Source organism: Cetorhinus maximus, chromosome 28 (genome assembly GCF_964194155.1).
Source record: "Cetorhinus maximus chromosome 28, sCetMax3.hap1.1, whole genome shotgun sequence".
Lineage (NCBI taxonomy): Eukaryota > Metazoa > Chordata > Chondrichthyes > Lamniformes > Cetorhinidae > Cetorhinus > Cetorhinus maximus.
Window position 1 is genome coordinate 25072868 of NC_135906.1, and position 72089 is coordinate 25144956.

General features: G+C 45.0%; 1 protein-coding gene across 1 annotated transcript; it reads left to right on the top strand.

Moving 5' to 3' along the window:
• Window positions 1-26575: 26575 nt before the first annotated feature.
• Window positions 26576-56952, top strand: znf653 (zinc finger protein 653). The gene is made up of 8 exons (XM_078531430.1): window positions 26576-26900; window positions 34369-34418; window positions 37386-38321; window positions 41257-41341; window positions 44138-44249; window positions 49129-49243; window positions 53985-54084; window positions 56654-56952. The coding sequence occupies exons 1-8, from the start codon at window positions 26602-26604 to the stop codon at window positions 56829-56831; spliced, it is 1875 nt and encodes a 624-aa protein (XP_078387556.1). The 5' UTR covers window positions 26576-26601; the 3' UTR covers window positions 56832-56952.
• The last annotated feature ends 15137 nt before the right edge of the window (window positions 56953-72089 follow it).

Consider the following 72089-nt stretch of genomic DNA (forward strand, 5'->3'; position numbering starts at 1 on the left):
GTTGCTCGTTCCTAAGCCGTTTTTAATTTCAAGTTGTCTAACATCATCATTGTCTATTTTCCTTCTTGGTCGACATCCCTCTAATCTTCCTTCAGTCACCTTCTTCAGCAAGTTCTCATGCCTTACAAAATAGCCATTCCAACCTTGTCCTGATGATATCCCCAACACCCTTTCCTCTTCCACCATCCTGAGAATGTCTTCGTTGCTCTTGTGTTCTCTCCAACCAACCCACTCCAGCCTTCTCCAAAGCCAGGTTTCACAACTTTCTAAACTTTGGATGTCTGCTTTTCAGGGTCATTGTGAACTATTTGTTTGAACCCCAGCTACCCTTCAGTCTGTAGTGATTCGTGCTATCTTTAGTTTTATATTTATATACAAATATTTTTTTAAAATATGTATTTTATAGTGAAGATCAGTATTTACATTTTACAGAAACATTTTCTGGATCAGCACTAACATAATAGTTGCAGGAGTGCTGTATCTGGTAAAATTATATCCAATCCATACAATAGGTTTTATACTATGCAAATCATAATGTGCCCTATAATATATAGGAGTGTTATATCTGTGTAACACATGTTGCATTCTTCCATATTAGATGTACAATGTTATACTTTGTGAAGCATTATATTACATTTATAAATGATAGGGCCTTGTAACATGGAGGGGTAAATTTCTCAAGACATCTACATGTCCAGCAGGCGCACTGCTAAATAGGAACACTGTTCTGAGGTAAATCTGCCAAGTTGGGTCACTGCTGATGCCTCATTGATTAGAATTAACAGCCAGCAGATCAGGCATACTGAACTCCAATCTTCATTCTCCAATCAATCCTCCCAATGAGCAAGACTCCAACCAATAATGGAGGTTTGGAAAATTGGCCCTAGAATGTGTTTTTTCTCAGTAGAAATCTTTCTTCCCCTCAGTAGACCCTCATTGTAGCTTTGACTGAGCATTATAACGTTCTATTGCACCATCACTTTTCCTGTCACATGATAACGCAATAATTTAAACAGAGTGCTGATCAAACCATTGCAGATACTGGCTTGCAAGCACTTGAAGCAAAAATTGTAACTTCAATGCGATATGATGGGTTCCCCCAATAATTCAACTGCCACATGTTGTGTCCGGGGTCGAACTGGGTCATATGGATCAGGGAGATCTCAGATTCAGTCACTGGTCTATGTTGTTTTCGGTAGGACTGGGGATGGGGGTAACCATTGGGCTCAGTGTTCCTGAGCTACGGAAGTCAAAAATAAAAAAAAGCAGCAGTGTCAATTCCCTCTCTTGATTGTGATTCAATGGCATCCAGCTTCCAAGTAGGCAAGTGTGTATCTGGGATGGAAAGACTGACAAGCAAATGCAAAAATATAACATGTCTTAGTCAGAGAACTCCTCTACGCGGAGGATGCTGCACTAGTCATTAACATGGAAACTCAGCTACAAAACCTCATGTATTTGTCTCCCATGCCTGCAATTTGTTCTCTCTGACTCCTCGACTAGCCAGGAAGACACCTTTTCCATTAGTAGAGGCATCAATAACCAGGGGGCATAGATTTAAGGTAAGAGGTAGAAGGCTAAGAGGGGAGTTGAGGAGAAATTTTTTCACCCAGAGGGTGGCGGGAGTCTGGAACTCACTGCCTGAAAGGACGGTTGAGTCAGAAGCTCTCATAACATTTAAGAAGTATTTAGATATTCACTTGCGTTGCCATAGCCTCCAGGGCTATGGGCCAAGCGCTGGAAAATGGGATTAGTGTAGCCAGGTCTTTGTTGACTGGCGTGGGCCAAATGACCTCCTTCTGTGCTGTAAATGTCTATGCGTCTTTAGGTGTCAAGAAAACTGTGCCTATGGGACATGGTGTCACATCTCCGCCCTTAATCACACTAAATAACTCCCTGCTGGAAGCGATTTAGCACGTTCTGCTACCTCTGGCACATGATGACAATCAGTCTCTCGATACAGATTTTGATACATGCATAAGGAAAGCAGCTTTAGCTGACACACAAAACGTGAATGGAATAATGTCAAGCTGGCTCTTAGGACCGAGATGCTGGTTTATGAGGCCTGTGTTCTCAGCACCTTGTGTGAGACATGGACAATTTACAGCTCTCGAAAAAGGAAGCTCAACAACTTTCACCTTCGTTGCTTGTGGCGTGTTCAGGATGTCTCACGCAAGGACAAAACCACGAATGCGGCAAACTTTTCACAGGCAAAGCGCACAAATATGTTGGCATTCATCAAGTAGTGGTGACTTCGCTGGTGCAGGCACGTTTGCAGGATGGAAGGAAGGCACACACCTAAAGATCTTCTGTATGGAGAGGAAGCTGGAGCCAGACGACCAGTAGAATGCCCAAAGATCCGCTTTCAAGGATGCTTGGGGGTCTGACATGGAGGGTTTAAGCATCGATTCTTGTGTCCGGGAGACACCAGCTGACAGCAGGCGAAAATGGCGGCATCAGCTGTGGACCAACGATCAATGGCTACTGCAGGTTGGCAACACTGAAGACAACAGCCCACACCGACACCTGACAATCACTTCACATGTGGCACTTGTGACAGAACCTGCCTCTCATGGATTGGTCTCTTCAGCAATCAGCAAATGTGCATCCTATGAAGCTACCACACCCCCAATGGGGATTTGCTGCACGCCCATTGCCTTACGCAGATGGAAGGAAGCCGACAATGGGATCCACGGGATGGACTTGGATGTCACAATGGGCAAGAAAGCAGCTCGCACACAAAAAAATGAAACAGGTTTCCTGGGATTGTAACCCAGCATTGGTTGACTTCTTCAAGAGAGAAAGGGCAGAACAGATAGGAGGAAAGGATTTGGAGAAGGGACATTCGAGAAATAAAAACACATTTAGGGAGAGCTATACACATGGTAACCATAATATTAAAGAATAAATTGAGCCTGTTAGAGTTAAGAGATTTGCAATAATGGGTGTATAAAACAATATGATCATCTTGCAACAGTTTACATGATGGGAAATTATCCATTTTCTTTCCCAGAGGTTTAAAGAATAGGAAGTTCAACTCATGGAAATAATAGCAATTGGTAATGAAATGGCAATTAAAACACTAAGTATCCATAAGACAACAGGACCAGATGGAATACATCTAGTCGTATTTAAGGGAATGAGAGAAGACATAGGAGGAGTTGTGAATGAAAGGTTTCACAGCTCATTACATACAGGAGTAGTAACAGATGATTGGAAAACAACTAATCTTGTTCCAATTTTCAAAGAAGGTCAGGAGCACAATCTGGGGAATTCCAGGACTGTTAGTTTAACATCTGTGGCAGGAAAAACATTTGCGTCTATCTGAAAGGAAATAATTTGTATTTAGCAACAGTAAAGACACTAATTGCAAGCTAATGTGGGCTAACGAAAAGTAAGTCATGCCTTACAAACTTCATAGAGAGAAGCAGGATTGTGAATGAGGGCAATAGAATGGATGTTTGATATGTTGACTTTAGAAGGTCCCTTAGCAGGGGCATGTGATTGAATGTAAACTCCTGGGAGTAAAGAAAATTGGTGTCAATTGGTTAGGGAACTGTCACTGGTCGCTTGGTGCCAGTCGAATTTCAGTTTCCTCCCCTTTCTCCTGAAGTGTCTGTCTCTTGCTGGGGTGCAGTTCTATAGACACTGGCAGCCCACACCCAAGTAGCCACACTTGGCTATGATCCTTGACAGTGAATATCAACTGGCTATTTGACCATGGTGGGCAAGTTTCCAACCAAATATCCACAAACATCCAGCAAAAGGACAAAAGGGAGAAGGGGTGGGTATTGGGTAGTGATCAGCCATGATCCTACAAACATAAATGATTTGTTTCTTGATGCTGCTGGTTGAGGGATCAATGCTGAAGAAGAGAACTTTACATTATGCCATATTGTCCTTATTATCAAATTCTACTGTGGAAGGAGGCAAAGGTGTCCCAGGCTTAACTTCTCACCAGAAAGATAGTGTCTCTGGCATTGTAGCACTTGCTAAATACTGCACTAGGTTATCCACAAAGATCATGCACTCAAGCCTCTGCAATATGGACTTACAGGACTCAAGTACCCTTAACCGCAAAGGAAGGGGATGGAATTTTCAACCACCAGCCAATGCCCTCACGATCCAGGCCCAGGGTCTAGGCTGGCACCTGATTAGCGATGCAGGGGTTGCTACCAGCAGGATCTCTCCCACCAAGAGGGAACCTACCAACGTCGTGTTATACCAGGTAGTGTTGTAGCAGGACAGGAAGGGATGATGGGCATCACTACTAAAGGGCCAGAGGAGCCCTCAAGATAAAGGCAAAATACTGCGGATGTTGGAAATCTGAAACAAAAATAAAAAGTGCTGGAAAAACTCAGCAGGCCTGACAGCATCTGTGGAGAGAAAGGCAGAGTTAATGTTTCGAGTCCGTATGACTCTTGATCAGAACCAAAGAGAAGTAAAAATATGCATGTAAAAATATTAGCACCTCCTTTAGCCAGTATCACCACCATCAACATCCCTTCGACTTTTTGTCTATGACATCTTTTGCAATCTCTCCTTTGCCTCCACCTATCACTGGCCTTCTATCCAGCTTCACCTGTCCCACTCACCCTAAACAGCATATAATCCACCAGTTTTACTTCTCTTTAGTGCTGAAGAAGAGTCATACGGACTCGAAACGTTAACTCTGTCTTTCTCTCCACAGATGCTGTCAGACCTGCTGAGCTTTTCCCAGCATTTTTTGTTTTTGTTTTAGAGGAGCCCTCAATACTGACTTTGGAAACGTGGAGAGTAGGAGCACTGAGATTACTAAACAGGGATAAGGGAGCTTCAAAAGAAGATGAGCCAAATGCTAAGCCCTTTCCCTCTGGCACGTTGCTAGTCAGAACTACTGCCATTACACCAGGGCACACTGGCACATTCCCTCTACATTCCTATGCATTTGTGAAACCCAGGGAAATTGGCAATGCTGTTGGACAGTACCTCCTCACCATCACCAACATGTGACAGGGCAGTGAGGTGGAGGCCATTGGCCTGATTGCTGGGGCAATGGGAAAACAGTTTGGGCCTGGGTGGGGATGCAGCAGTAAGACAACCTACATAATATTCCTGTCACTTCCACTGCTATATCCCCGGACTAGGGGCATTATAATGGAGAAGACCTCAGCACACAGGTCGAATGTCCTTTAGGGAAGGAAATCTGCCGTCCTTACCTGGTCTGGTTTACATGTGACTCCAGGCCCACAGCAATGTGGTTGGCTCTTAAATGCCCTCTGAACAAGGGCAATTAGGGATGGGCAGTAAATACTGGCCTAGCCAATGACACCCACATCCCGTGAATGAATTAAAAAAAAAATCACACATCAATATTGTCAGGCTTATAACCATTGTGTGGGATTGTTAATCTGTTGGTAATTATTTAGTACAATTATTGTGCAGCAACATTGTCACTTATTTAACTGTGGCTGTTTCTGATTATACAAACAGCTGATTTTGATACCTGGTTTTGATTATGGTAATATAGATGGAAAATAACCAATTTTTACCATACTTTATTGTTATATAGAAAATTATAAAATAAATAAAATAATAAATTAGTGGACAGGAAATTCTTCTTGGAGGGTCAGAAAATGTGTTTCTGGTTTAGGATTTATTCCATTAATGACTTGCTTTTTCACTGCAAAACAGCTTGTTTTAAATTAAACACAAAACCATATGCTTAACAGGCAGCTCCAGTAGGCTCAAGCCCCTGCTGGGCATAGACGACAACAAATTACATTGGTATAGCACCTTGAATGCAGTAAAACAACCCAAGGCACTTCACAGGAGCGTAGCCAGACACAAAATGACACAGAGCCAGAGAGACGGTGGCACAGGTGACCACACGCTTGTCGAAGGAGGTAGGTTTTCAGCAACGTCATAAGTGAGGAGAGAGGGGTGGAGAAGTTTCAGGGGGGAATTCCAGAGCTTAGGGCCTGGACAACTTAAGGCATAGCCGCCTGGGTGAGCGGAGGAAGTTGGGGATATGCCAAGAAGTCAGTGTTGGAGGAATGTTAGGAGGGTTGTAGGGCTGGAAGAGGTTAGAGAGATTGGGAAGGGCTGAAGCCATGGACAGATTTGAACATTGAGGATGAGAATTTTAAAATAAGTTGGGTTTATTATTCACATACAAATATTTGCTTGATTATTTGCAGTATCGTGTTTGTTTACAATGTCTCAACACTAGGATTATTTTAAGGCAAATTTTATTTTTGAAATGGGATTTTCTTTTATTAAGAAACAGACCACTTATTTTGGATACTTAGGCTGGGATTTTCCAGGTCCCGCACGCGCTGGGAACCATCATGGGCGGGAATAGCGAATTTGGAGAAGCAGCTAAAAGTTCATCGACTCTCGGTGGGACCAGAATATCCCAGCCGCAAGTGGGACCAGAAAATCCCTGTCCTCAGTACCAAAGTCAGCCATCCCTCCAACCCTCTCCCCAGCTCAGAAGTAGCATGCTTGAATGCAAAGCAAAGCACAGTTCTGCCTCGACTCTCTATCTCAGGGCCCTTCTCAGTAGCATGCCATCTAAGCCACCTGTGTGCCATTTCTGCCAACTGCCATCCCAAGTTCTTTGAGATAATTTGGGATTGCTCAGTGTTCAATTAAGGACAGTTTTGTGTTCTAGGCACTAGGAACTAGGCAATGGCTGGGTTTTGTAGGTACTCAGAACTGGGTGGTGTAGGTTTTGATGATGTAACAGAGGGTTGATGAAGGTAATGAAGAGGTGTACAGGGACTTCCAGAAGGCATTTGATAAAGTCCCTTGCAATAGATTTGTGAGCAAAATTACTGTTGATGAAATAAAAGAGTCAGTAGCAACATGGACATGAAATTGGCTGAGTGACAGGAATGGTTGTTCTTTTTGTACTGGAGGTAAGTTTATAGTGGAATTCCCCAGGAATTGGTGTTAGGACCCTTGCTCTTCCTGATAGATATTAATAATTTAGACCTTGGTGTACAGGGCACAAGATCAAAATTTGCGGATGATATGAAACTTGTGAAGGGGATAGTGTAGAACTTCAAAAGTATATGGACAGGTTGATGGAATTGGCAGACAAGTCACAGATGAAGTGTGAAGTGATTCATTTTGGTAGGAAGAATGCAGAAAGACAATATAAAATAAAGGGTACAATTCTAAAAGGGGTGCAGAAAAGAGGGACCTGGGTGTATATGTGCATAAATCACTGGAGGTGGTAGAACAGGTTGAGAGAGCGGTTAATAAATCAGTAGGGACAGAGAATACAAGACCAAGTGAGTTTAAATTTGAATAAAGTCATGGTTTGGCCTCAACTGGAGAATTGCGTTCAATTCTGGGCACCACACTTTATGAAGGATGTGCAGGCATTAGAGAGCGTGCAGAAAAGATTCACAAGAATGGTTCCAAGAGATGAGGGGCTTCAGTTATGTAGAAAGATTGGAGAAGTTGGAACTGTTCTCCTTGGAGAAGAGAAGATCGAGAGGAGATTTAATAGCGGTGTTCAAAAATCCTGATGGGTCTGGACAGAGTAGATAGGGAGAAACTGTTCCCATTGGTGGAATGATCGAGAACCAGAGGGCACAGCTTTAAGGTGATTGGCAAAAGAAGCAATGGCGACATGAGGAAAAACTTTTTCACGCAGCGAGTGGTTAGGGTCTGGAATGCGCTGAGTGAGTGTTCGGGAAGCAGGGTCAATCAAGGCATTCAAAAGGGAATTGCATCATTATCTGAATAGGAAAACTTTGTAGGGCCATAGGGAAAAGGCAAGGGAATGGTCCTCGGTTAATTGCTCCTTCAGAGGACAGCACAGAATGGCCTCATTCTGTGCTGTAACCATTCTATGATTCTAAAATAGAAAATCATATTTCATGGTTTTTATGTTCTGTACCCTCTATTTCTTTTGCTTTTGCCACATTTTCCTTCCACATCTCTCTGCCCTATGACACTCTCTCCTGTGGTGCTGCTCCCTCAACAGCCATCAGGATATGTGCTAACCGTGGGCTAGGATCGGGCCTTGATGGTTTTTCTCTCACTTTGAGAGTGGCATTCGCACAGCAACCTCATCACATCTCAATGTACTTTGTTTGCATGAATTCCTTCTGAAGACCTTCAAAGAGGAACGGGCCAAGTTCAGGGGAGAGGAGGTCATTTCAAGATAGAAGGTAGGGTCATTGGGATTAGTGATAGTTCCCTAATGCATTGCTTGCTCATTTTTGGGATCGAGAGAGGAATTTCCCAGATATTTCTCTAAAGCAGCCTCTAGAGTTTCCTTTGTGTTTTGAACCTGCCTCGGGAGACTGCGGTGGTGAGCTGATCATCTATGTGGCTGCACATTACCTGGGAATTTTCAAACCCTCATTTTTCTCTATGTTCATATTGTGTAGGTTATTATGTGAGATAGCAAGACAGCCGCTTTTCACACTGTGAGGCATAATGAACAATGATTCTGCTCCTGGACAGCACTGATTTAGAGGAGAGCGTCTCCCCTTTTAATAACGCTAGCTTCACCTGAACCAGCAGAGAGGCTCAGTTTAACAGAACATGCACAAAGGCAGCATGTCGAACAGGATAGCTCTCCCTCAAACTAGCACTGAGGTTTCTGATAGCATTACATGGTCAGATCCTGAGAGGAGTTAGAATCCACAGTTCATTGCTGTTGATCAGAGGATGCTGTCAACTGAGTCAAATGAGCACTGGAGATGTTAAGCCAGCTGCATTCAACAGCATGGGCTAACTCTTGTTGGGGTATGGTGTGATGGGTGCTAGAAGTCTATTGCAGATGAGGGTCTCACAATTATGTACTGTTTCGGTCTCCTTATCTAAGGAAGGGTATACATGCCATACAGGGAGTGCAACGGAGGGTCACCAGACTAATCCCTGGGATGGCAGGATTGTCTTACGAGGAGTGATTGAGAAAACTTGGCCTGTATCGTCTAGGCTTTCGAAGAATAAGAGGTGATCTCATTGAATTGTACAAAATTCTGACAGGGTAGGTGTGCATAGGATGTTTCCTCTGGCTGGTGAGTCTAGAACCAGGGGGACACAATCTCAGAATAAGGGGCAGGCCATTTAAGACTGAGATGAGGAGGAATTTCTTCACGCAGAGGGTGTGTGAATCTTTGGAATTCTCTACCCCAGGGGGTTGGTGGAAGTTCAGTCATTGAGCACGTTCAAAACAGAAATCGATAGATTTCTGGAGACTAATGACCAAGGGATGTGGAGATAGTGAGGGAAAGTGGCCTTGAGGTGGACGATCAGCCTAATTGAATGGTGGAGCAGGCTCGATGGGCTGAATGGCCTACTCCTGCTCTATCTAGCTTTGGAACCAGTTGAACACCAGTTCAGGTCTAAACTGGAATGACCAAACCACTGCCTTGAGCCTGTCCTTAATACTGGAGCTGATAGCATCTCCTGCTGGGACTTCAGGAATGCCAAATGCCTCAATCTGTCTTCCCTCTGTCCTACAATCTTCTGGTCTTTTTAAAAGCTTGACCCCACCTAACATCTTACAGCTTCATTTACCTCACCATCTTTTCTGCCATTGTAGGGCCAGGTGAATCCTGCACTAAAGAACGAGTCCCATCCACCTCGACTTCCCAGCCTCAAAAAGATGCATCTTTGTCAATTCGTTAAAAATAAATGACACTCGCTCACTTGGTGTTTTCTTTAAAACAAAAATGGGGAAAATATGTAAAGAAATTCGCAAGATATTTGACAAGCTTAAGGGAGGTCTTTGTTGTCTTCCTCCTACACTTCCTGTGGTCCATGTTTATTCTCCCCCCCGGGAGTGTTCTTAATGTGTGTGGGCTGAGGGGGAGGGGGGCGGGGAGTCCACTCAGAATGCAGTCAATTCATAGATTTCATATGCGTGGTGAGTTATACTCAAACAGTGCAGAGTTCTGTAGTCTGAGGCTGTCAAAAGCAGATAGTATCACTTGATCTATCTGCAGCGCAGGTCTGCTGTACAGCCGGAGACTAATTTAAAAACCCGCAACTAATTAAAAACCCATGGTTTTAAAATTGTATCTCGCATTAAACTCAGCGACGCTGCTCCTTTAACCCTTTCGTCTGCCTCTCGGTCTGTCAAACAGTCATGAACAGAAAGAAGGAACTGGCATTTCCATAGCGCCTTACATGACCTCGGGGCATCCAAAGCCCTCGAGAGTCAAAGAAGTACTTTTTGAAGCATAGTCACTGTTGTAATGTAGAAAACATGGCTGACAATTTGCGCACAGCAAGCTCCCACAATACAATGAGTTAGTGATAAACATTGGCCAGGGCACCAAGAGGAAATCTCTTGTCCTTCTCTGTAGTAATGCCATAGGATCTTTCACATCCACCTGAGAGAGCAAACAGGGCCTTGGTTTAATATATCATGCGGAAGATGATGCCTCCAACAGTGCAGCACTCCCTCTTATGTTGTATTGTCAGCATGGATTCTATGCTCAAGCCTTTGGGGTGGGGCATGAACAAATAACCTTCTGACTCAGAAGGCAGTGCTATCCACTGAGCCACAATGGCCTGAGGAAAAGCCAGAAAGGAAAATCGGTTGGGAGATGATTGTACTCCTACAATGGAGTATGCCCAATTTCTTTTTCTTTCAAAGAGTCCCTGACTGCTGTGCAATCCTGCCCTCACTGGTTCTCTTTGTGAGTGTGCAACTAAGCTATGCTACCCGGAACATCCCAGGTTGTGCCCGCTGGTCTGGGCTGAATCAGTAGGGGCACTACAGTTAGTCTCAATCCCCCGGGCAAGGGAGGGAGCAAGAAATTAAGTGTTCCTGATCTTCAGTGGTTTCCAGTATCCTCCATTGGAAAATGTGTGGGTGTATCATGTTAACCTCTTACAGGAGAATAGCCTATTGGCAGCAAGGTACCATTGTGAGCCCAGTCACTGTGAAACCCTACTCAGTAGAAACATTAAGAGAGGAGGGGGAATCGGGATATCACTGCACTGATAACAGGTCAACTCTTTATTGCTGGGTAAAATTGAAAGCAACTTCAGGCACATGCATAGTTAAGCACTGAAATTCAGAAGTCAGTGATACTCTGCTCCTCCACAGGCTATGCAATTGCAGTCTTTGCTGATGGAATCTGCATAAAAATCACTGCTAAGTAGTGAACTTAAATTAATTACACACTATTATTGGTAAAGATTAATGAAAAACTTAAGCCTTGTTCAATCAGGAGTAGCTGAACATTTAATGGCAGAGTAAGTCATAACTACTTATGAGCAACCTCTCTAGCCTTGAAAAATTAAATTTACAGGTGTGGGGTCTCATTCCTCAGAAGAAAATTAAGGTTGCGGGTTTTAGACAAACCAAAGCATTATATTTTTAATTTTTTGTGTTTTTGTATTTTTTGAAAAGCATCTTTTTTACATCTATAGATTCCATTTTCTCTGGTACTGCACTGGTTAATATATTTGCTTAAAATTCCTTTTGTTTTATTTCATACTGTTGGTCATCAACCATCAGGGGTTTTCATAGAGTCTATAGGGACAAAATGTTTCCACTGGCAGGAGGGTCAGTAACCAAAGGACACAGATTTAAAATTATTGCAAAATATCCAAATGGGAAATGAAAATTGTTTTCATGCAGTGAGATTTTGTGACCTGGAATGTGCTGTCTGAAAGGGTGGTGGAACCAGAACTAATAGTAACTTTCAAAAGGAAATTGGATAAATAATTTAAAAAAAATAAATTTTCAGGGCTCGAGGGAAAGAACAGGGTCTAATTGGATAGCTCTTTCAAAGAGCCAGTACAGGCACGATGGGCCGAATGGCTTCCTCTTGTGCTGTATGATTCCGAGATTTAAAATAAACAGGTGATGACTTTGTTTAAACAAGGTTACATAAACGCGTTAACGAATATGGTCTGCCTAAGGCACGACACAACATGAACATCTCAAATTATAATCCTGAGCCATTTGCTAAGGAAGAGTAGCCAAGATGTTTTCCTGTTGTCATCCTCACGGCTTTTATGTCACGAAATGCCTTCTGTAACGGGTGTTACAAGGCCCCTGCTATCGATACAACAAGGGAGAACCCCATTGGATAATATCCAGAGTTGGAGCTGTCTGGAGTGGGGCTGTAACCCAACCCTTCTGACTCTGTGGTCGGAATCTTATTATGAGGTCTCCAAGTGATGGGTTAAGGTCTCGCGGGATATTCACGTCTGGATGGAAGCAACGGTCATCCCACCTGCAGTCTAGTGTCCACTCACTAGGGTGACCAATGTAATGGCAGATGAAATTAAGCTCCCTGGTTTCAATGTAAAATGCTCTTGCTTCCGTTGTGGAATTGGCTAAGAGGGTCAGGGTTCAGGGTGTGCCAGGTGTCCGTCAAACTGCTTTCCCCTCTCCTCATCCCCTTAGACTGAATCACGGAGCAGAGGAGAAAGAAAATTAGACAGGAAAAAAGATGCTGGTAAATCCTTGAAAAATAATGAAAAGCCTGTGGAGGTTGAGATTGGAAAAGTTTATTTTGCACTGATCAGTGAGCCATTGGAACATAGGAACAGAAGTAGGCCATTCAGCCCGAGTCTGTTCCACCATTCTATAGTATCATGGCTGCTCCATATCTTAACTCCATCTACCCACCTTTGGCCCGTAACCCTTCATATCTTTATCTATTCCAAACTTCTATTTCCTTCCATATGAGGAAGTACTTCCCAGCATTACACTCCAAATTCTAATTTTAAGGTTGTGCCTTGTTTTGGATACCTCCCACCAGAGGAAATAGTTTATCTCTCTCTGCTGTAATGACTCCTTAAACTCAACAAGATCACCACTCAATCCTCTTTTCTTTCATTCATTCACGGGATGTGGGCTTCGCTGGCTGGGCCAGCATTTATTACCCATCCCTAATTGCCCTTGAACAGGTGGTGGTGAGCTGCCTTCTTGAACCGCTGCGGTCCATGTGGTGTAGGTACACCCACAGTGCGGTTAGGGAGGGAGTTCCAGGATATTGACCCAGAGGCAGTGAAGGAACGGCGATATATTTCCAAGTCAGGATGGTGAGTGGCTTGGAGGGGAACTTCCAGGTGGTGGGGGTCTCATCCAACTGCTGCCCTTGTCTTTCTGGATGGTAGTGGTTGTGGGTTTGGAAGGTGCTGTCTAAGGAGCCTTGGTGAATTCCTGCAGTGTATCTTGTAGATGGTATGCACTGCTGCCACTGTGCGTCAGAGGTAGAGGGAGTGAATGTTTGTGGATGTGGTGCCAATCAAGTTGGCTGCTTTATCCTGGATGGTATCAAGCTTCTTGAGTGTTGTGGGAGCTGCACTCATCCAGGCAAGTGGAGAGTATTCCATCACACTCTTGACTTGTGCCTTGTAGATGGTGGACAGGCTTTGGGGAGTCAGGAGCTGAGTTATTCGCCGCAGGATTCCCAGCCTCTGACCTGCTCTTGTAGCCACAGTATTTGTATGGCTAGTCCAGTTCAGTTTCTGGTCAACGGTAACCCACAGGATGTTGATAGTGGGGGATTCAGCGATGGTAATGCCATTGAATGTCAAGGGGCGACGGTTAGATTCTTTCTTGTTGGATATGGTCATTGCCTGGCACTTGTGTGGCACGAATGTTACTTGCCACTTGTCAGCCCAAGCCTGTATATTGTCCAGGCCTTACAGCATTTGGAGAGGAATGCTTCGGTATCTGAGGAGTTGCGAATAGTGAACATTGTGCAATCACCAGCAAACATTCTCACTTCTGACCTCATGATGGAAGGAAGGTCATTGATGAAGCAGCTGAAGATGGTTGGGCCAAGGACACTATCCTGAGGAAATCCTGCAGTGATGTCCTGGAGCTGAGATGACTGACTTCCAACTTCCAACCATCTTCCTTTGTGTTAGGTGTGACTCCATCCAGTGGAGAATTTTCCCCCTGGTTCCCATAAACTCCATTTTTGCTGGGGCTCCTTGATGCCACACTCTGTCAAATGCGACCTTGGTATATATATTACACTCAAAGGAGTGCGAACCTCGTCTATGGAACACCTAAAGCCAGTAACTATCTCTCTTCAGGCACCATGCCCTAACAGGGCATGGGTGACCATGAAGTTGCTCCATGGTTATGCTTGTCAGGGTACTGCAGTGGTTTTCCATTGCCTTCTGCAGGTTCTGCCTGAACAGGAAATTCTCCCACTCTAGCTGCCTACCAGAGGTGTACTGGAAGGACTTACAGGTTGATAATCAGCACGTCCTGTGAGAGCTAGTAACTAGCGAACCTAAATTTAAGTTGAAAATCAGAACAGAGGGAGAAGGTCATCAGGACAGAGCTTGTCTGTCCAGAAACAATAGGGGAAGCAGAGCTTGTTAAAGCTTTTAAAAGGATGTACGTAATTATTTGAAAAAAAAAAGGCAAGTTTTGTTTCTGTTCATTTCAAACACTGGCCACAATTTGTAATCAAACCCCTTCAGTGCAAGTGGCTCTGGGTTACAGGTCACCATGTGTCTGTGGAGTGAAGGATAAAGATAGGAGAGAGTAAAGAGCAAGGAAGCCAGATCATCAAGGGAGATTACCAGCTGAATATTATTACTCATTACAGCAACAAAGTGCTCACTAGATGATGAAAAATTGACTCAATCACTGAAAAAAATAAGCAAAAGCACAGAACTTCTTTGGAGAGACAGGAATTCTGGTGATTATTGTCGTAGTGTTTGTCTGGATTGAATTACTGACAGAACTTGCTTTTTTTTTTAAATAAGAGATCCAAGGTATTACGATATGATTTTTGTAACCCTCCCAGATGCAGCTCTTCCTTTGCTTCAACATGTTAGAAGTTACTTTTGGCCACGTGATACTTCAACCTCGGAAGCAGGTCAATTGGCCGATTTGTAGGGTTGCCAATCCTCCAGGATTGCCCTGGGGTCTCTCGGAATTGAAAGTGAATCTCCTGCTGTGAGCCGTCCAGGGGAAAACCATGAAAGCATTTCAAAAACTCCCTTTTAACACTTTTGTTTATGAGTAATAGAACCGTTGGAGATGGGAAGAGAAGGCTTTTCAACTGGGTGAGGCGGTTGAAGAGGAGAGTTCATGTGATGGAACCTCCAGTAATATATCTACCAGAGTTGGCGATCCTACCATCAAGTCTGCGCTGGTGCACTCTTCCACCTGGCCCAGTGAATCTAATCCCACTCCACCGCTCACTCCCCACGCCCTTCAATATCCCTCTTTTTCAAGCAACAATCTATTTCACTTAAAACAATTTAGAGACTCTCCTTCATTTACAGTTTTGTGCTGGAGAACTCCAAATTCTAACCACCTTCTGGGCGAAGATTTTTTTTTTCGAACTTGCTTTGATTCTTACTGTGATGATCTAACATTTGTGCTGTCTTTTTATTGCCTTCCTGAGCAGTGGAAATAATATCTCCCTATTTATTCTGACATTACCTTCCATGAACCACAAGCCCGCAGCCCCTTAACCCTCTCAGTTTTGTTAGAATAGAAATAAATGAACGTTTATCATATTTATTTAACCTTCCTCTGCCAGCCATTTTGACCCTTTGCAAGAAATAAAAGAGAAACTTACATTTATATAGCGCCTTTCAAAACATCAGGATAACCAACCCAACAAACTACTTTTGAAGTGCAGCGGCTGTTGTAATGTAGGAAACACAGCAGCCAATTTGTGCACAGCAAGCTCCCATGAACAACAATAGGATAAGTACTAAATCATCTGTTTTAGTGATGGTGGTTATCATTGACCAGGACACTTAATGTGGAGGGGGAACACCAAATGTTCGTGTTAACTATTCATCTCCCACTATCCCCAGCATTATCTTCTAACCTAGTAAGATCAGAATACAGTTGTTTTTGTGAGAAATAATCAAGTGGAGCTTCTTTATAAGATGAAAAGCACTAGAGTCAGGTGGGACAGAAGGAAGTATTTACTCCACTGAGAGGGCAGTTGGGTTTTGGAATAGTTATTAAGGGAGGTTATAGGTGACAAGTAAATTCAATATCCTCAAGATCAAGTTGTCAAGTCTCATGGAGAGATGCATATTATCTTTTATTGCTGCTCGACACCACAGCATAACGGCCTAGATGGATCAAAGGTCTTTCTTAGCTTTGATCTCTTCTGCACTATATTAACTCTGGGTGATACACAAAAATAGCTTTGCACAGTGATGGGCTTATTCAAAACCTGCAACAAAAATTTAATTAACCTGGGGGGGTGTTTATTAATTGTCTCTTTTTGTTGTTTGTTTCATCTTTTTCTTTGACATCCCAGTTTGATGCCTACATCCAAGTGGCTCACAAGCCATTCCTTTTCCCCCAGTATACGGCTGCCGGCAAGGTGTCTGGAATGACCAAGCAATGGCTCTCCCATTTTTATTTTTTATCCTCGTGTTCACATTCCTCTGAGGCTTCTCCCATCTCTCTCTCTCTCTCTGTGTAAACTCCTCCGGCCCAACAACCCTCCAAGAGCTCTGCATTCTTCCAACTCTGGCCCCCCTTCTTCCTTCACCCCCACCGGTTGTGGCTATATGCCTGCAGCATGCCTGTTGCCCTGAGTGGCATTCCCAGAGAGGAGGAGTCGACCGGAAAACACAAGGCTGAACAAATAGTTTTGTCTCTGTCAGTGCTGCTGGGGATCCGCACACAATTCTCTGACCCGCTCCTGTTGATAGCATTCCCTCCCTAAATGTGGACCCCTTCTCTGCCACTCTCCCCCAGGGCACTCCTTAAAATCTCTTGGACCGTGCATTTGGTTAGCTGTTCTAATACCTACTTTATGTGGCTTAAGAGTCAAATTTCTGTCCGATTACGCTGCTGTGAATTGCCTTGATTGGGACATTTTTCTGCCTTAAAGGTGCAATAAAAATGTAGGTGGCTGTTGTTGTATGGCTCAGCAACGACACTGAAGTAAATTATAATCTAGATTACCAGCGCATTTCCTTTTAAAAGCAGCCTCTTGAAGGAATGTTACATCCTTTAAAAAAAAATAACAATTTAAGGCCAGTTTTAGAGTCTTCCTATTTGGTCCCATCCTTGAAGTCGAAAGTCCCCAAAGAGGCTTCTGAGGCTCGTTAAGGTTTTCCTTTGAATTCATTTTACACTCAATGCATTCTGTTCAGTGCGTGGCGACTCCAAACCATTAACATGCTCGAGTGATGAATCACTGGGTGAAGAAGAGAGGCGAAGAAGTTGTGAAGGGAAAACAACCCTCTAGCAACAGGAGCGGGGCAGAGAGTGGTGTGAGGGTCCGTGTCCCTGCGCACAGTATCAACAGCTCAAGGAAGGAGTAATTGTCAGATAAGTGGGATGTTGGAGCTCGAGTCTTTTTTTTTGTGGGGTTGGCGGGATTTAAAAAAAAAATACAGAAAGACATTTTCTTTTGTCAGTCTGCAGAGTACAAACAATCAACCCCAGCAGCACTGACAGAAACAAAACTATTTGTTCAGCCTTGTGTTTTCCAGTCGGTTCATCTCTTACTGCAATCAACCTAAAATAAACTTATCTCTTTCCAAGGAAACAAGCTAAAAACCTGTACAAAAACTCAGTGACTGACCTGTATCAAACCTTTTCATAATCTTCAAGACCTCTGTTAGGTCACTTTACCCCCCTCTTCCTTAACTTTCTCTTTTGAAGACAGCAGCCCATTAAAAATTTGAATAAGACAGAGGTGGAGCAACCCTGATGTTAGTTTGAGGAATAGACCAGGCATTTGATATCGGGGATATGTTTGACATAGGTAACAGCATAGAAACAGGTTGCTTGGCCCAGCTGCTCGGTTCTAAGTGTTTATGTTCCATACATGCCTTCTCCCACCCCTCTTCATCCGACCCAACAGCCTAACCTTCTATTCCTTCCTCCCTCATATGCTTACACACACTATCATCCCCTTTGAAAGGGAAAACCAGTAAAACTTGGAAATGACTGGTACTGCTCTGAACTGGAGTTCCATTTTAAGGCATACAAGGCCAGTTCGAACCAGTACCAGTTATTTCCCAAGTTTTACTGGTTTTCCTTCCTTCTCCTTATGAGGTGTCAGCTGTGGCTCAGTTCATAGCACCCTCACCTTTGAATCAGAGGGTTGTGGGTTCATGTCCCACTCCTGGAAAAACCAAGAACTGTGATTGTACTCGAAAGAAGTTGCAATCTGTGACTGTTGGTAACTCGAAAGAGTTTCCTTCTCCTTATGATACTGAGTTTCACATTCTAATAACCCTTTGGACAGAGTAGTTTCTCTTGAATTCTTTACTGGATTCATTAGTGATTATCTTGTATTCAAGGACCCTAGTTTGGAAATCCTCACAAGTGGAAACATCTTCTCTACTTCTACCCTATCAAACCTTTTCATAATCTTCAAGACCTCTGTTAGGTCACTTTACCCCCTCTTCCTTAATTTTCTCTTTTGAAGACAGCAGCCCATTAAAAAGTTGAAAAAAGCTTGCATTTATATAGTGCCTTCCATGACCACAGGACATGCCAAAGTACTTTACAGCCAAGGAAGTCCTTTTGAAGTGTAGTCACAGCCAATTTCCACACAGCAAGCTCGCGCCAAAAGACAATGTGATAATGCGCAAATCACATGTATTTGTGATGTTGGTTGAGGGATAAATATTGGCCAGGACACCAAGGATAACTCCCTGGTTCTTCTTCATAAAATAGCACCCTGTCATTTTTTGCATCCACCCAAGAGGGTTAATAGGGCCTCAATTTAACATCTCCTCTGTAAAACAGTGCAGCACTCCCACCCTACTGCAATTGGAGTGCCAGTCCAGATATTTGCACTTAAGTCCTGGAGTGGGACTTGAACATACAACCAACTGGGTCAGAGGCAAGCATGATACCCACCCAAGCCAAGGCTGACACAGATGTTGGGAGCTGATTCGCATGATACCACAGCTCTCCAGTGCCACAGCCCAGTGGTTGTCCTTTACACGTGCCCTCGGACTGAGAATACCAGCAATAGCTTGTGCATATACAGCACCAAACAGGAGTGAGGAGAAAAAAGATGTAAGGTAGTCAATTGTGTGCTCCAGGAGATGGCTCAGGAGGTGAGGTGAGATGCAACCACGTGATAGGCCAGCACAGCCTATGGCTTTCATCTATGTCTTTCAGATGAGACATTAAACCGAGGCCTCATCTGCTTGCTCAGGTGGATGTAAAAGATCCCTTGGCACTATTTTGAAGAAGGGCAGAGAAGTTATCCCTAGCCAATATCTATCCCTCAATCAGCATCACAAAAAAAGATTAAACTGATCATTATCACATTGCTGCTTGTGGGAGTTTGCTGAGTACAAAATGGCTACCACATTTCCTGTATTACAACAGTGACTACACTTCAAAAAGTACTTCATTGGTTGTGAAGCACTTTGAGACATCTGGTGGACGTGAAAAGTGCAATATAAATGCAAGTCTTTCTTTCTTTGAGAGATGGCCTGATAGTGGTCTTTAAAAGGATTTGACAGGGCAGATGCAGAGGAGATGTTTTCACTTAAGGCGACCTGACCAGAGACCATCTGATAGTCACCAATAAGTCCAATAGGAAATTCAGGAGAAACTTCTTTAACTGAAAAGTGGTGAGAATGCGGAATTTATGACCACAAGGAGTAAGTTGAGGTGAAAAACATAGATGCACTTAAGGGGAAGCCAGATGAATTTATGAGTGAGGAAGGAATCAAAGAATATGCTGATGGGAGTTAGATGATGTCAAGTGAAAACAGATTGATGTGGAACATTGGCATGGGCCAATCACTTAAATGGTCTATAATAAAAGCAAATTGCTGCAGATCTGAAATAGAAACAGAAAATGCTGGAAAAACTCAGCAGGTCTGGCAGCATCTGTGGAGAGAGAGAAACAGAGTTAACGTTTCGAGTCCAATATGACTCTTCTTTGGAACTGGTCAGTCATATTGGGCTCGAAACGTTAACTCTGTTTCTCTATCCACAGATGCCGCTGAGTTTTTCCAGCACTTTCCGTTCTTATTTCATCAAATGGTCTATTTCTCTGCTGCACATTCTGCGTAATGTCTATGTAAATTTGATCATGACTCAACCATCCACTCACTCGCTTTGCAGCAGGGCTTGTGGCCTCAGGAGTAGGAATCTCAGCAGACAACTTTTTTTTTTTGCCTAGCTCCTTGGTACAGGTCATTAAATACAATTGTTCCCCTTACTCCTAGCCCAGATGAGATCAGCTCAACTCAGAACTGGAACTGAAGTCCTTCTTGCATTGTGTGACTGAATGTCACATTTAGCTGCAAAGCCATTGGGAGAAAAGAAAGCAATTCCAGTCAAGTAAGCAGAGAGGTGCTCCCCATTAGAAGGAGACCCCTCTGTGATTCACCAGCCCAAAAGAGGGCACTGTAGAAAACTAAGGAAGGGACGGGGAGGGGAAGGATAAATATCTTCAACTCTATGTAGATGTTAGCATTGAGCTAGTGTAGAAACGGTAATGTTATGGGATAAGGCAATATCAGATCTAGCAAGCGCAGCCCCATCTCCTCAAACTGGTTCATTTACTAATGTGCAAGTTATGTAAAAGAGATAGTAGAGTTCCCTAATGATGCTACAAGCTGGTGCAATGGCAAACCTCTGACTGGATACTGAGGTAATTCCTGCTCCTCTCCTCAGGGTGTTGAATACTGGGGCATTGGAATTGCCTTTCCTTTCACTTGAACTCCCTCTTTCCCCACATCCTTCTGTCTCTTACCAATTGCCACCTGCCCAGAACATACGCAACATGACCTCCTGCTTGCCCCAATGCAGCTTTATCAATTGATTTAATACCTTTAAATTGTTCCACTGATGATTCAAGTGACTTTATCTAGTCAATATCTAAACTACGCACATCTGGGTCTATGTTGAGATAGCTGATCTCAGCTGGAGAAGGAAGGGATGTTGGGTGTTGTCCAGTTGACTCCAACACGCCAGAAATATTTGGGAAAAATTGGGAGGATGCTTGTGATGGTCACAGCTGGACATGAGCACATCTGGATGGCTGATGGCACAGAATAGGCGCATGTGACTGACAGGAAATTTGCTCACACATACTGTTAAGGATGTTCTACATTCTTGACAAAGGACTTTGTCACATCAAAATGCCTCCAAGCAATTCATGCAGTTAACAACTTTCTGAAGCACAATGATTTAGTTTTGGAAAAGGCAGCTGCCGTTCTGTACCAGCAAGAGCCCATAAACAGCCAGCTGTTCTGTTCATACTTTGGCGAGTGTTGGTTGCCAGTTTGTACCCCTGTGTAACTGATCATTGTCTGTGTGCGAGGCTTGATGGCAAGTGTTGGCAGGCCCTTTAACTGCCCCGCATGAGGGATCTGGAGGTCAGGGGCTATTTGATTATGGGACTGGGGTGTGGGGAGGGCAGAAGCTATTTGATTAAAGCGGCTGGTGGGCAAGGGAAGAGGGCCATTTGATTGCTGGAGTGCAGTGGGGAGAGCGTTGGACGGGGCAGCCATTCGGCTGTGGGGGAATGTGGCAGTGAGAAGCTGTTTGATATTGGGGGTAATGGGGGGGCAGGGAGAAGCTGTTTGACAATGGGGGTAATGGGGAGGGCAGGGAGAAGCTGTTTGACAATGGGGGTAATGGGGAGGGGTGAAGCTGTTTGATAATGGGGGTAATGGGGGGAGGAGAGAAGCTGTTTGGCAATGGGGGTAATAGGGGGAGGGGAGAATCTGACAATGGGAGGAATGGGGTAGGGGTGAAGCTGTTTGACAATGGGGGGTAATGGGGAGGGGAGAATCTGTTTGACAATGGGGGTGTAATGGGGGAGGGGAGAATCTGTTTGACAATGGGGTTAATGGGGGGAGGGGAGAAGCTGTTTGACAATGGGAGTAATGGGGGAGGGGAGAAGCTGTTTGACAATGGGGGTAATTCAGGAAGGGGAGAAGTTGTTTCATATTGGGGTTAATGGGGGGAGGGGAGAAGCTGTTTGGCAATGGGGGTAATAGGGGGAGGGGAGAATCTGTTTGACATTGGGAGGAATGGGGGAGGGGAGAAGCTGTTTGGCAATGGGGGTAATAGGGGGAGGGGAGAATCTGTTTGACATTGGGAGGAATGGGGTAGGGGTGAAGCTGTTTGACAATGGGGGTAATAGGGGGAGGGGTGAAGCTGTTTGACAATGGGGGGGTAATGGGGAGGGGAGAAGCTGTTTGACAATGGGGGTAATTCAGGAAGGGGAGAAGCTGTTTCATATTGGGGTTAATGGGGGGAGGGGAGAAGCTGTTTGACAATGGGGGTATGGGGTGGGGGGTGGGGGACAGGGTGAAGTTGAACCTGATTCCACTCACAGCCAACATCCACACGAGGTGCATTTCCATCAGGAGTCCCTGGGTTAGGAATGGGGAAAGGAAACTGAGGCTAATTTTCCATTCCTGACCCAGTGACATTGAGGTTAAGTGTAGAGCCCTTATCATCACCCTAACTGAGGAGAGCTGATTAAACACATAAACCGGAGATCGAACTATTGTCTCATCTATTCACTGGATAAAATCAGTGAGTTCTGCTATTCGCTTAGGGAGGTTGCAGAAATTACACACATGGGTAATCAAACTACAAATTAACTAATGTTTTAAAAGGCTGGCAAGCCTTTTAAATTTAAGACTATAACAATTATTATTAATGCCTTTCACAGAAGCTCAGAATATTGCCAAAACACATACACGGTCTACTCCTCTTAATTTAAACTTGCTTAATTTGAAGTTAATTAATTCAAAATGAAATAACGTGGAAACACCTCCTGTGCTGTTTTATTATAATTGCTTAATGTGAGCTGTGGGATATCAAATTTGCCTGAGCAAAGGAAAAAAAAATACTTTTAATTTACCAGTGCTCTGTCCTGTTGAAAGGTAAAGCCACAACCACGATAGAAGTAAGTTGTAAGAAAGTGAAGCCATACCAGACCTGATCTTTCCTCTCTCCGTGCCCTTCCCCGGATTTAAGATCCTTTTAATAATCCCACTGACCACTGGACACAGCCAAAGGTACTGAACGCTCCTTGCAGACTGTGTGAGATGTCATTCCCCAGCGCTGCGTTCACTTGAGGCCACTTATGGAGAACAGTACTGCCATCTATGGTGCACCAGCGGAAGTGTGGATTATGCAAGATCATCAGGTCACAGGTTGGGCGGTTTTGACGGAAGAACGGGCGAAGCTGTTGATGACCCCCTGAAACGCCAATGGAAATCTTACAAAATCTTGGAAAGCCCCACCAGTTTTGTCTTCGGTCAGTTAGCCAGTCAGCTAACGGCCTTGAAAGCCCATCTTGCGGCAAAGCTTGTATTCTAAGGAAGCCATTTTTCTTCATGTGGATTCTTCATTAGAGGGAGCACTGGGGGTGCTGTTAAATGAATGGGTGATATGGGTTCTGTGATGGGAGGGTGACCTGCTTCACCTGATTGCTGTCCGGAGAGTGAAGATAGAAGTGACCACCCTTGCCTTTCTTGCTGTGGAGGGTAAGCAGCTGTATCACATTGTGTACGCACCACAGAAACAGGCCATTTGGCTCAGCAGACCCCTGCCAATGTTAATAGGCCACTTGAGCCTCCTCCCAGCCTTGTTCATCCAACCCCATCAACCTATCCTTCTATTCTTTTGTCCCTCATGTATTTTGTAACCATTTTAAAAATCACAATAGCATTTTTGCACGGAATGATGTATTTCAAGGTGGATCGAGTCACTAGATGGCAGCGTTTGGTATCCAGTTAGCAAAGTTGCGCGTAAGGCGTTTATACAGCACCTTATCCTTCACAGGAGAGCCGACGGACAATATGTGATGATATTCAGTGACATAAAGAGATATTAGGACAGGTTAATCCAAGAGACGGTTTTATGGAATGGCTTAAAAGAGAGCTAAAGAGGGAGGGATGTTTGGGGGTGGCTGCAGGGGAGAAATGCCAGACTTTAGAGCTCAGGTAGTTGAAGGCGTGGGCACTGATGGTAGGATGCAGGAAACCAGGGATGCACCCAGAGGCCAGAATTGGAGGAATGCCGAATTCTCAGAGGGTTACAGAGCTGGAGGAAGTTACAGAGATAGGGAGGGGTGAGGCCATGGAAGTATTCGAACAGAAGGACGAGAATTTTAAATGCGAAATGTTGCGGGCCTGTGAGCCAATCTGGATCAGCGAGCATCGGGGAAATGGGCGGACGGGACTTGGTGTGAATTAGGATACGGTCAGCAGAGTTTTTTTGGTTTGAGGGCGAGAAATCGGATTTCAGCAAGGAGAGGATTGGATTTGTCGAATCTGGAAGTAACAAAAGCATCGTTGTGGGTTTCAGCCACAGGTAAGCAGCAGCAGGGAGAAGGCAGGTGATTTTAAGCAGCTAGAAGTAGGCAGTCATGTGAAGGAGGGGATATGGGGTTGAATATTCATCTTGGGGTTCAATAGGGAAGGGATATTGTTCCACTGAAGGGGTCAATGTTTGATACAGAGATGGTCGTGTATCATCAGAACGTTGCAGTGAATGATCAGGGCACTGACTATAAACGACAATAACTATTTTGCCCAGCACTGTTGTAACAGCACCATCTACTGGTGCCAGGCATCCAAGTGACCTCACATAACACGTCCACAATCATTACACCATTCTTCTCAATATTAAGCACCAAGGAACTCAATAGAGTGAGGAGCAATTTAGATGCAGAGTAAAGCTTCCTCCACTTCATGCACACCAAGGTCAGGTACGGTATTGGCTTGGTACAAGGTGAAGTTCCCTCACTCAGCCCCAAAAATATATATGTAGCTATATATAAATAGATAACAGGTTATCCATAGGGCTATGTCATCTTTTTCCCTCCACCAAAACCAATCACTCTTAGGCTGCAGATATATTACAATGGCAAGATTAATTTGAAGTCGCTATGTCCATAGTGAGAGATGAGAGCAGATATCAGAGCCAAGAATATTGACATAAGAAGACGGATGAAGAAGCCAGTTACTAAAGGTAAGAGATAAGAGCTGTCAGGAGACAAGAGAGACAAAATGAAGCCTGACTCATTGAAGGATAGTTCAGCAGATGGAGATCAAAGTTGTTCTGATTCAGTCATTGCATATTGTGAGGACGGTCAGCTATAAGAAGAGGGGTGCAAGGCTGTAAGGATAGTTCTGAGCAGACTTCATTCATAGTTCAAACTCCCCTCCAAGTCTCACACCATCCTGACTTGGAAACATGTCGCTGTACCTTCACATTCCATGACCAAATTTTTAAAAAGTCGAGATCGTGGAGCTCCTTTCCCGACAGTGGAGTCAGAGTACCATCACCTTATGGACTGCAGCGGTTCAAGAAGGTGGCTCACCACCATCTTCCCGAGGACAATTACGGATGAGCAATAAACGCTCACCTTGCTGGCAAAGCCCGTATCCCATGAATGAATAAAAGGGTTGATGGATTGAATAACAAATGGAGGGGGTTGTTAATACAAAGACGAAACCTGAGAATACAAACTGGGGGAACCCCCTTAGTTAATTGAAACAAGTTAGAGCCTACAACTAGAGCACAGCTGGAGAACAAGAAAGCCATGGAAATAAAAACAAAAAACTACTGCGGATGCTGGAAATCCAAAACAAAAACAGAATTACCTGGAAAAACTCAGCAGGTCCGGCAGCATCGGTGGAGAAGAAAAGAGTTGACGTTTCGAGTCCACATGACCCTTCAACAACAACTTTTCTGTTGAAGGGTCATGTGGACTCGAAACGTCAACTCTTTTCTTCTCCACCGATGCTGCCGGACCTGCTGAGTTTTTCCAGGTAATTCTAGCCATGGAAATAACTTTGGTGGGAGGTGATGCAATGTTAAATAAAGATAAAGCACATCATGATATAAAATGAAATTCTAAGCATTTACAAGCTATGTGCCCCCAGTACTCACAGTAAAACAGTAAAGAAATGCCAACATTGACATACATGACCAGCAATATAGCACGTGTAGAATGGCTCGACACTGGAAATCGCATGGATGGGTTAAGCTGACCATAACCCTGTTTACAGACAGACCGAGACGCTTACTCCTCAAATCACATTGGACGTTTGCAATATTTTTGCACTAAACGCGTGGAACTTATAAATCTCATTTCCATCAGTTTAGCCAGGTGGAGAGCACAGGCAGCCAAAATGTCACAACCTGTCTGCTCCTTTGTTTTTTTTTTAAAAAAACACAAGAAGTGCTGACTGACGTAGTAAGTGAAGAAGAAGAAAAAAAAGACAAGAAACAAAGCAGTAAAGCTTGGAAATGAAGGGAACCAGTAAAACTGGTCTAAAAACTGGCCTTGTCCCCCTCAAAATTCAACTCCAGAGTCCTACTGCTGCCTGGATTACTGACTGTTTTACTGGGATTTGGCCATTTTGAACTATTTTTTTTCCACCTTCTGCATCCCATTGCCTTGTGAAATCTTACTGAAAGTGAAACCTGTCCTTCCCACTGAGGGTTTTAATGACTTCTACTGATTTTCCTGTGGTGATTTCAGGCACCATCCCCTTGACTGCCTCCATGGAGCTGAACTTCCGGCGCTGTGTCCAAGGCCACTTCCGGCCCAGGCGGGCGGCCATCTTGGTGAGGGTCTTGACCTCCTGCTCCGGAAGTGCATGGCGGCGTCGGCGGGGGGCGGGGTTTGTGTACAGGTTGTTTGAGCCCCGAAGATGGCGGACGGGATGGAGTCCGTTGCTGGGGGGGACTCGGGGGCAATGCCGCCGCCGCCGCCCGGCGACGGGGAAGGGAGCGAGGCGGCCAAGCGGGGCCGCGGGCGGCCGAGGCTGAGCGACAACGACCGGCTGCAGCGGCGGCTCAACAGCCGCAAGAAGTACGACAACCGGCGCATCTACATCGGCGAGTCGTACGCGCTGTGGGCCGCCCTGCGCGAGCGCTACGGCTGGTCCGACAAGCGGCTGGCGCTGCACCTGGTGCAGCTGGAGCAGGGCGGCCGCGACAAGCGGCACAGGTAAGAGAGCGTGGGGGGGGGCTCGGGCTCCCAACCACTCCCGGGCGGGGGTCAAGGGTACAGAAGGGGGTCAAATGAGGAGGGGGGGGGTACAGAAGGGGGTCAAATGAGGAGGGGGGGTACAGAAGGTGGTCTAACGAGGAGGGGGGGTACAGAAGGGGGTCAAATGAGGAGGGGGGGTACAGAAGGTGGTCTAACGAGGAGGGGGGGTACAGAAGGGGGTCTAACGAGGAGGGGGGGGGGTACAGAAGGGGGTCAAATGAGGAGGGGGGTACAGAAGGGGGTCCAATGAGGAGGGGAGGGGGTACAGAAGGGGGTCCAACGAGGAGGGGAGGGGGTACAGAAGGGGGTCTAATGAGGAGTGGGGGTACAGAAGGGGGTCAGATGAGGAGGGTTCAGAAGGGGGTCAGACGAGGAGAGGGTTACAGAAGGGGGGTCAGACGAGGAGGGGGGTACAGAAGGGGGTCAAATGAGGAGGAGGGTTCAGAAGGGGGTCAGACGAGGAGGGGGGTACAGAAGGGGGTCAAATGAGGAGGGTTCAGAAGGGGGTCAGACAAGGAGGGGGGTACAAAAAGGGGGTCAGACGAGGAGGGGGGTACAAAAGGGGGCCAGACGAGGAGGGGGTGCAAAAGGGGGTCAAATGAGGAGGGGGTTACAGAAGGGGGTCAAAAAAGGAGGGGGAGAGTGGAGGAAGGGGCAACGGGGAGGGGGAGAGGAGGGGTCGACGGGGAAACGAGGGAGAGGAGGGGGCGATGGGGAGGGGGGTGTGAATGGGGAGGAGGAGGGGGGAAACAGCAAAAATGCAAAATTGATCTCTAGCACCACCACCCCCCCAATCTCCCCCGCTGATTCAAATGCTAACCCCCCATCCGGGACAGGGGGGGAGAGACAAATCATTGGAGGCATTGCATTTATTTTAAAAATGCTATTATTTAGAAATATAAGATTGGAAATGGCTAAGTTGCTTGTGCTTTAGTTGTGTCAGCATCACAGACTGATATCTGTATTCCACCAGCATGTGTATGGGTATGGGCAGCGCTAGCTAAACCAGGCATGGCCTGTTGAGATCGTAGTCCTGACAAAACTTTTAAATGGAAATAATCTAAAGATTAGTCTTGAAGATTTCGACTGATGGAGGGAAAGGGGAGTCAGCTGGCTAACGTGTGGTTCAGAATAATGTCAAAAGCATGGGTTCAGTCCATGTTCTGGCTGAGGTAGACTTGGGACCTGCCCCCTTGCCCTGCACTGAGCCTGCAAGGCAACGGCAAACTCTACCACTGCCAAGAAAATGGCTCAGAATGAAGCATCAGCAAACAATGAGGCAAGGACTGCCTTCGGGCCAGCCACACAAGAAAGAAGTTGGAGGGAGTGGGAGCTCATCATCCAGTTGGATAATTAGCCAGCCTAGATATGCTGGGTAACCAGTGGTGGGGGTGCTCCATATAATGAAGCCTCCGGGAATATATTTAACCAGAGTTGGCAACTCTCTCCAGGACTCCAGCAATCTAGAGGGGAGGCTGGAATCTAGCTGTTGATCAGGAGCAGGTCACATTTGAGCCTGTTCCTCATTAATCAATGCAGTCACACCTTCCCGCACTATCCCTCATTCCTTTATTTTCTTCAGTGACTGAACATCAACAACCGGCCTTTAACATCACTGAGCTTTCATTCATAATGGATGTTTAAAAACAAATACAACTAAATTGTGCAATCACTATGTTGTGAGTTAAAGCTAAGGTCCAGCTATTTATATTCTCTAATTATAGAGAGAGAACAGTATTTTTCAGCACATAAGTAATTCCCAATATGTTTCAATTAATTGTGCTGGATATTAGATTTTTTGGGACGCGGGTGTCACATTTAATGCACATCTCTATTGGTTTCATTACGTGGCAGGGCGAGGCCAATTATTGCGGAAGACGGTTAACCATGTTGGTGTGGGAGTGGAGTCAAATGTTGGCCAGACCGGGTCTTTCAATAAGGTCCTTCAGACAGCAGAGCAATGAATGAACGATTAATTTTTTTGGTGTTGACAGTTAAGGGCTAGATGTTGAACAGGATGTCGGGACAATTCCCCACCTCTTCAAACAAAAAAGTACTTTGGGACCATTTATGCCCCCTGAATAAGTTCGGTTTCACTGCTGATCTCTGACAGTGTGGCACTAACTTCATACTGCACTGGAGCATCAGCCTGGATTAACTCAAAATCTAGGCTGAAGCCCTAATGTGCCAGGAATAAAAATTGCATAATTGTGATTTAAAAATTTGGATGATGATTATTCATATGTTGGTAATGTGGCCTGGTCTGCTAGTGCTTAAATTATACAAAGAACAAAGAAAAGTACAGCACAGGAACAGGCCCTTTGGCCCTCCAAACCTGCGCCGATCATATTGCCTGTCAAACTAAAACATTTTGCACTTCTGGGGTCCATATCCCTCTATTCCCATCTTATTCATGTATTTATCAAGCTGCCTCTTAAACACCACTATTGTACCTGCTTCCATCACCTCCTCTGGCAGCGAATTCCAGACACTCACTACCCTCTGCGTAAAAAAACTTGCCCTGCACATCTCCTGTAAAGTTTTCTCCTCTCACCTTAAATCTACGTCCCCTAGTAATTGACTCTTCCACCCTGGGAAAAAGCTTCTGACTATCTACTCTGTCGATGCCACTCATAATTTTGTAAACTTCTATCAAGTCACCTCTCAATCTCTGTTGCTCTAGTGAGAATAATCCGAGTTTCTCCAACCTCTCCTCATAGCTAATAACCTCCAGACCAGGCAGCATCCTGATAAACCTCCTTTGCACCCTCTCCAACGCCGCCATATCCTTCTGGTAATGTGGTGACCAGAATTGCACGCAATATTTCAAGTGTGGCCTAACCAAGGTTCTATACAGCTGCAGCATGACTTCCCAGCTTTTATACTCAATACCCCTGCCGATGAAGCATGCCATATGCCTTCCTCACTACCTTATCCACTTGCATTGCCACTTTCAGTGACCTGTGGACCTGTACACCCAGATCCCTCTGCCCATCGATGCACTTAAGGGTTCTGCCATTTACTGTATAATTCCTACCTGTATTAGACCTTCCAAAATGCAGTACCTCGCATTTGTCCGGATTAAACTCCATCTGCCATTTCTCCACCCAAGTCTCCAACCGATCTATATCCCGTTGTATCCTTTGACAATCCTCTTCACTATCTGCAACTCCTCCAATTTTAGTGTTGTTTGCAAACTTACTAATTAGCCCAGTTATATTTTCCTCCAAATCATTTACGTATATTACAAACAGCAAAGGTTCCAGCACTGATCCCTGCGGAACACCACTAGTCACAGCTCTCCATTCAGAAAAGCACCCTTCCACTGCTACTCTCTGCCTTCTATGACCAAGCCAATTCTGTGTCCATCTTGCCAGCTCACCTCTGATCCCGTGCGACTTTACCTTCTGTACCAGTCTGCCATGAGGGACCTTGTCAAAGGCCTTACTGAAATCCATGTAGATAACATCCACTGCCCTTCCATCGTCGATCATCTTTGTCACTTCCTCGAAAAACTCGATCAAGTTAGTGAGACACGACCTCCCCTTCACAAAACCATGCTGCCTCTCACTAATACGCCCATTTGCTTCCAAATGGTAGTAAATCCTGTCATGAAGAATCTTCTCCAATAATTTCCCTACCGCTGACGTAAGGCTCACCGGCCTGTAATTTCCTGGATTATCCCTGCTACCCTTCTTAAACAATGGAATAACATTGGCCATTCTCCAGTCCTCTGAGACCTCACCCATAGCCAGTGAGGATACAAAGATTTCTGTCCCAGCAATCTCCTCCCTTGCCTCCCTCAGTACTCTGGGGTAGATCCCATCTGGCCTTGGGGACTTATCCACCTTAATATTCTTCAAGACTCCTAACACCTTTTTTTTGATCTCAACATGATCCAGGCTATCTACACACACTTCCCTAGACAAATTGCCCGCTATGTCCTTCTCTTTGGTGAATGCTGATGAGAAGTACTCATTTAGTATCTCCCCCATTTCGTCTGGCTCCACACACAGATTCCCACCTCTGTCCCTGAGTGGGCCTACCCTTTTCCTGGCTACCCTCTCGCTTTTTACATATGTATAAAAGGCCTTGGGATGTCCTCCTATCATGTGCTGAATGAATCATTCAGGTTTTTAATAGTCCCTGTATGATTGAATAGTCTCTTTAGATCCACCAACAAAGATTGGACATCTGGAGAAGGTACGTGAGACCTGATGTATCTGGGGACTATACTATTCAGGATAAGAGGGGAGTGGGGATAAGATTCGAGGATATAATTCTATGATTGCATGTGATGATCATGATTATTAGGCGGAAGAGAGAACTTGTGGTGAAAGTCACTCTAATCACGGCTATAAGTAAGATGTGATAAATAGTTTCACTGTAAGGCACCTTGTGGGCATGAGATTTTAGAATTGAGTCCCATTTGTTAAAGATGTGACATAAATAGAAATCTTCTTTGCATCTCTAAACATCCTGAGCGTTTCCCATACAGTTAATGTGACACTGGAGTGAGACTCGTTCCTCATTTCTTTACAAGAGCGAAATACTGTGGATGCAGGAAAACTACTTATGTTTAAACTTCCATATACAGACCATGAGACAAATTAAGAGGCCCTCGAAATTGCAAGAGCAAAAAAAATTCTAAAAAATGACATGCAGAAAAGAAAATGTCAGTATTTTAGCCATTTGATCACAGCTGAAAAGCTATAGAGATCTCTGTGAGGGCAAAGTGCAGGGCAGCAGAAAGAGGGGTCAACCTAGGTGTAGTTGGATAACAGCGGTTTCAGACGAGCTACAGAGGATGTGTGAGGATGGCACAAAGCAGATGAGACATACCATGACAGCAGATCCCCTGGCCTTAGCGACAAGCAGGACAGGACAGGCTGGAAAAGTGAATGAAGGCAGAAAATGCTGGAAATACTCAGCAGGCCTGGCAGCCTCTGGAGAGAGAGAGACGGAGTTAACATTTCAGGCCAAAGACCTTTCACCATGACCTTAGACATTAACAGAGAGAGATGAGGAACAGAGCTAGAGTTGATTCAGAATTGGGCAGGGTTTAAAGGGAGGACTGAATTTAACATGGCTGAAATGTGTTTTTCCTATGTAAATACATTAAGAGGTAGATTGGCCTGTCAGGTACGAATAATGACTTCCCAGGAATAATGACAGGAAGACAGAGTTTGGGAAGTTTTGCAGTGGACTGCTCAAAAGGCTGCAGAAGAAACTACAGCCTCACAGTGAGTGCATCACTTAAAATTGGGATTGGTATCCTTGCCTGTCTTGAATGCTAAGGTTGAGTTGCTATTTGTTCCTTAACTTAGTACTGACGTACTGTTGTCTGCTCAAACCACGTATGGAGATTGTCTGTTGTAATGTCAGGAATTGTTTATTGTTCCTTTTTACTCAGCAATATGCAACTCTGGGGCAGTATATTTAATGCAGCCTGTATACAGTATTAGTCTCCTTATTTAAGGAAGGATGTAAATGCTTGGAAGCAGTTCAGAGAAGGTTTACTAGACTAACAATTGGAATGGGAGGGATATCTTATGAGGAAAAATTGGACAAGCTAGGCTTGTGTCCGTTGGAGTTTAGAAGAGTAAGAGGTGACTTGGTTGAAACATATAAGATCCTGATGGGTCTTGACAGGGTGGATGTGGAGAGGATGTTTCCGATTGAGGGAGAATCTAGAACTAGGGGGTCACTGTTTAAAAATAAGGGGTCGCCCATTTAATTTGTAGATGAGGAGAAACTTTTTCTGAGGGTTGTGATTCTTTGGAACTCTTCCTCAAAAGGCGGTGGAAGCAAAGTCTTTGATAGATTCTTGATAAGCAAGGGGGTGAAAGGTTATCGAGGGTAGGTGGAAATGTGGAGTTGAGGTTACAATCAGATCAGCCATGATCTTATCGAATGGCAGAGCAGGCTCAAGGGGCCGAGTGGCCTACTCCTCCTAACTCGTATGTTCGTATTTATTCTGGACTTTGCTTCTCCTGCCTATCATTCAGTTACAAAGCCATGAGCTTGCCATTGACTGCCATCATGTATTCCCCCTTTTAGGAAACTGAGGACATACCGTTGAAAGTGACAAGGCTCCTTTTTAAAGCAACTAGAGAATCGATGACTCCCCCAGACAATCCATGATGGTGCATTAATTTACTTAGTAATGTTTATTCTGTTGCAAGTTATATACAGGTCTGAGATACAAAATCCGACACTCTCGGGACCGAGAACGTAGCAGACTTGGGATTTTCCCAGATTGTGGAATACCCGCTGGTGGAACGGGCAGCCTTGTGTCTGGAGAACAGGGAGAGACGGTGGGGATGCAGATTTTAGAGCGCTGCATTGGCCTTGGGTCCCATGTGTGAACAACTCTCGCTGATTCCGCCCTCTGGGATCAGCCGGAGAGAATGACCTCTTTGTTCCTGTGCTTACTCTGTTCCGGGAGCGGCACCCAGATCCCCCAAGAGAAAAATGTCCTGTTTTTGGACAATTCCGGTTTCTGGTCAGCTAGATTTTGAACATCGGACCTGAATTAGTTCTTCTCGCTTTCCTGGTGCTGTCTGTTGAAGTGAGGACTGGGCATCCCCTGCATTAGGGCCATTGTTTAAGCAAAAGTGAGCCTGTTCTAATAGCTCCTTTCCTGCGCTACCCTCCTCCCCACCCCGTTCCGTTCATAGCTCAATTTCTCAGTTTTAGATGTTTTACTTACTGATGTTGAATGTACCAGTGGAAAGGTACATTTTGCAGCTGTTGTAGTTGTGCTACACAACTTTCAATGGCTGCTGCTGAGTTTACAGGTCAGAAATCTTGTCTTTACGGATGAAGACTATGGATGCTAAGCACTGGCATTCAGGCTGCTCTGATACCTGGCGGCCTTTGAAGTGCTTTTTGAGTTTTCAGTCAACCTGTTCAATGCTGTTCAAGGATTCGGCGCCTAATCAAAGCACACTGATGTAACACAATCACTGATATGGCATGGTTTTACAGGATCAATCATTCCCCAAGAGTATCAAAATGCACTTGAGGTGTGGCTGCTATGATTTGACATTATAGTCTGGTAACCTCCCAACTGCCTCGCTCAGCAATTTTATCATCATACGTTAAACGAGGTGACCTAATGGCTTTTTTTTAAAAAAAAAGAAAATGTTGGTAATACTCAGGTCAGGTAGCATTTGTGGAGAGAGAAACAGAGTTAACGTTACAGGATCTTGACCTTTGGTTAGAACAGGCCATTGACCTGAAACATTAACTGTTTCCCTTGCCACAGGGGCTGCCTGACCTGCTGAGTACTTCCAGCATTTTCTGATTTTTCTTATTTTCAGCACCCACAGTACTTATATTGCTGTTGCAGTGGGAAAAGGAGTTATTGATGCAAGAGTAGGAAAACATGCTCTGCCTTCATAACAATTTTATTTTATTACAGCAAACCCGGAGCAGAGGAACAGAACTCGAAAATTAATTCCTCACAAAAAGGTAAGCCTGTTAATCAGGTGTGGGAGGATGTTCTGCAGTGATATCTATGCAAATTGGGGATCAGTCGCGACTTAGCAAGGAGTTTGCAGCATTAATCACCAGGGGGTATATCATTTTCCCTTAGTTAATTTTTAGTGAAAATGTTGGCGTGAGTATAAAGTGAGAAAATCAATTTTGTACTTCTATTGACTTAGCTGGCAATAAATGAAGGAATATATGCCACTAGTTTTCTGTCTGCATTTGAAATATCCTAATCTGCATTTTCCAGTCCTCAATACAAATTTTGCAAAATTCAGTGCTTTCCAGCTTTGTGAGGTTTTTTTCAATTCACTAACAATAATTTAGCCATCAAAGCAGAATACCTTGATCAGAATTTCCCACTCAAATTCCCACTTTAACTTGAGTGGAGTGATAACGGAAAATTCTGCTTGAGGCATTTTGTTTTTATTCGTCCCGTGGGATTTGGCTAGCACGGCCAGCATTTGTTCCCCACCCCTAATTACGTTTGAGACCAGTTAAGAGTCAACCACATGCAGTGGGTCTGGAGTCACTGTTAGTGAAACTAGCCTTCAATTTCAGATTTTTAATCCATTGAATCCACCCACTGCCATGGTGAGATTTGAACCTGTACCCCAACCCCAAGCATTAGCCTAGGCCTCTTGGACTGCCAGCCCAGCAACATTACCACTACGCCACTGTGACCCCCCTCCCAATATAATACAGCATTGCTATAGATGTAAGAAAGGAACATTAACATTTCATGGCCAGAAAAAGCCTTGTGGTCTATTGCACCGCAGTGCCACCTCTGTTATAAGTATTAAATGTAACTGTTTCTTCAACCAGCGCAAAAGCTGTTAATCAATCTTCCTTGTATCAGGCCTCCCATGCCTACTTGCAGCCAATCTCTTCACCTCTTGTGGTGGGTGGAACTGCCACCAAGCTGAAGCTATGTCAGCATTCCACGCAAGTTGAAAATCACGGCTCTCCTGCCTAAAGACAGAGTTACGCGGTGGCTATATCTAGTGAACTGTGGGATGCAATTGCTGCCTTAGTGATTTTCTTCAGCTGCCATGCATAGGCATGTTACAAACAAAATTGAGGAATTTTGCCCTAGTAATATCCAGCAAAGTTGAGAACACATGTTGGGGTTCTTGCTAGAAACAGCGGCCAAAGAAAATCTGAACATAGTGACTGGAGCCAATTATCCCACTAGGTTGGGTGAAACGTGCTCGTCTCATCTGATTTCCTTCTCTCAGCTTGAGATTTTTACATTGCTGTCTTAGTTCTGAGCACCATCCCACAGTGTCAGTGGAATGAATTCAGAAGCTATGAGTTTATTTTATCACATCCGTTTCATGTGTCTTAACTGTAAACACCCTGGTACGCTATGCAGTAGTTTTTCCCCAAGCCCTCACCTACTGTGTTCCTGCAATTTTTCAATGCTAACTTGTGATAGGTAAGGACTAAGAGAATCCACCTCTCGACAGGAAGTAACGACAGGAATAGCTCAGTGTGAGGAATAGCTAAGGTGTGACATGAGAAACCCCACCCTTCATTACATATCAGTCCTTGCTGGCGTCCTTAAACGTTGCTTCAAAAGCCTGAATGTTGAATTGGATTTTTACATCTGTGAGCCATAACTGAGCATTTCAATACCTTTTTGAAACCCTGTGCTATATTTTAAACAATTTTCTTAAATAAACCTTCCTTTCTCAGGCACTTTTTTGTATATAAAAGTGAATTTTGTGGCCACTGAAGTGAAGGGTGCTGTGAAACGGAACACACACTCACTCTTTGTATCCCTTGTTGGGCGTAGACTACTACAGTGTGCTTAGCCTCAGGAGAGCAGCCATACCCGGGTCAGTGTGACATTCCTTGCTCACAATGCACGTGGACAGTTTGACACTTGTAATTTAGTGCTACGTTGCACTAAATATGGGCAGTTTTGTGGGTGTGAATTACTAACCATGTTGATTCCAAACTGCACCTGTCTAAAACTCTGAGTGCAGTCTAGCAGATGGCATTTTATTCCTTCATTCTGGACTGGTTTTAAACCCAATGGTAAAAGGAAGATTTGTTCCATTTTAAACTCATTTAAATTTCCGTTGACCAGGGTAACAACACATAATCAATTTAACTTGAAGGTATTTAGTAATTTCACTTCCGGGGTAATAACTTTAATTTAAAAAAACTACGTTGGGTTTAAAAGTTTGGATTGAAAAACCTGAATTGAGGACCAGTTTAGAACCTTGCACTGTTAATACTGCTTACACATTTTGCACACTGTGCCGTGATATGCCACTTTGAAATTCTTTCCCCTGTTCCTTGCCCAGTGGCTTAATTGGCTTTGTATAGAGTTGGGATGCACAGATCGAGAAAGTCCCGGGTCCAATCCCCGTACTGTTCTGAGTTATGTAATCTCAGCGGAATATTGTGGTTGTCACGGCAAGGTGACAAATTGGACATGCTTATTGCTTCTGATCACTATGCAGTTACCTCTTTGTGACCATTTAGTAAGAGCTGAGCAAGCAGTTAGAATCACAGTCTTTACACACAGTTAAGGAATGGTGACTTGGGCTAAGTTCTGCAGGAGTCGCACTATGAAACACCCCACCCCCCGGACCCAGCATGTGTTGATGCCTTCATCAGAAAAGTGTGGGGAGAGCTTTGGCATAATCAAATGTTCTGTGCACTTTGGGTTTACCAACTGTTAATTTCCTGTTGTCACGATTTTTGGTCATGCTTTTCTGTCAGTCTTTATCGCTTTAAGTGATACTTTCAACTCTCAGCTGCAGCTCTAGGCCCTGGCACTCAGTGGCTCTGTGGAGCAACTTTCTGAAGTCTCATAACCTTACAAATCTTGTCTGTGTGGCAAAATGATTTTCATCCTCTTGACTGTGGGCAACACCCCAAGCAATTTATTAGTTTACCTAAGAAGTTATAATGGCTCCTCTGTTTTTCCCACAGTGAAGAAGCAAGCAATTAGCTCACTGAAGACTCTGATGGTATGGTATGAGCACCATATGCAGACGTGCAAACAGGAGCCTATGCTCTACGAACTGCAGCAGGTGTGTGACTGCTCAGTGGCCATAGTGTGGCAATGTGAAGCAGGGCACCAGCACCTGCAGTGTTTAGAGCCTGTCCGGAAGAACTGCCACATCCCAGACGCTGAACCCACCGCCAAGGACAGAGTGACAGTCAGCAGTTCGGAGGAAAATCGGAGTCAACAGCACTGCCCTGTAGAGAAGAAAGTAAGGAAGGACAAGAGAAGGACAATCAGAAGGAAACCTGGGCAATCTAATGAATTGTACATGAAATGCGAATCTGACACCTCAACCTGTGACGAGTCTGACTCAGATCAGAAATTCGAGGAATATTTCAACGTGAAACTCATTGACGTTGATGCCACTGGGTCTGTTTATGAAGGCGGAAACAAAGAGGGTGGCGTGAATGCCAAAGTCTTGAGTTCAGCTGGTAAACCTTCCGAAGAGACAGATAAAACTGGAGAAGGACACGGGACTGAAGTTGGTGAGCTAGCATCTCCATGTCGAGCCCAGTCACCATGCAAGAGCACCGCTGGTGAGGGCACCCATCTGCCATTGCCATCGGAGCTTCCCGCACTGAATAATATATCACAGACTGTCGAGAAGGATGCTTTGAGCTCCTTATCTGCCAACTGTCCTGTAACTGTGCAGATTTCCACGGTACAGAGCTCAGAGATCACCAGCATTACAGACTCAGAGTTTGGACAAGTGCCCTTGGACACTGCACAGCCAGTAAATCCCACTGAATACGAGGAAATGACTTGTACTTTTTCAGAACAATTGTCTTATGTGAATCCAGTGGGTGAATGTTATACCATTGAGGGGCAAAATGAAGCCACAGAGTGGAGCGAGCATCCAGGTAATTTTTGTTTTGTTCCCCCTGATGGTTCTACACCACCTCGACTAAATAACTTGCACTGGTGGTTCCAGGAGTCGCAGGTGAAATTCTCTGTATCCTGACAAAACTGTTCTAGAGTGAAATAGGTTTTCATGCTATATTTCCTATTAAAAGCATAATGTGATTTATGTGAATTGTTTTCTTAAGCCAAATCATCTCTCAGGCTTATTGGATCTGGGTATCTCAAAGCGTTGAAAGACTCTAGATGTGAAATAAAATATCTTGCTACCTGCGTTTTGATAAGGTTTTGTAGCTGCTATTTAAATGGTACAATGCATTGTAGCTTACTTCAGTGGAGAAACCTGGCAGTATTATTATCTAACTGAGTGTTGTTCCTGTCTTGGGAGTGTGTGACAGGCTGGTGCAAAAGGAGCTTTAGGGTAGGGAGGTTCACATCTAACCTGCACTGGGGGTGCAAAAGGAATATTGCTCTAAATCTTAACCCAGGAAATCTTTTTAATTGTACATGACAGCGTTAAATGATTCCTGATTGGACATGCTGCAAATCTTTGCCAGGAAATTGCCTACTGGCTGCCTATTTCAAATAAGCGTAGTTATATAAATTTAAGCCTCTTGCACGATGCGAAAGTGGAAGGGTGAAGTGCAGTTTCCACTTAACCTTTTCTGATCGTCACTTTCTCACCATTGGAATAAAAATGGACTGCCTGCCAGCAACGTGTTGTTACATTAACGTGCTTAAAGTTCGATCTAACTGTCACAGCCTGCATTGCACACCATGTGGAGGGTCCATTTTGTGTCCAGCCGCATTTAAGAAGGGCTCAGTCCATTTGCTGCAGCTTTGCACCATGTTAAACTTCCCAGAGATTTTGGAAAAAACAGACATTTACACGAAACGTTCATGAATTATTGGCTGGGTCATATAGCTTTGCACGCGCCGCAGTACACACTTGCTTCTTTGTAGATACAGCGCAGTTTGAACCTCTCAGCAAAATGGGGTCTTGTCATGTGCACTTCACACTGCCACTATTGGCCTCAATGTTAGTGCAGTAATACTCTAGTCTCTGTTGCCTCCGCAATCAGAAGATCCAGTAATATCTCAGTTAACCATTTCCCCCCCATCTCTGGCTACTGTAGTAAGTGAGATTATTGGGCACAGGTTGGTTGGAAGTAGTAACCCTCAACATGGGGTGCCTTTTTTTTCTTGTTCTTAATGAGAGCAGCAAAGGCCGTTTTGAAGAAAATTTTCTTTTACGATCATTTTTCATATCTTGATGGTATTCACTGATCCGCTTTCACAAAAAAAGGCAGGATTCTTAAATTTGATCCCCTAAGCCACCAGTACAAACTCTCAAATCCCATATACTACAAACTGTAAATGACTTCTTTGGTCATGGTTCATCGCTTGTCCAAATGATGATTAATCAGTTGTCTATGCCTCTAGATGTCCCAATAAAATTCCAAAGTAGGTCTGCCAGCGCTGACAGATCTCCCAATGTGTCCCTGGTCAATTTGCAATCAGTTGATGTGAATAACTGAGTTTCCATTGTCTTCGAAGTTGGGGTTTAGTTTTGTATAAGCCGGCTGGAATACTGAACATTCATTGTGTTCTCTTGCAGGTTTCATTGATAAGACAGGATAAATGCTATTTGAAATAAAGAAAAATGCAGGAAACACTCAGCAGGTCAAGCAGCATCTGCGGAGAGAGAAAGAGAGCTAATGTTTCAGGTTGAAGACCTTAGAACTGGGAAAAGTTGAAAATATAATAGGCTTTGGGGGGACGTGAGAGTAAAGAAAAAGCACAAACCCATAAATGGTGCCTGTGTGTCCAGTATCTGATCGAAAAATCTCTTGCCCATGTATCTCTGATATAAGACCAGTAGGGATCCAGTGTTTGGGAGCAGGAAATCGCCAGGTGTTTTGATAGCAGCAGTCTTAGAATATCTAATTTGTGAAAGAAAAGTGTGTTTTATTTGCATTTGCTGAGAACTTGATGTAAATAGACACTTTGGTAACTAAAATAAATGTTAGTTGCATGAATTGTAAGCCTGTTTAGGGTGTATAATGAAGTTATTGCTATAAATACACACGCAGTTCCCTCCCCCTGCCTTGCCCGTCCCCTGCTCCCCAGGGAGACAGATAGAAACAGTGATTCTCATTATAAGTCACTTCAGAAATTTGTGCAACTTTTCCATGCACGTCAGGCAGCCTGGTGACCTGACTTTGAATGCGATCCCAAATGGTTTCAGTGAAAACCTTTAATGAGCTGTTTCCAAAGGAATGAGTTGACTTGCGTTTTGACTGTCCCAATGCGAGTGTGCAACCTAAAGCTGCCTGCAGTTTGGCAGGACTTGATGCTGCATATGAGACACCAATTTAATGCGAATCAAAGTGAAGGTAATGAGAGCTTGATTTCTCCAATCTGTTTGCCCATTAACTATGAAAGTCAACCTGGTCTATTAAAACAACATAAGACAGTTAAGATTTTCGGGGCATCTGAACCTACTGGCTTTCATGAGACCTGCTTGGCTGAATGCGGATATATATCCTCTGCTACAAAGCATTAGAAAAAATATATAAATCCCTATACTCAAGCCGGCCAACGATAAATATTGTGCATTTTTAAAGAAATGTTCGGGAGACTTTAATATAACTTTGATGTGATGTTTGTGCCCTAAAACATTTTTTTTTAAATGTAATTTTTCAAACTGGATTCTCAGTTTAACAGCTTGATAGTTGCATTGTTACCTCTATGTTGGTGTGAAACCTGGTGGTCCGCTGACTTCTGGATCAGCAGGATTTCCTCCTTTGACCGGACGGTAATACCAAGTTGCTGTAAGAAGATGTACTTTTCGCTGGCTTCTCGAACACGCTTCAGCTTTGGGATTGAATGGGTGGTGGCTCTCAGTGACAGAAATTTTGTTCCTTACTGATGCAGGTGTGATAGGAGAGAGAACTGTCATTGATGGCTCTGCATTGCCTGCAACTGAACCGAGGGAAGCTGCACAGGAAATGCCACATAAGTGAGTATTTGGTTAAAGCTCTCTGTGATGGGGCATTAGATTTAGCTTTTATACTGATGACCTCAGTTTCCCTTAATGTCCATCAGTCTTGTTTTGTTTGTTTCTGAAATATCGGTTGCAGATAAAAATAGCATTGATTATTGTTGTAGGTTTTCAGAAACATGCAGGTAATCCCTCCCATTGGCTCAGTGGATAAATGCATTGTATGATGTGATACTGTGCCAAGGAAGATCCCAGCTACAGATCTTGAACTTCATTGAATCAGTTGATCTCAACCAGGGGCACCTTATGGGCGTGCAGTGTTTGGCATCCATTTCCATGGATTAGGGAAGGGAACAATCACATGGGATTCCTGTATCCATTCACTTCAGCGACCCTTCCTTGGTAAGGATGGAATTAACTTGGTTTGTGGTCAAGTTGACTCGACACTACCATCCAGGCCTGAATGTGGACAGTGACCACACAGGCTGAGGTAATAAAGGTGATCTGGCTCTGGGTGTAGGCTTACAGAATGGACTCACTGACTTGGAGAAGAAACGGGGTGAATAGACTAGTTGGTGGGGAAATATTTTTTTTCATTCATAGACTGCTTTATCTTGGTACACCATTGCCCAGAGTAAGACCGATTGCGTGACACATACATGCCTGATATTAATAACTCAATGTGTCGTTCTGCTGCTGATGCACAGCTTTGTTTAACCAGGGTTAGATCTACAAACTAGTTGCCAGTAGGGGATACTGAGATCACTTGCTTCTAATGACAGAAATCGCAGTTGGCAAGTGATTGTGGATTTTTCATTCCAACTCAGAAGAAATAGGCATGAAAGGACCTTTTTCTTTTTCTCCCTCTGCTTTTCACGGTTTGCTTGACAGACTCCAAACTACACAGCCTCAATAGTATAACGTTTAATTTTTAACAGCGTGAGTTAATGATTAAACTGAGGTTTCTAAGCAAGTTTAAAAAAAACTTGCTCAGTCACTTATCATTTGCCAGAAGTGTTAGCCTGTTTAACAGCAGAATGCTTTGCCTTTGATAGAAAAGATAGGAAAGAGCTGCTCATAGGCAAGAAACTAGTACAAGTGGAACAGTCTGAGCTTTGCTTTTACCCTTTGTTCACCATGGCTCTTCCATCGGTGAATGTGGGAGAAAAATTACTGCAGTCGTGTAACTTATGCACTGCCATTGATATAAATTGCACATCTTAATGCCTGTTTACACCTTGGACAGGCAGGGGAGGGGAGACAGGTGACCCCTCTGCCTTGGGATTTAAACCCTCAAATCAAATCTCAAACATACAGTGTACTACCAGGCTGAGCATGTGATGCGGTATTGCTCACTGGAAGTCAGAACTAAGTGAGTGTTTAGTGATGCTCTGAGTATAGTGTGTCCCTCCTATTTGTGGATAATGGTGCCAACAATGAAGGGAGCAGGAGTTCAGAGTAGATGGGTGTGTGGAAGACTTTGCAGACTGATGGGTGATGGACTTTTTCAGCTTCGCATAACCATTTTCCTGGGTGAGGAAGGATTCTCCTGTTGATCCCTCTGCCACTCATTCTGTGTCTCATCTCCTGCCTTTGCACAGATGCATGTTTAAGCTCCAAAGCACTTCTCTCCTGTCACTTCAGCAAGCCCTTGGCGTCTGCCAGTGACCAGTCTGTACCAAGAAACAATTACCATGCTGCCCTGCCTCGGGACTTTTCACTCTGTCCTTGTAGCACCCTTGTTGTCTGCCCTCCTTTCTTCTGCTATCCACCGGTTCTCCGTAAGCACCTGCTTTGCAAATGTGTATCATCCATCCTAACATGTCCAGTTCCACAGTGTTGGAACATTGATTAATGTAGCTTTAATACATATGCTGTCAGCATATATTTTGTCCCTGTCCTACCTAATACAAAGTAAGCTGAGGAGGTGTCCATGGTGGAACCTGTTCAGCTGTTGAGTCTGCATTCAGTGTCCATGTTTCAAACCCACACAGAAATTGGTAAGAACAGCCAGTTCTGTTAAGAACATATGTATGAGTAACTGCAGCTCGTTGAGCTCCATCCTGTGGTAGAAATATGCAGCTACAGGAGAAACTGTATACCTGTATTTCAATGTGGGATTACCTAGACAGACCATTCAGCCCAGCCAACCTGTGCCAGTGTTTGTGCTGCACGAGTCTCCTCCCAGTCTATTTGCACAGAATCACAGAATTGTTACAGCGCAGGAGGCGGCCGCTTGGCCCATGTCTGTGACTCACCCTGTCAACATATCCTTCTGTTCCTTCCTCCCTTGTGCTTATCTTGTATTGCAGCTGTGCTATTTGCCGCAACCACTTCATGTGGTAGCAAGTTCCATGTTCTCACCGCTCTCAGAATAGAGAAGTTTCTGCTGATTTTCCTTTTGGATTTATGGGCCCGTAGCTTTCAATTAGCTATCGTTCATAAAAATCTCCTCGTCTTTGCAAATGACTCTTGGGATTATCAGTTTCAGGTTATTAGAACACGAGGCTGTTACATCCAAACCCTATGATGCTTTTGACCCAATGTTCGCATACACACACTTTTTCAGGAGGAGGGCCCGCTATAGCGATCAAATGTGAAGACCTCTGCTGGAGCTAACCGTAGTGCCATGTGGCCAACCAACATGAGATCAGCTGAGCTCAACAGAGCAGAGGTCAAATCTGGGAACTTCTAACTTCTCCAGCTTAGCTACTCCCTACAATATGTCGACGCCTAAATACATAATTTACTATGTAGGTTTCCCCATTGCATCACTGAAATGGACACAGTCTAAACCCTGCATCCTCTCTACAGACCAAAGAGAAAAAAGCGGGGCCACATTATAGATGCAGACGGAATGTTTCAGCTGTTTCACTGTCCGCACGAAGGATGCAGCCAGGTGTACATCACGCTGAACAGCTTCCAGGCAAGTACTAACCCTCAGCGATTGGCATAATCTGTTTGAAAGATTAAATAGTCAATGGTTTGTCATTAATTCAAGGTTGGGGGGTGGGGGGGCGGAGACAAGAAGTTCTCACTGACCCTTCATGCACAAGGCAGAGGATGGCAGCAAGGTTGTCAAACACCTACAAAGAAACCATGGTATGATTGGATGTAGTCAGAAGGTTATCACCAAATTTTTGTCATATCAATGAAATATCGTTGCCTCATGTATTTTGTTTACAAACCCAAAAATCTGAAAGGCTGATGTCCACACCATCAAAATCTGGTGGTTTAATCTCCATAAGACATAGGAGCAGAAATGAGGCCATTCGGCCCATCGAGTCTGCTCCACCATTCAATCATGGCTGATAAGTTTCTCAAACCCATTCTCCCGCCTTCTCCCCGTAACCTTTGATCCCCTTACCAATCAAGAACCTATCTATCTCCGTCTTAAATACACTCAATGACCTGGCCTCCACAGCCTTCTGTGGCAATGAACTCCATAGATTCACCACTCTCTGGCTAAAGAAGTTTCTCCTCGTCTCTGTTCTAAAAGGTCTTCCCTTTACTCTGAGGCTGTGCCCTCGGGTCCTAGTCTCTCCTACTAATGGAAACATCTTCCCCCATGTTCACTCTATCCAGGCCTTTCAGTATTCTGTAAGTTTCAATCAGATCCCCCCTCATCCTTCTAAACTCCATCGAGTATAGACCCAGAGTCCTCAAACGTTCCTCATATGTTAAGCCTTTCATTCCTGGGATCATTCTCGTGAACCTCCTCTGGACCCTCTCCAGGGCCAGAACATCCTTCCTGAGATACGGGGCCCAAAATTGCTCACAATATTCTAAATGTGGTCTGACCAGAGCCTTTAAAGCCTCAGCAGCACATCCCTGCTTTTATATTCTAGTCCTCTCGAAATAAATGCCAACATTGCATTTGCCTTCCTAACTACCGACTCAACCTGCAAGTTAACCTTAAGAGAATCCTGGACTAGGACTCCCAAGTCCCTTTGCACTCCAGCTTTCTGAATTCTCTCCCCATTTAGAAAATAGTCTATGCCTCTATTCTTCCTACCAAAGTGCATGACCTCACACTTACCCACATTGTATTCCATCTGCCACTTCTTTGCCCATTCTCCTAACCTGTCCAAATCCTTCTGCAGCCTCCCCGCCTCCTCAATACTACCTGTCCCTCCACCTATCTTTGTATCATCTGCAAACTTAGCCAGGATGCCCTCAGTTCCTTCATCTAGATCATTAATGTATAAAGTGAAAAGTTGTGGTCCCAACACTGACCCCTGCGGATCTCCACTAGTCACCGGCCGCCATCCTGAGAAGGACCCCCTTATCCCTACTCTCTGCCTCCTGCCAGGCAGCCAATCTTCTATCCATCCAGCCTCTAACACCATGGGCTCTTATCTTACTGAGCAGCCTCCTGTGCGGCACCTTGTCAAAGGCCTTCTGGAAGTCCAAGTAGATAACATCCATTGGCTCTCCTTTGTCTAACCTACTCGTTACCTCCTCAAAGAATTCTAACAGATTTGTCAGGCATGACCTCCCCTTGATGAAACCATGCTGACTTTGCCCGATTTTACCATGCACTTCCAAGTATTCTGAAATCTCATCCTTAATAATGGACTCTAAAATCTTACCAATGACCGAGCTCAGGCTAATCGGCCTGTAATTTCCCGTCTTTTGCCTCACTCCCTTCTTAAACAGGGGGGTTCCATTAGCGATTTTCCAGTCCTCTGGGACCCTCCCTGACTCCAGTGATTCCTGAAAGATCACCACTAACGCCTCCACTATCTCTTCAGCTATCTCCTTCAGAACTTTAGAATCTCATTTCCAGATGAAGCCAATGTGGCCTACAGATAATTCAGTGTTGTTTTTTTCACTTTTTTTTTGGAAAAAAGAATTGCCTATAATGTACATTCAGCGATATAAATAACACTGCAAAGTGGGAATCTGGTGCCCAAAACAATTCAAATTGTGTTGATTTGAATGAAGCAACTTTGGATTAAAGAGCACATTGTACCCTTGTAAGATCAGCGGTCATATTTTTGTCCACAAATTTTGGAAACTCATTACTTAAACTAAGCAAAAAGCAAAATACTTTGGATGCCGGGAACCTGAAACAAAAACAAAGCGCTGGAAAAGCTCAGCAGGTCTAGCAGCATCTGTGGAGAGAGAAACAGTGTCAACGTTTCGAGTCTGTATGACCCTCCTTCAGCTCTGAAGAAGGGACATACGAATTCGAAATGTTAACTGCTTCTCTCTCCACAGATGCTGCTCGACCTGCTGAGTTTTTCCTGCATTTTCTGTATTTTATACTTAAAGCAAGCATTTTGAATTTGGAAATCCGTTTTAAGAATTCTCCAGGTATCAATTGACAGCAAGCAAGTCCATGTCTGTCCTTGATTCTTGTAATCTCAAACTATAGCAGCAAGGCAAAATCTTCACGAACATATTTTGAGAGCAGCACCATACTGGCCTTCCAATGTTCCTCTCATTGACATCCCCATCCAGTAAGATGGCAGCCAGCGGTGGAGTCTGTAAACCTGTTGGCCATCCATTAAAGCCAAGAACAGGTGGGTCCATGCTGCCACCCCGGCATGAGAAATCGGATCATTTCTAATTCTCTTTGCAGCCGGAGCAGAAGAGCTGCCTGCGCTCTTATCAAAAAGAAAAGCTTGCCATTATATATTGCAAAGCACTTCACATAGCCAGTGTTCCCTTCAAGACGCGTGTCTGACCACGCAGCAGTCTTAAAGGGACCACACCGCGTAATAAACGGCAAAATTGACGGGAAGGGTATAGACAGCGCTTGATGTGGTGTATTTGCCTTTGTGTAGTGTGGCAATGTTGCACGAAGCAAGATGCCACAAACTATAACGAGATGACTAATCTGCTTTAGTTAAGTCAAAGCACCAGAAGACTGCACAGCAACTCGATGCACAATGGTTTCACGTAAATAGTTTCCTGTTTTACTATCATATCAATTAAACTTCATTTGTTTCATCCTTTTTCTCTAGTTATTAATGACCAAGTTCATTTGCATGTTCTAGTTTATACATTCTAGTAGTTAAATGCAAGAATTTTTTGTAAAACCAGGACAATGAGTCAAAGCTGCAAGGAGATATCCTACTTATATTACACTTGAATACCAAATGCTTAAGCACTTGCAGCTTGTTAAATGATTCAAATAATTGTCGTAAGCAATATTGTCACTGTGCTTGTTTAAGAAACTACTACCAGTGTGCTAGTGGACAAACAGCAATAAATTTCATCCACTTCAATGTGCCAATATGCTGCTTGTGCAATAACTCTTAATCCATCTCCTCAATTGCTCCCACTGCTATCATCAACAGTGACAAACCTGCAGCCACCAGTGCATCACTTTCCACATAGCTCAAAATCCTCTTAAGTGGATGCATCCCCCAACCAACCAATTGAAAACGAAGAATGCATCAATTGTAATTCCCTCAAAAAAAAATTGATTCTGCAATTCTGGACCGTTTAATTTCCTCAACCAACTAAAACAGATTATCTGGTCATTATCACATTGCTGTTTGTGGGAGCTCGTTATGCACAAATTATGCATTGCCTACATTACAACAGTGACTACACTTTAAAAGTGCCTTATTGGTTGTAAAGCATTTTAGGGTTTGTGGTCATGAAAGGCACTATATAAATGCAAGTTCTTTGTTTCTTCAATTATGTTGCTGGTATTAATTCACATTTCAAATGGATACAGTTGGAAGGATTTGCACAAAAATTGCTTGCATTGCTTAGAAAATGGCAATTTAGCACAATGGTTCTGCAGACCAGAAAGAGACAACCTGTTGCAGCTTGAATGGGTGATTTTGATTGGGTGATTTTGATTGGGTTGGGGTTGGTGATGATGGAAAGGAAATAGCATATAACCCAGTCTTGATACTTTGTACACTTGTGGATAGCAAAACTGAACCTGATTCAGAGCCACGATTATGCACTGACTTGCAGTCAGTATCCTGATTGCAACCTTGCCAGTGATTGAGTATGGAACAATGGATGAAAGACCCATACCAAAAACAAAAATACCTGGAAAACCTCAGCAGGTCTGGCAGCATCTGTGGAGAGGAGCACAGTTAACGTATCGAGTCCGAATGACCCTTCAACAGAACTAAGTAAAAATAGAAGAGAGGTGAAATATAAGCTGGTTTAAGGGGGGTGGGACAAGTAGAGCTGGATAAAGGGCCAGTGATAGGTGGAGATAACCAAAAGATGTCAGAGACAAAAGGACAAAAGTGTTGAAGGTGGTGATATTATCTAAGGAATGTGCTAATTAAGGGTAGAAAGCAGGACAAGCAAGGTACAGATAGCCCTAGTGGGGGTGGGGTGGGGGGAAGGAATCAAAAAAGGCTAAAAGGTAGAGATAAAACAATGGATAGAAATAGATTTAATAATGGAAGTAGGTGGGAAAAGAAAAATCCAAATAAATTATTGGAAAAAAAAGTGTGGGGGAGAGAATCGGAAAGGGAGTGGGGATGGAGGAGAGAGTTCATGATCTAAAATTGTTGAACTCAATATTCAGTCCGGAAGGCTGTAAAGTGCCTAGTTGGAAGATGAGGTGCTGTTCCTCCAGTTTGCGTTGAGTTTCACTGGAACAATGTAGCAAGCCAAGGACGGACATGTGGGCATGAGAGCAGGGTGGAGTGTTGAAATGGAGTGATGAAAGACCCATGGTCACCACCTGACTTCTGGGGAGAAGGAAGGCATACAAAAAGACTAGAGAGTCAAATTTAATAACTTTTAAGTGTTGCTTGTTTGTCTAAAAGGAAAATGTTGCCCCTTTTAATTTTAAAAAAACATTTCTTTCTGATCAGAACCACGTCAACCTTGTGCACAGAAAAGGGAAAACGAAAGTCTGTTCTCATCCAGGCTGTGGAAAGAGGTTTTATTTATCCAATCATCTACGGAGACACATGATCATTCACTCAGGTGGGTTTGCGATAAAACTCTACAGCCATTATGTGAGAGATTTTAGTTACCACTTTTAACGAGAAGGTTGCTTTTCCAAATTGCAACCTGCTCATATAGGTTGGAAGCCACGAAAACATATTCTTTAAGCTTATACTTGTCTTGAATAATGCAGATACCATCAATGAAAGGCTCTTGTGAGCTTTGATCTCTAGTCACCAGCTGCAACCTCTTGTGACTGATAAGGAGCTGTTTTGTATGTAGTGCTGGTTTATTGCACATGAAGGTAATTTGAGTCCTTGGCTGCATCTCCCACATGTTAATTAGAAATCTAAATTGGATAATTAGGTCCTTGTAACCCATTGTGCAGTTTTTTTTTGTCTTCAGATGGATATCGGTAGGGGTTTAGAGAAGAGTGACCAAATTGGTTCAGACCATGAACGCATTATCTAGATGAAGCTTATCTGTCCTATCGGTTTCCCTGGGAAATAGGTTTGGGGTTTGTGTCCATGAAAATTATACATTTTCTATTGGAGAGAATGAATTGAAGGACCGCTTAATATTTTCTTGTAGGTGCAGCCCTATGGAACTGAAATTGCTTTCCTTGGGGACATGACCTAGTCCTTCAAATTATAAACGGGGTAGCTGATGTTGATATAAGTAGGTGGTGGTGTATGTAAATACAAAAGAGTTGAGCTTTATGGTGAAGCCAAAGATTCATGGAAATGGAATTGAAGATTATAAGGAGCAGTATCGGTAGAAATGTTGAATAGTTCACAGAGCACACGGAGAAATTTACACAGGGCGTGGCACAGTTATCAGGAGGAAGCTCCGAGTTTTGGAACTTGAGAATTTTTACCCGTGTTTATTTACCTCCTTTAGAAAATTTAGAAATGTGATTAGGCCATGACAACACAAGATTCTAAATGCTCCAGTTTTCTCTTGCACATAAGTGTTGAGCAATTGGCCTCAGGGCTAATGCAGCCCTAATAATCTCGCTGTGAAAACTCAAGTAAAACTCTGTCCTTTTTCCCCTGCTTGCTGACTGATTTGTGCTGTTTGAATTCTGTGGCCATGGAGGTTTGAGAGTAATGACTTTTGGAACTGTTGCCCTGGTGATAAAACTTTAATTAGAACACCATGATCTGTTAATATAAGCAAATAAAAATATACACGCATTAATATGAGCAGGCATTTGAGCTTCATGTATGGTACCCAAGGCTTGAAAGTATAAACCTGTACATCCTGTGGAGACCAAAATCTTGGATAGCTGTATGTCAGTATAATTTTTTTATTTGTATGGTTGGGGAATTGGTTGCAGTTGGATGTTGAGGTTAACAATCCATTCAGCGGCTTCAGCTGATGCAGTGTGAACGGTTATGATGCTGCCAGGAATGGATCCCTCGGGGCAGGAGTTCAGTACGTGGGCAGAGCGTCCTGACTTGGATGGCCACCGTCACGGTTTGAGCTGATCCTCGTGTTCCACTGGTGGAGCAGGGGGGGGTCACGTCTTCCCCCGGCCCGCCCTCAACCGGTCCGCCCGCCCTCAACCGGTCCGCCCGCCCTCAACCGGTCCGCCCGCCCTCAACCGGTCCGCCCGCCCTCAACCGGTCCGCCCGCCCTCAACCGGTCCGCCCGCCCTCAACCGGTCCGCCCGCCCTCAACCGGTCCGCCCGCCCTCAACCGGTCCGCCCGCCCTCAACCGGTCCGCCCGCCCTCAACCGGTCCGCCCGCCCTCAACCGGTCCGCCCGCCCTCAACCGGTCCGCCCGCCCTCAACCGGTCCGCCCGCCCTCAACCGGTCCGCCCGCCCTCAACCGGTCCGCCCGCCCTCAACCGGTCCGCCCGCCCTCAACCGGTCCGCCCGCCCTCAACCGGTCCGCCCGCCCTCAACCGGTCCGCCCGCCCTCAACCGGTCCGCCCGCCCTCAACCGGTCCGCCCGCCCTCAACCGGTCCGCCCGCCCTCAACCGGTCCTGGGCCGTCCAGATTTTCCGTGGAGGATTGAAGCCTGGAGCTTCAGCGCTCGGGTCAGTCACCAGGTTGTGGCTGGTGATGTTTGCAGTCACCCGGGAGGTGCGCCATCGAGAGGTGGGGCTGTCGTCAGTTCGTAGGATGTTGAGGTGCGTTCCATTAGGGGCTACGGGATTTCAGACGAGAGCTTGGTTTTTTTTTTTGAGGTCCTGTGCCAAAGGGAGGCAGGTGTTTTCCCTGCTGAGATCAGGAGGCTCAATGTGTGCCATTCCCAACATGCTGGCACCAATCCGACATAGTGGCCATTACCCAGCCAAGGAAACCACTCGACCGCCCACACAGCTACCGTCCCATCGCCCTGCTCTCAATAACATATAAGGTTAGTTACAGTAACACTCAGTGACACCTTTGATTGTAATTAATCCCTCATGTTTTCAAAAAAAAAAATAATAATGTGCCCTGGGAAAGATGCAAGCCTGTAACCTTATGGGATTGAAACTACATCAGGGGTCAATTTATGCCAGAGACAAGACTGTGGTTTATAAACAACAAAGCTCTGTGACGAAATTAGACCGACAGCTTTGTAACTTGCTTCCGGTAGCAGTATTATATAATGCAGTGTTTTCAGTGAATATAAATAACATTAAAACCTACTACTTCACTTAACTTCAGCCGAGCTGATACATGCAGAATGGACTGCAGGGCATAACGAGGGCTACTGGCAGGACCCTGTGATTTATGGAAATAGACAGAGGCCTCCAGTTTTAAGACTATAGTTTTAACAGACTTTGCAGAGAAGTTCTAATACTTTTAGAAAACATCTGGCCCCAAGGGCATTTTATAAACTCAACACCTACCCTGATACAAGCTAGATTTTTGCGGCCGAGATAAGAAAATTGCAAGCATGCTGATGTCGTGTCAGTGAAAGGAGTTTACGTTTTGTAAAGCCCAGGACACGCCATTTGGCACAAGGCAGCGTTTGTTGCCAATTCCACTGCTTTTGACACAGTATGTTGTGTGTATGTGCTTCTCCAAAGTGCAATAAAATTGCCCAGGTATCGCGCAGTAAAGATGTTGGCATCTCAGCAGTGACGAACGCGCCTTGCTTCATCTCTGCCAAAATTTGATTCAAAGAGGCCAAAAATAGCTGGTCATTTCTCATCAGGGCTCGTGCCCAAAGAATAGATACTCGGCAAGGTGCAAGTAGCAACTGAATGGGTTGGCAGGCTGGCAATAAAGATCTTTAATGCGCTCGGTAGTATGACCTGAGTATAGATATGGAAATGCCATGGTTATGATACCAGACCATCGGTCCAGTGGTCCTGGCCTTAAATCCTGTGACAATTTATGAAAGTGAATTTAATAAACCTGTGTGTTCGGACTGGCGAGAAATGACCGTGAAAGAAACCTGTTGCAAAACTCGTTCAATACCCTTCAGTAGAGGGACCATCCCTATCCTGCCTAACCAATGCGTAATTTTAATTTAATGCCCTCTAAGGTGGGCTACCAAGCCACTCTGAGATGATCAGCATCCAATTGGGTCAGATAGGCATGAGCGTGAAATGCAGCCACCTTAGTGTCACTAAGAATAAATTTAGGGGAAAAAAAACATCTGCCAGTAACATCTAGTGGCACCATATTGACCCTGCACCAGTCTACCTCCTCGTGGGCCACAGGGGTACAGATCCTATAACATCCAGGACCATCCACACAGTTTAAATTTATAGTCCTGTAACTTGCATATAACTCAATGATGCCAGCAGACTTGATGTTTCATTTCAGATTTACCCAATGATGAAGCGCAGAAGTAAGGACAGCACCTTGCAGATCCCTTCAGACAATACTCATGGCAAATGAGAAATAAGCACAAATAGGACTGAGTTGCTGTTTAGGGAGGAGGTTGGGTGGGCTCAAAGGGCACAGAGCGGAAGGCTCCATCTCATGATATCCATTTGGGAATTTGGCTGTAGACAGTTGGATCCATCGGTCTCGGGACAAGGGCTATTTCGGACTGAGGTGAGAAATTCCTTCACTGAATTGTGAATCTTTGGAATTTTTTTTTTTACCTCAAATGATCATCAGTCGTCGAATAAATTCAAAATTGAGATTGATGGATTCTGGGCACTAAGGGAATCAAGGCATGTATGGATTGGGCAGGCAAGTGGAGTTGAGGTAGAAGATCACCCATGAATGATGGAAGAGGCTCAAGGAGTTGAATGGCTGACTCCTATTTCTTGTGTTCCTTTGTACTTACCTGACGCAGCGCTGGCAGTGTTTGTTTCCTGCTTTTTCAGGCCTTGTGTTTTTATGACACTAAGTGGCAGAGTGGGGAACTACCAGGCGAGTACCACGCTCAGGTAATTAAAAAAAAAAAATTGACTTGCCTACACTTGGGTTTTAAAGGACTAGGCCGTGTGACTGAGGGCAGCAGTAAGGAGCTTCAAAGTTTGGAGTCCTGAGAGAGAATTAGTTAAAGTAAGTCTTGATTTCAATACTGTGAAAGTGCAACTTAGCAGGAAGAGCATGTGGGAACGTTGATAATTCACTTATCAGACAAGGTTTTCTTGGATCCTGTCCAGCAGTGTGAGAGAAGTGCTGGGCTCCCAGATACAGAAGGAGCGTCCCAAGTCTTTGAGAAATTATTGAGTGGTGATGAAATGTTTGGTATGAAAGAGGAGACTTTGTTTATTGGAAGATAACTTCATGCAGGTTGCTTTAAATCCGTCTTAACTTAAAAAATAAGCTCAAAATTGCTGGTTTTAATTTTAGCTTTCTGTCCCCCCCCCCTAGGTGTGCGAGATTTTATCTGTGAGACGTGTGGCAAGTCATTCAAAAGGAAGAACCACCTTGAAGTTCATCGAAGGATGCACACGGGGGAGACACCTCTCCAGTAGGTTTCTCGTTGCATTGCAGTTCTCTTAAGGAAAGCAGCTGAGCTATTTTGCTTGTAGTTTTGCCTTGTGTTCCCCTCACTTGGAAGTTTTTGAACTTTCGAGTAAGCTGAGCATCTTAATTGCATTTCAGATTTATTAATATATTTTGCTCACTTGCGGTAAAAGATGTCACCGTGGAAAGGAGCTTTCGTTCTATTTTTTTCTTTGGCCCCAAAGTGTCAGTGTCAAGCCCTTCCAAGCCGTGTACAGCACAGACGTAGGCAGGGTAAAGTTCTGTCTACAGTGCCCAACAATGTGCCAACTCTGTAACTACCTTTCGTCCCCGCTGAGATTACCCTTTCGATGCCAAGTGTTATTGTACCCACTCGGACCTCGGTGGATACTTCGCAATTTTGTTTCCTCGCAGTGAAAGCTCATCCTACCAGGTCTCAGACATGAGGGGATAGTACAGTGCACTGCCCTTAGTTCCCTGAAGTTCAGTGCATTTTACACCCATGATTTGATTGGCATTAAAACTGCCCACGAAGCCCTGTTTTCGGTGTCAAATAAGATACCTGACAGAGCAATCATTCTGATCATTAAAGAAAAACCCAGGAGCGAGGGTTTAAAAAAAGCTCCAAATTGCTAAGCCACACTTGTAACCTGCTCTAATCTTTAGTGTAAGTTAAAGAAGTTGCTTGCCATTCAACCATCTTTATACTTTACGCTGTGTTAGTTAAACTTGTGCAGGCAAGTGGGATTAAAGGAAAAACATGCCAGCCTCCTGCCTTTCCCACTCTTCTTGTTATTCCTTTCCTTTGGCCGATTATAAAAAAAACAGTTCAAAGTCAGGTGGAAGAAAGATTATACAGATGCCAGCTCATATGTCTTTCTGCTTCTGGCACTGAAGGAATAAATTCAAGGAGGCAGGCAGAGGGCAGTGATGCTTTTCAGGCTTGATAGGATTTCTATTGTACAGCCCACTAGCAGAGAGAGATTAATTTCCATAAGGGACTAAGTGAGACGAGGACACTCAGACGCACCCTCTGTGGGTAAATGCGCTGCACTTGGTATCCCACGTGAACCAGAAAGCCCCTCGTTCGGACTCAGTCGGTGCCGAGTTGGATGGTCGCGCTTGGGAGTCCTGTAGTTGACGTTCTTGCCCCTGAGCTGGGGAAGGTAGCAACATCAGCCCGAGTCTGTTCAGGTACCCCTGTGGGAAGGCTTAGGCATGAAGTGGATGAAGTGAAAGAAAAGGGGGAGCAAGGTGCATAACAGGCGGTCAATCTGCCATCTCCCTTTATTTGCGCTCCGCTGAAGTTGAATTCCGCCCCCTTTATATTTACTGGCCTTTCCATTTCGGTATAATCAAAATCCCACTATCATCAATGAATTGCTAGTGACCTCCCAGAGCTAATAGTAAAGCCAATGAACCATCATGGCTCAGATTTGCTTCCCGGCCAGGCCAGCAATAGGAGAGTGACAGCTGGTTGTAGTCACTTCTGGGCTACAGAGGACGAAGTTAGCTCGAGTTCCCACTTATTTCAGGGACTAAGCATCTTCTAAAGAAGAGGCTGACCACTGGGGAAATTTGGCCTTCTCAGTCTGAAAAAGAGATGTCTGAGGAAAATCTGCTTGCCATGTAAGATGGACAAGGGGCATGGGAAAAGTAAATTGATTACATTGAGAATGGAGGGGCACAGATTCAAGCTCGTAAAGAAAAGACTTAAAATAAAAAGAAAAGTAAAATGTGAAAAGAAGCAAAATAGGATGCTGGAAATTTGGAATAAAAAAAAAAATTGGAAATACTCAGCAAGTCTGGTCTGCAGAGAAAAGCAAAGTAAATGTTTCAGGTCAGTGATGAACTGATGTAAGGTCATTGACCTGAAATGTTAACTCTGTCCCTCTCTCCGTGTGCTGCCAGACCTGCTGAGTAATTTCCAGCCTTCTCTGCCTTGCAAAGATGAAAGACTTGCATTTCTATAGCAGCTTTGACCACCTCTGGACATCCCAAAACACTTTTTTGGCCAACAACTTACTTTTGAAGTGTAGCCACTGTTGTAATGTAGCAGATGTTGAGCCTTTCCCTCCCTAATGGCACCGTGGGCGTCCCTGCACCACATGGACTGCAGCGGTTCAAGCAGGTGGCCCACCACCACCACCTTCTCAAGGGTAATTAGGGATGGGCAAATAAATGCTGGCCCAGCCAGTGACGCCCACACCCTGTGAAAGACCATTTTTAAAAATGTGTACAGCAAGCTCCCACAAAGTTACGATGACCAGATGATCTGTCACTACAAGACTGATATCAGGAAGCCCTTCCATGCATAGAGTGATCAGCACGTGGAGTGGACTCCTAGACAGAGCAGTGGTAGCAAATGCCCTTAAAAATCAGTTTAGAGACTTGCTGGAATGATGAGAGGGAGGTGAGGTGATTCTTGGGTGGATGAGCTAAGTCCTCATCACGTGGGCAAAGTGTGGAGTTGAGAATTGGAATGTTGAACCGTGCTTGGTGTGAACGAGGTCAATATTGATCAGGGTTTTTTTTTTCCCCTCCCCCCACCCACCCACCCACGGTGTTTAAAGGTGTGAAATCTGTGGCTATCAGTGTCGACAGAGGGCGTCGCTGAACTGGCACATGAAGAAACACGACACGGAGATACAGTACAACTTCACCTGCGAATACTGTGGCAAGAAGTTTGAGAAAATGGACAGTGTCAAATTTCACAAGTTAAAAAGCCACCCCGAGTGTCAAACCATGTGACACTACTGGACTTGGACTGTGGTAATACTTGAGGCACGTGCACACAAACCCTCCTTGACTCTGTGTAAATTCTGTGCAAGTACTATGACTATATGGAAAATGAAATTTTATATTATTTTCAGCTTTTTCTCTATATTAAATATTTTCAAATGAGGGGGGGAGAATGGAGTGGGGGAGGGGAGGGGGGCGGGGGCCGAATGCAATGAGCTTACTTGAATCTTGGGCCAGTGCAATCCCTGGTGCCGAGGTGGGTGTGTCACAAATTGCAATGCACTCTGAACTGACCTGATGAAGCCAAAGGTGGACTTGGTGCTGAACTTGTAAGTGTCTTGCAATTAAATAGCATCGTCTTTAAACTCCTGATTACCAGTGGGTCTCAGAATGGCATGCAGCGGGTTTGGTGGCGCACAGTGCTGTCACCGGTGAGCGTTCTTCTGCCTGGAGCTCCGGTGAATTATCTCGTTGGGCCGCTCTGCAGCAGTGGCCGTCAGTAACGTGGCCTGAATCAAGCCCCAGTTCACCTGCTTTCCAAGAGGTTGAAAAGCAGCCTTTAGGAGCCCGTCGCGGCCACCTCCAGACAATCCTTTTTACGGAACGACAACCTGCCCAGCTCCAAGTGAACAGTGGGCTGGCGGGCAAGAGAAAGAGGCACGTTTTACTATTTAGGAACAAAAACCAATGGCAGCAAATGAATCGGCCCATCCAGATAATCATTTTTACCTTGAAGTCATTTTTTGGGGTGTAGTTCCATGCCCATGCGGCTATTATTTATACCTGGGCTTTGCTGTTAGTTGGCCACTGAAGCGCACGAGGCATCACCTGTGCGCCAGTCTCTCCTCACCTGATGCCCACACAGACACTGGGGCCAATTGTCGTGCCCTTTATACCACCTGGGCTGAGGTTAACTAACGCTCAGCGCAGAGCAGGGAATGAAATGTGGGACCTTCCTGCTTTGTGTGGCTCGGTTACTGTGGGGTCATTAGGAAGCAAAGGGTTGCCATGAAAATTGGAAAATGTAGCAAGAGCGAGCTTGGCAGGCCAAGTAGAAGCAATGTTTTTAACGTGGTCATTACCATGTTACTGGCTGATACTGTCACCTCAGTGTATGTGACTTGCTGACCCAGGTTTATTGAACCCCCTGTAGATTTTAGCAGGGCACAGGCTAAAAGCAGACTGAAGCATCCCCCTCTGCTATCGCTGTTGGTTTTAAAAAAAAATTCAGCCTGTCCAGTGATATGCAGTTCTGCTGTGTGCGGAGCTTAGCTGGTCTTTGCCAGGCTGGCATTCGGGGTGCAGTTGGCCTCAGTGCCTCTGGGTCACTGAGGAGCAAAATCACTACCCAGGGCTGGAAAGTGCAAGGGGTAAATGTTTGGTGAGTGCAGAGTCAAGATTGGCTGCGATGTTCCCCCCCATCCCTCCCACTCACTGAGATTGCAAAAGTGACCAAGTTGGTGAGGTACCAGCGAGTGTACAGAATCGTGCCCTTGTGTGAATTTTCACCTTGAGAAGAGGGTGGAGGTTTGGAAGAGGAAAGAAAAACACACGCTGTATCCTATTTGGCCACTGCTCCTGTTTACATTGACCATTCCACTGAAAGGCCTATGGGTTAGACAACATGAGCAGAAAGTGACTCTGTGTACAACTGGAGAGAGAGAGCTGAGGGGGCAAGCAATATAACGCTGGAGCTGTAAACTCAGGTTTAATCTTTGAGCATTGATAGTTTTGATAAGGCCTCTCAAATTCTTGCCATTGGAAACTTGTAGACGTTAGATTTATTCACTCTCTTTCTAGCACATATCTAATCACCCCCCGACCCTACATTAGCACGGGCAGCATAAGGGAAAGTGGACTTGAGTTGTTATTCGCTCATTGGGTGTGGGTGTCGCTGGCTGGGCCAGCATTAATTACCCATTCCTAATTGCCCTTGTTCAGAGGACACTTAAGAGTCAACTACCTTGCTGTGGGGTTTGGAGTCACATGTAGGGCCAGACCAGGTAAGGACGGCAGATTCCCTTCCCTGAAGGACATTAGTGAACCAGATGGATTTTTAAGAACAATCAGCAATGGTTTTGTCGTCATCATCATCATCAGACTTTTAATTCCAGATTGTTATTGAATTCAAATTCAGGATTCGAACCCTGGCCCCCCTAGAGCTTTATCCTGGGTCTCTGGATTACTATCTGGAGATGATACCATGACACCACTGCACCCCCCGTGCCCCCCCTCCCCAGCCTTCTGGGATGCCAGCGTCAGACTCTTGGGGTCTTTCACTCTTGGCCAAACCCCCTTCATGCATTGTCTGTATGCGTTGCCCATGTCTTTAGTTGGTGTTGGCATTGGTGGCCTTCAATAGTAATTATTTAAGTGAAGAGAAATTGGAGAGTGGGGTATAAAGAGTTATAATTCCTGGATTTGCAGTCAGGCTTTTACAGTTACCCCGCCCCGTGGACATTCGCCTAGGCAGTTAACCAAGCTGGAAAAAGTGTATGGGCTCACTGTGAAAGTGTCCACAACTGTTGGCACTTGCTGTTTAGATTCCCAGAGGCCGAGCAGACATTCTGGGCAAAGCACCAGAGTCAACAGTGGCTGTGGGACCACACCCCCGACGGCAGACAATGTCCTCGGGCTGGGAGCGAGAGTAATGGGATGCTAAACGTTTGCAAGGGGCCTCGTCCTATTGCGTTTTAATGCAGTTATCCAAAGCACTGGAGCGTTGCCCAGCCTGCACTTGAGCAGTGGTGATGGAGCCATGGGCATTTTATCATTAGAGTTGAGAGAAGCATCAAGGCCAGCTTGCAAACTGAACTGGTACGGTGGAAGTGTATGAATGTATGTTGAGAGTTTTTATTTCAATGGGTTCTTTTGCCTTAGTAAATGTCAAATTATTTTAATGTACATTTTGATGATTATTTCACACTGGTGGAACTTCCAGCAGTGGCTCTTTTGTGTTGCGTCTTAGCCCCGAACCTGGGTCCATGGTTTTCCTGATGTTTAGGAGAAGTGCAGCCAGGGTGACGTGGTGCGGCGTGACCCAGGAGACAATCGTCTCGCGTTCCCATCTTTCTCAATCCTACCTTTCGGTTTCATTTTTTTTTTCCCTCTGTCCTTGTGTCCGAGCACTTGCCTTCAGACGTTACGAACACCACTTCTCTCTCACCACGAGAAGTTAACGGGGGTGTCTTGATTAACGATCGTTTGTGAAAGGTCTTGGGCTAATTTTCTACGTTAACACCACAAGTCATCATTCATTCCAGCCTGTTTAAAATTGGATGTTGTTTTTTACTTCTGGTTAACCTCCTTGCGATGTCTGCCGTGCACCAGCAGATGGAGCTAGCAGCCTAAAAGTTGAAAACCTGCCTGATTTTTCATTTCTAATGGCCATCTTAAGTGACTGATTTCCAGGGGCAGTGTTAGATGGATGATCTCTTGGAAGTTCTGCAGTTTGACTAGGCATTCATTTAAAACTACTAGGTGCCATTTGTAAATCTGTAATTGCTGCAGTAAGAAACACCATTTGTCAAATATGATCAGTGGACAAGTATCTAAATAGGTAAACCATGAGGTCTCAGATGGATCAAATTCTACCTCCTCTGTTTCCCTGTAGTTTCTCACTTCCCTTTCCTGAGGGAGCTGACAGTAGCTGAGTAGCAACTCCACAGGCACTGGCAATCTGTATAATATGCCTGGCTATTCAGCGCATCACTGTCTGCCTTGTCCCTTATCAGACAAATGTTCCCTGATTAAGAGCCAGGGCAGAAACCTTTGCTGATTCCCACCTCTCCCTAGCTAAGGCCACCAAGCCTGAATTACCTGCAGCCCTGCTGACTCTGAGCAGGCGAGAGAGGATCATCGGTATTGCGTGTTTGTGAACAACCTAGATTGGCTAGTATCGGTCACTCCTGTCCACCTATTGCAGTCGCTTTGGTGGCTGATTAACGAGGGAGGGGAAGGAGCCTGCAACTTCACTCTGTGAACGGTGGGACGAGTGGTGGTCTGTTACAGATATCTCGGAGTCCGAGTTGCTGTGGCAACATGCACTTTTTTTTAAAACACGTGTAGTGGTCTGGAGCGAGGGATAGTTAGAGACTCAAATTTCCTTTCCATCACCTGGCTGACCAGGGAATCTCCACCACCTGCCAATTGTGTGCGTTGGAAGGATTTCCGGATTGATAATCAAACTGTTTGGCCGCGTTATGAACCTGCCTCCCTTGGCCACCAAGCCCTGGGGTGGGACATGAACCTGGAGCTTCTGGCTCAGAGGCAGGGACACTACCCACTGTGCCGTGAGACCACCTATGTGGAGTAACTAGCCCCTCATTGTAAGAGATCATCACTTTGATTCCACAACAGACGAGAAAAAGAGGGCATTGCATCGCCAATTTTGAATGGGGGGGGTACCCAAGTCTCTTCTCCAATCCTCACTCAGTGAACTCTTGTGTTATCCGCCTAGGAGTCTCCCTTCTGTTTTCAGGAAGCAACCTGTACTTTCCTGAAAAATGGCCATTTATAACTCTGGTTCCTTCAACCAGTGCTTGCGTGGGCCATCTGTTCACATTGGCAGTACGAAAGCTCCTCTCTCTCTCCCTGCCCTGAAGATGCCCAAATACAGTTACAGAGCAACTGGCTGTTCTCCAGTACTCAAACAGGCAGTGATAGGAGCCTAGATATGGAATGCTGTTAGGCTGTTCTACCATGGGAGCACTGTAGCCATACCTAATTGTCCCCCTCCCCCCCTGATGTCTGTATATTTTTCATCAGGGGAATTCCCTGGTTGTGGAGTTGAGGGAAGCAGTTGGAAGGCAGAGAGAGGTACTGAGCAAACACTCCAAACCCATGACCTCTACGATCTAGAAGGACAAAGGCACCAGATAGACAGGAACACCACCACCTGGAAGTCCCCCTTCAAGCCACTCACCATCCTGACTTGGAAATCTATTGGCCGGTCCTTCACTGTCGCTGGGTCAAAATTCTGGAACTCCTTCCCTAACAGCACTGTGGGTGCACCCACACCACATGAGCTACAGCGGTTCAAGAAGGCAGCTCACCCACCACCTTCTCAAGGGGCAATTAGGGATGGGCAATAAATGCTGGCCCAGCCAGTGATGCCCACATCCCATAAATGATTTTAAGAAAAACTCCCTAGGCGAATTAAAAAGAGAAAAAGCACCAGGGGAGCAACTTCAGGTTTCACCACACGATATTGCCAGTGATGCCAACATCCCATGAATGAGTGAAAAAAATGATGGCCTGGTCGCCTCCCTGATTCTGAACTTTGGGGGCGGGGGGGTTTGGGGAGGAAGTGGGTGGGAGACTGAAAAAGGAGAAAAAAAATAGCTAAGTAAGTGAGGAGGAACATTGTGTGTTCGAACCCAGTGTGCTCCCATCAGGAAACACGCTTGTCAGAAATAACCATGTCATTCTTTAATAAAAACAAAAAACTACTGCGGATGCTGGAAATCCAAAACCAAAACAGAATTACCTGGAAAAACTCAGCAGGTCTGGCAGCATCGGCGGAGAAGAAAAGAGTTGACGTTTCGAGTCCTCATGACCCTTCAGCAGAACTGAGTGAAGTTAGGAGAGGGGTGAAATATAAGCTGGTTTAAGGTCGGGGGGTGGGGGAGGAGGTTGTAGGGACAAGCAAGCAGTGATAGGAGCAGATAATCAAAAGATGTTACAGACAAAGGAACAGAGAGGTGTTAAAGGTGGTGATATTATCTAAGAGAATGTGCTAATTAAGGATGGATGGCAGGACACTCAAAGTACAGCTCTAGTGGGGGGTGGGGTGGAAAGACTGACGGTATTATAGTTATAGATTTAAAAATAATGGAAATAGGTGGGAAAAGAAAAATCTATATAAATTATTAGAAAAAACAAAAGGGAGGGGGAAGAAACGGAAATGGGGGTGGGGGTGGGGATGGGGGAGGGAGTTTAAGATCTAAAATTGTTGAATTCAATATTCAGCCCGGAAGGCTGTAAAGTGCCTAGTCGGAAGATGAGGTGCTGCCCCTCCAGTTTGCGTTGGGCTTCACTGGAACAATGCAGCAAGCCAAGGACAGACATGTGGGCATGAGAGCAGGAGTGTTAAAATGGCAAGCGACAGGGAGGTTTGGGTCTTTCTTGCGGACAAACCGCAGGTGTTCTGCAAAGCGGTCGCCCAGTTTGCGTTTGGTCTCTCCAATGTAGAGGAGACCGCATTGGGAGCAACGAATGCAGTAGACTAAGTTAGAGGAAATGCAAGTGAAATGCTGCTTCACTTGAAAGGAGTGTTTGGGCCCTTGGACGGTGAGGAGAGAGGAAGTGAAGGGGCAGGTGTTGCATCTTCTGCGTGGGCATGGGGAGGTGCCATAGGTGGGGGTTGAGGAGTCGGGGGTGATGTCATTCTTTAACATTGGAACAGATTTCCAATGGGGCCATGATGCTGCTGTGGGACATCAGTGAAATTTCAGGGTTTTGCAGCTCTTAAGCAGAGACCTGATCCCGTGTTTGTGTTCATTCCTGAACCAGTAATTGATTTTCCCGAAAGCGTTCGTTGGCTGTCGAGTTTTGCCTGAGCACGTTATGCCATTGTGTCCATGTTTGCTTGACTCGGTTGTATCACTCTCACATCTGAGCCAGAAAGCTATGGGTTAAAGCCTGGCCACACGATTTGAGAACATAATCTAGGCAGAACACTCTGAACTGAGAGAGTGTCAGAAGTAGAATGTGTGACAGCCGATTTTTCAAGGTCCAAGGTAACAAGGTCACCCGCTTTTTGCATTCATTGAGGGACCGATATTGGCCTGGCCTCTGGGGCAAAACTCCCAGCTCATCTTCAAATAGTGCCACAGGATCCTTGGAGCCCAACTGATTGGGTAGACGGAGCCTCGGTTTAACGTCTTATCTGAAAGATAGCACTTCCAACAGTGCAGCCTTCCCTCTGTACTGCGCTGAAGTTTTAGGCCGTGTATTTTCTTGAGCCATATGAGTCACAAACCCAGCTATTAACCCCGTGCAATGAATTGCTCTTGATGTGTCCCTGGTTTTGTGTTGCTGTTCATTAATGCATTTGCTAACTGGTTCCAATACAGTACAGGTTATAGCCCTTTGAAGCAATAAGTTTCTGACAATGCTACCCACTGAACCAAAGCTGACACTTTCAGTTCAAAACATTTGAACTGACTACACCTCAAAAATATTGCTGAAAGGAGAGACATGTTGCCAAAGCCCTTTTGTCTTGCACTCATTAGGACAAATGCAAGAATGGCAAATTTCAAAAAAGTACAACAATTTATACTACAGGAGAAAAGGAGTGCTGATTGGCTGGGCAAGCCTATTCTGATTGGCAGAGGTGTTGGCGTGAAGAAAGCAACGGGGAACTATATAGGCTCCTCAAACTCCCGGGGTAATTCAAAAAAGGCGCAAAGCTTAAACATATTCCTTTTGTTTGCACAGATCGGTTCCCTGCATGTGAATGTATTTTGCTTCTAGCAAGCGTAAATGAGCCACATTGAGTTTGACTGACTCATCTTAAATTAGTTGTTAGTGTAGCTACTAGCACACTCAGGGTTGTCCAGCAAGTGCTGTGCCCAATCACAGAATCACATCTAAAAAGTAGATGTTTTGGTTTGGGTTTTGCAAGTGCAGTCTGGTTTGTATTCTGCCTATTACGAACAGCTGAAGGAATGCGCTATTTGATTGGATCAACCATTTATTGGGATGTACGCCCTGTGCACTTGGCATTACAGAGATAATGAAATACAGTGCTGTAACCATCTAGCCAACTAAGCTATTCAACTTGATATGTAACTCAGAGGCCATAAAGATGGTGTGTTGGGGAGGAATAGTGCTGCATTGATGCTTTAATAATTGCTCATCTTAGGCTGGATTTCAGATATGTTGAACAGCCCCCATTATCTAAAGTCTGTGAGACCTGTGCTGTACCTTCTGTTGGGAGTGCTTGATGGAAAATGGGTACAAAAAATGTTCCCTCCCACGGAATTAACATCCCTCACCTTCAAACCATTGCATAGATGAAGCGGCTATAATGTATATGCATCTTTTTTTTTGTGGCTTACACGATGTGAAATTAGTTTCCCACTAATGAGTCAGGCTAATTGTTTATCAAATTTGTCTGTGGTGAGTGAACCAACAGCGTTTTCACAGAGTAGCATTAAAACATCATAAGAGAATAACAACCTAACTTAAAGTTGGCCAGTAAATATGCGATTTGGAAAATTTAGCAACTAAAACTATTGCAAGATAGCCAAACCAGAGTGTATTTTGTACTACAGTAATAGTGTTTCTTCTATCAAGGTAATGTCTGACCTCTTCTTGAATTTCATCATCCATCAAGCACATTCAGGTTAAACTATTGTGAACAGACCATATAACAGAATAATACATCAAGCACTTTACAAGATTCACAGTTGGGTCTTGCCCACTTTGCCTTTAATGCAACACAAATAGAAAATGCAGGAAATACTCAGCAAGTCAGGCAGCATCCGTGGAGAGACCTAACAATTCAGGTCAGTGACCCATCATCAGAAAAATATTACAGATATAACAGGTTTTAAGTGAGTATGGGGGAGGGGGGGAAGAGCATAAGTGGAGGGTTTGCCATGAGTTGGATGGCAGGACCGTTCAAACGATCAAAGAGATGATGAGGAAAAGGAAAGGTGGTGGTAATGGAGCAGGCTAAGAAACAAATGATGGGCCTCGAGGGGTTAACGGTAATGACAGAAATCAGCACTATTTCCCAAAATAAGAACACAAGTTCAGAAGTTCAAGAGTCCACAAAGACTTTTCAGACTCGAGAGTCTGAGCCTCCCAGTCCGGAGTTGGACGACACTGGAGAGACATTGGCCTAGGACGATGGTGAAACCGACCCTGTCAAAGGCAGAGATAAAAACAAAAAGCTAAAAGCTACTGCGGATGCTGGAAATCCAAAACAAAAACAGAATTACCTGGAAAAACTCAGCAGGTCTGGCAGCATCGGTGGAGAAGAAATCAGTTAACGTTTCGAGTCCTCACGACCCTTCGGCAGAACTGAGTATAGTTAGGAGAGAGGTGAAATATAAGCTGGTCTAAGGTGGGGGGGGCGGGGGGAGAGAGAAGTTGAGGGTGGGGTGATTGTGGGGATAAGCAAGCAGTGATAGGAGCAGATAATCAAAAGATGTCACAGACAAAAGGATCAAAGAGGTGTTGAAGGTGGTGATATTATCTAAGAAAAGTGCTAGACTGTCCACCAATATCCATTACAAGCCTACCGACTCCCACAGCTACCTCGGCTACAGCTCCTCACACCCCGCTTCCTGTAAGGACTCCATCCCATTCTCTCAGTTCCTTCGCCTCCATCGCATCTGTTCTGATGACGCTACCTTCAAAAACAGCTCCTCTGACATGTCCTCCTTCTTCCTTAATCGAGGTTTTCCACCCACGGTCGTTGACAGGGCCCTCAACCGTGTCCGGCCCATATCCCGCGCATCCGCCCTCACGCCTTCTCCTCCTTCCCAGAACCTGATAGGGTCCCCCTTGTCCTCACTTATCACCCCACCAGCCTCTGCATTCAAAGGATCATCCTCCGCCATTTCCGCCAACTCCAGCATGATGCCACCACCAAACACATCTTCCCTTCACCCCCCCTGGCGGCATTCCATAGGGATCGTTCCCTCCGGGACACCCTGGTCCACTCCTCCATCACCCCCTACTCCTCAACCCCCACCTATGGCACCTCCCCATGCCCACGCAGAAGATGCAACACCTGCCCCTTCACTTCCTCTCTCCTCACCGTCCAAGGGCCCAAACACTCCTTTCAAGTGAAGCAGCATTTCACTTGCATTTCCCCTAACTTAGTCTACTGCATTCGTTGCTCCCAATGCGGTCTCCTCTACATTGGAGAGACCAAACGCAAACTGGGCGACCGCTTTGCAGAACACCTGCGGTCTGTCCGCAAGAAAGACCCAAACCTCCCTGTCGCTTGCCATTTTAACACTCCACCCTGCTCTCTTGCCCACATGTCTGTCCTTGGCTTGCTGCATTGTTCCAGTGAAGCCCAACGCAAACTGGAGGAACAGCACCTCATCTTCCGACTAGGCACTTTACAGCCTTCCGGGCTGAATATTGAATTCAACAACTTTAGATCTTAAACTCCCCCTCCCCCCATCCCCACCCCGTTTCTCCCCCTTTTTTTCAATAATTTATATAGATTTTTCTTTTCCCACCTATTTCCATTATTTTTAAATCTAAAACTAAAACTTTGTTAGTCTTTCCACCCCACCCCCACTAGAGCTGTACCTTGAGTATCCTGCCTTCCATTCTTAATTAGCACTTTTCTTAGATAATATCACCACCTTCAACACCTCTTTGATCCTTTTGTCTGTGACATCTTTTGATTATCTGCTCCTATCACTGCTTGCTTATCTCCACAATCACCCCACCCTCAACTTCTCTCTCCCCCCGCCCCCCCCACCTTAGACCATCTTATATTTCACCTCTCTCCTAACTATACTCAGTTCTGCCGAAGGGTCGTGAGGACTCGAAACGTTAACTGATTTCTTCTCCACCGATGCTGCCAGACCTGCTGAGTTTTTCCAGGTAATTCTGTTTTCGTCCTGTCAAAGGCTGTCAACAGGTCGGGGAGAGCAGGGAGGTTAACTTCCTGTGAGTAAGAGCTCTCCTCCTTCAGTTCTGAATTAGGTTTTAGTTGGTTTTGACTTGAACTCCCCTTGTCCTAGTGATAGGATTGAACTCGAGGTAGTTTCTCAGCTTTCTTCTTTCTGAGCCATTGTTTATCGCGGGCGGCTCTATGAAATCCCCCCTCTCAGTTTGATCTGTCAGGTTTCCCCTAACATTAAGAAAGTCTGAATTATGAGAAAAGTGGGGATCGACCCTCTAGCTCTGCTGTGTATTGTCTCAGTTGTTTGAGTGTTTCCCTTGTGATCGTTCAAGATCTTCACTTATTTAAGAAAATAACTCTGCGTTATGTCCCCAATTTTATTTCAAATATTTCCAGCGAGAAAGGACGGGAGAGGCTTTATTCATGAGAAACTAGAGAAATTGGCGCTATTTTCACGAGAGCAAATTAAGTTGAGGAGACCATAGAGTCGTAGCAAGGCAGGAGACCATTCGGCCCATTGTGCCTGTGCCAAGTCATTGGGAAGAGAGGTTCAATTAGTCGCATTCCTGTGCTCTTCCTATAACCTGACCTGCCAGATGTTCAGAATTAAGAATTGTTAATAAAGTAAACCGACGCTTCTCTGACACCTTGTTGTTTCAGCAGCGTATTGCAATGCCATTAAGTTCATGATTAACTTAGCGAGAAATGGAAATCCTCAATCATGAGCCGAACACCTAGCATTTTGCTTTTCCTCAACGATTTTAACATCTGAGTTGCTTGGTGGGCCGGGCTATCAGTGGGGAGATGTGGGTTGGTGGGACTGTGCTTAGGTGATTACAATCCCAATTGCCCCAACTCAAAAGCCAACACCATGGTAGCCAAGAGAGCAGAACAGGCTGCCGACAGTTACCCAGCGGTTAGATTAGCTCCTCAGGAACTCTGCCAGAAGCGATGCGCACAATCCCGAGCAAGGGGAGGAAAGATGCTAAAGGAAACCAAACAAGCCGCGGACTAAATCCAGCAAGTTCCAATCCTAAATGTGCACCTCTCCTCTCCTCCCCACCCCAATCTCTGTCAATCTCCTCCAGCCCTAAGAACTCCAGAGAGCTCCTGCACTCACCCAATCCTAGCCTCTTGTGGGTTCCTGGTTTTCTTCACTGTACCATTAGCAGCCAGGTCGCTCCCTCTCCTCTTTAACCAAACTTTAGGACAGACATCTGTCCTAATATCTCCATGCGCGGTTTGGGTGTTAGTATTATGCTTTATAACGCTTCTGTCGAGAGCGCTTTGGGGGACCTTCTGCTATATGAAAGGCACTATATAAATGCAAAAAAAATATCAAGTGCAGGGAGAACCTCAGCATTAACAGGCCGCGCTGGTCACTCTGGTATTGTTAGACAAGCGAGGGAAGGGCAGGAGATACCACTGAACCAAAAATGAGGGCCCAGGGAATTGGAGTAACTCTTTCGAGTTATCAACAGTCACAGATTGTAACTCTTTCGAGTACATTCACAGTTCTTGGTTTTCCGGGAGTGGGACATGAACCCACAACCTTCTGATTCAAAGGCGAGGGTGCTATGAACTGAGCCACAGATGACGAGGGAATTGGAGTAGGGGAATGACAAAAATTTAAGCGTAATTCAATTCCCTCCACTGCCCCCCACCCCCGGGCTTCTCACTCCTTTCCACTAGCCTAGCATCTGAATAACAAAAAGATCCACTTCAATACATTATGCAAATACACTCCGGAAGATGCAGTTTATTTTGATGTGAAGTGCACATATTACCATGTCAATTAAAGTGATTGTTAAAAGCGCAGCTGCATGTGATAACTGATTAATATTAAGGTTTGATTCAGACTGCGGGGATGCCATTAATAAAAGGTTTTTATTTGGAGTGAATAAATGTGAAAATCTATCTTTGAAAAAGCAGGCGGCAGAGTGGGAGAGCGAGCTTGTGACAGGCTGTGTCTGCTCATTAGCCCATTGTAGCTGAAGAAAATACGCAAACGACCAGTTAATTGCGCCGACCTGGGTCATACTGACATTGTGCCAGGATGGCTAAACAATCATTTTTTTTTTTGTGTGTGTGTGTGTGTGCGCGCAGGTACAGCCAGAGCAGCCTTTTGACTATTACAACCAATTTGCCAACTCTATGGAGAACATTAAGCAGCCTCCAAAAAGCAAGAAATGAAAAAAAGAGAGGTTAATGAGATGTTGCATAACAAGTGTAATCTTTTAGGTTTAAATAAAAGCAAAGTATTGCCGATGCTGGGAATCCAAAATCAAAGCAAAACGTGCTGGAGATACTCAGGCGGCCTGGCAGTGTCCGTGGAGAGAGAGAAAACAAGAGTTTGGAATTGAATTTGACCTCTTTAGAACAGAAGGAAGGTAGAAATATTGTCCCTTTGTCTGTGACATCTTTTTGGTTATCTCCACCTATCACTGGCCCTCTATCCAGCTCTACTTGTCCCCTTAAACCAGCTTATATTTCACCTCTTTTCTATTTTCACTTAGTTCTGTTGAAGGGTCATTCGGACTCGAAACGTTAACTGTGTTCCTCTCCGCCGATGCTGCCAGACCTGCTGAGTTTTTCCGCGTATTTTTGTTTTTGTTTTGGATTTCCAGCATCCGCGGTATTTTTTGCTTTTATGAAGGTAGAAATATGATGGATTTTGTGGCCTTGATAGGGCTGAGGGGAAGGAAGAACGTCTGGGATAGGGGTCGAGGGCAGGAGACAAGGACTGGTAATGGTTGTAGCAAAGAAACAAAGCATCGGTTCAGAGTGTGTGTTAATGGCAGAATAACAAACAACTCTGTCTGAAAGCAAAAAAACAACATGAAAAACAAGATTCAAACCGGCACATGACAAGAAAACCAAATCAAAATAAGGGACTGAGTTCATGGTGTGGAATTGTTGAACTCGGTGTTGAGTCCTGAAGGCTGTAAAATGCCTAATCAGAAGATGAGGTGCTGTTCCTCCAGTTTGAGTTGAGCTGGAGCCCTGCAGTTGTCCAAGGACAGAAATGGGTATGTGAGAGAAGGGGAGGGGGTGCGGAATTAAAATGGCAAGCAGCTAGAATCTCGGGGTCATGCTTGCGGACTGAGTAGAGGTGTTCCACAAAGCGGTCACCCAGTCTGCGTTTAGCCTCTCCAAAGTAGAACAGACCACATTGGGAGCAGCGAGTACAGTAAGCTAAATTGAATGAAGTACAAGCAAATCACTGCTTCACCTGGGAGGAGTGTTTGGGGCCTTGGATGGTGAGGAGGTAAAGGGGCAGCTGTTACACCACCTGCGATTGCGATTGGGAAGGTGCTGGGGGAACGGGGAATGAGGTGGTTCAGGAGTGGACCAAGGTGTCACATAGGGAACAGTCCCGTCAGAGTGCTGACAGGGGAGGGTAAGATGTGTTTGGTGATGGCATCATGTTGAAGGTGTCAGAAATGGTGGAGGGCGATCCTTTGAATGTGGAGGCTGGTGGGGTGGAAAGCGAGGGCAAGGGGAACCCCATCCCAGTTCTGGGTGAGAGCAGAGGTGTGGGAAATGAGTTGGACAAGATTGAGGGCCCTGTCAATCACAGTGGGGTGGAATCCTCAGTTGAGGAAATAGAAAGATGTATCAGAAGCACTGCTGTGAAACGTTCATCTGAACAGATGAGGCGGAGATGGAGAAACTGGGAGAATCCTTCGCTGACAGGACAGTTCCAATTGAAGTTGTGCATCTGTAGATCTGTCACTGAAATAATAAAAGCTCAAAATGGAAAATCCTGACTTTTTTTCATTTGTTATTTCCCTAAGGATTGAGTTTCCCCCCACCCCCGCCTTAGTTATCAAGCACACTGTTGTGGAGTGTAGTCATTCAGACTAGGAAACTCCCAGCGTTCAATTCCTTACTTAACTGACCTGGGCTGGGATGGGAACACAGGGAAGAATAAAAGCTGACCAGGATTCCAGCCACTGGTGGGTGGGGGTGGGGGTGTGGGTGGGGGTGGGGGTGTGGGTGGGGGTGGGGGTGGTGGTGGGGGGGGGGGGGGGGTGGGAAGGGTGGGGGCTGGCTGATTGGAGGGGAGGGCGGTGATGGTGTCAGGGATTTTTAAATGAATGGGCACACGTAATGGGCCCAATCAAGTGGGTGTGTTACGCACAATCAGATCACTCTGCCTATGGCTTCCACAGCTCTGCACGGCAGTACAACATGCTTTGCTTGGCAAGTGGGCAGCTGCTCACGTTAACAGCCAGCTCTACAACATGTGCATTGTGGATATCAAGCACAGACATGCTCAGGCTGAGCTGTAACAACTTTTGGAATCCTTATATGAAATTTCAGATAGATAAGATAAGCTTGTTGGAAAATGGACTTCAGCTAGCTGTATCCTCGTCTCCGAAAAGATCCCATAGCACGATTTGAAGACGGGCAGGAGAGTTGTCCATGGCGGGGGTTGAGGTTCCTGGCCAAAGTAGCCAATGAATTACTTTTAAAGCGTACTCACTGTTGTAATGTAGGAAACGTGGCAGCCAATTTGCACACAGCAAGCTCCCACAAACAGCAACCCGATAATGACCGGATAATCTGTTTCAGTCACATCGACTGAGGGATAAATATTGGCCAGGGTGCTGGGGATAATTCCCCTGCTCTTCTTTGAAATAGTGCCATGGGATCTTTTA

Excerpts from the sequence above, each read along its gene's own strand:
- znf653 (XM_078531430.1), top strand. The coding sequence starts at position 26,602 with ATGGCGGACGGGATGGAGTCCGTTGCTGGGGGGGACTCGGGGGCAATG. Across the intron at positions 26,901-34,368 it reads GGCCGCGACAAGCGGCACAG|CAAACCCGGAGCAGAGGAAC; the intron begins GTAAGAGAGCGT and ends ATTTTATTACAG. Across the intron at positions 49,244-53,984 it reads ACACATGATCATTCACTCAG|GTGTGCGAGATTTTATCTGT; the intron begins GTGGGTTTGCGA and ends CCCCCCCCCTAG.